We start from the raw sequence: 69,160 nt of genomic DNA, 5'->3' as shown, positions 1-69,160 counted from the left end.
AGCCTCCCGAGTATAGCTGGGACTACAGGCCCCTGCCACCACGACTGGCTAATTTTTTGTATTTTTAGTAGAGATGGGGTTTCACCATGTTAGCCAGGATGGTCTCGATCTCCTGACCTCGTGATCCGCCCACCTTGCCTCCCAAAGTGCCGGGATTACAAGCGTGAGCCACCGCGCCCAGCCCCAGCCACTCTTTTTAGAAACAATTTTATATTTTATTTTTAAGAGATCAGGTCTCTTTCTATTCTCCAGGCTGGGGTGCAGTGGCACTCATAGTTCACTGCAGCCTTGAACCCTTGGGCTCAAGGGATTCTCCTGCTTCCTGAAGCAGGCTGAGAATCAGGAGGCCTGAATAGCTAGGACTATAGGCACATGCTACCATAGCTGGCTAATTTTTTTTTTTTTTTTTCAGACAGGGTTTCACTCTGTTGCCCAGGCTGGAGTGCAGTAAGCTATCTTGGCTCACTGCAACCTTAACTTCCTGGGCTCAAGTGATTCTGCTACCTCAGCCTCCCAAGTAGCTAGGACCATAGGTGCATGCCACCACGCCTGACTAGATTTTGTACTTTTTTTTTGCAGAGACAATGTTTTGCCATGTTGCCCAGGCTGGTCTTGAACTCCTGTGCTCAAGCGATTCACCTGCCTTGGCCTCCCAAAGTGCTGGGATTACAGATGTGAGCCACCGTGCCTGGCCCCATGCTCTTTATACAGCCTCTCCCAGACATGACACTTGCAGGCTGAAGGGGGACACTAAACCCAGTCTTCCAAGAGCCTCTAGTTCAGTGGGGGAGACACAGGTCTTGCCACCAGGGACTCTCAGCCATGTGGAGAAGTTACAGTTCCCAGCAGAAGAGGGGTAGGAGGGAGCAAACACTTGGTGCTTACTACGTGCCAGGCACTTTGGATAGGTCTCTCTCTCTCTTTTGCTGCAAAGTCCCATTTTCCAGATAAGGCCTGAAGCTCAGAGAGCTAAAGCAACTTGTTTTAGGTTTCCTAGTGAGCCCAGTGACACAGCTGGGGTCAGAATCCAGGTCATCCTGATGCTCGCACTGTGCTGATTCTTATAGCATGGAGGGCCATTGGCTCAAGGATCATCTCTCTCTTTTAATTTTTTTATGGTGAAAAGATATACATATATTTAGAATTAGCCAGCTGGACTCAGTTTAGATGATCCCAATTTTGTTGGCAACATCCAAAGCATTGTAATCAGGAACCAGTCCAACATATGCCTTCTCTCCATCAGGCTGAATCAGGGTGTTGACCTGGGCCCATCAATGTCATAGAGCTTCTTCACATCCTGTTTGATCTGGTGCTTATTGGTTTTAACATCCACAATTAACACAAGTGTGTTGTTGTCTTCTATCTTCATGGCGGACTCAGCGGTCAGCAGAAACTTGGTGATGGCATAGTAGTCAAGCTTGTTTCTCCTGGGGGAGCTCTTCCGAGGATATTTGGGCTGCCTCTGGAGTTGCAGTGTCTTGGGCTACCGCAAGGTGGGTGACCTGCGGATCTTCTTTTTTTGTGTGTGGCTATGGACACCTTTCAACACTGCCTTCTTGAGTTTGCCTTTAGGAGGGGCAGGAGCTTCCTTCTTCGCCTTCAGTGCCATCTTGTGAAAAAGGATCATCTCTAATGAAGGCTTTCAGCCTGTATGCCCTGAATGTAGAATTGACCACCTGTGGCTCTGGATCCCCATTGTGCTCCATATGAACATCTCCCAGGGCACCTGCACACTTCTCAGATTTATTTTATTTACATACTATCTTCCCTCATTAGGCAGTGAGCTCCTTGAGGACAGGGGGTGATCTTGGTCATCTCTGCATCCCTGGTGTGTAGCATAAAGCCTGTGCATATTAGGTATTCAGTAAATGTGTGTTGCATGAATGGTGGGAGGTGCTTGGAAGGTCTTTTCCTGTGCATCTTCCTGCCTCCTTGGAATTAACCCAATGATGAGGGGTGGAGGGACACCAGAGGATGGACTGAGGGGCTGAGGTTGAGGTGTGGGAATGTCTTGTCTGGCAGCCTTTCCAGATTCCCACACTCACCTGCACTCATGCTTCATCCCAGGCATGCTGCATGACATTGTCCAGCCTCTCCTGCACTCCTGCCTCTATGTCCCAGCACCTTTTCTCCTCTTGGGTTTGGTGACCAGGGGACATGTCTGGCATTAGGAGCAAAACTATTCTTCTCCATTCTATTTTATTATCACAAGAGCTTCATGAGGTAGGATGGGTGGAGATGCTCTGCCTCCATGTTACAGCTAAGATGAGTCAAACTCCAAGTTCACACAAGTTGGTGGTAGAACAGGGTCTAGTGATGATGGAGTGGGGGCAGTTTTCTTTCCTTTTTTACTTTTTTCTTTTTTTTTTTTTTTTTTTTTTTTGAGATGGAGTCTTGCTCTGTCAACCAGCCTGGAGTGCAGTGGTGCAATCTCAGCTCACTGCAACCTCTGCCTCCCAGGTTCAAGCAATTCTCCTGCCTCAGCCTCCCCAGTAGCTGGGACTACAGGCGTGTGCCACCACGCCTAACTTTTTGTATCTTTAGTAGAGATGAGGTTTCACCATGTTAGCCACGATGGTCTCGATCTCCTTACCTCGTGATGCGCCTGCCTTGGCCTCCCAAAGTGCTAGAATTACAAGCGTGAGCCACCGTGCCCAGCCTGGGGGCAGTTTTCTGAATCAGGCACAGGCTGGGCTTCCCCAGGGACTTGAGGAAGCTGGTTCTGTTTGCCCTTCTCCAAAGCATATGGGGCAAAAGTGTCCCCACTTCATCTGTGAGATGGAATGGAGAGAACCCCAGAATCTTGGCCCCAGCCATCACTTTCCAGCCCTTCTGCAGTCTTGATGGTTGCCAGTAGGTGCCGTCAGTTTGCAACTTTTTGGTCTGTCCTGCAGGTCCGGCTGCCAGTCCCAATCTCCCTGCAATCATCTCTCAGTCTGCACTTGCAGGAAGTAGGAGGTAGCCCAACCCCCGTGAGGCTGAAAGACTCCTGTCCTGGAGAAGCAGGAGGCGGGGTCTCTGAACTGCATTTCAGCTTGGCTGACCTGCAGCTTTCTAGGCCAAGACAAAAACAAACAAACAAACAAACCCCGGTGGGTTACTGATTATTCCTGGACAGGTACCCTTATCCTGAAAGCAGCTCCAGTACAGCAGAAACCTTTGTAGGGGAGGATGGGTGGGAATTAGGGGGGTCCCGAGAGGGAACCTAGGAGATGGATCTTTGCTCCAAATGCTACTGCAGGCCTCTTCTCAATTTGGGCAGGATTGGGCAAGGTTAGGGGAATAGGGGCATCAATAGGACTTCACAGAGGGTCAAGCCAGGCCCAACACTAGCCCAAGTAGCAACACTGGGTGAATTAAAAAAGCATCCCTTCCTTAAAAATCTTTTTTTTTTTTTTTTTTTGAGACAGAGTCTTGCTCTGTCGCCCAGGCTGGAGTGCAGTGGTGCGATCTCAGCTCACTATAACCTCCTCCTCCTGGGGTTCAAGCGATTCTCCTGCCTCAGTCTCCCAAGTAGCTGGGATTACAGGCATGTGCCAGCACGTCCGGCTAATTTTTGTATTTTTAGTAGAGATGGGGGTTTCACCATGTTGGCCAGACTGGTCTCGAACTCCTGACCTCAGGTGATCTGCCCACCTTGGCTTCCCAAAGTGCTAGGATTACAGGCATGAGCCACCACGCCCAATCTTCTTTTATCTCTTTCTTTTCTTTTCTTTTTTTTTTTTGAGACGGAGTCTCGCTCTGTCGCCCAGGCTGGAGTGCAGTGGCCGGATCTCAGCTCACTGCAGCTCCACCTCCCGGGTTCACGCCATTCTCCTGCCTCAGCCTCCCGACTAGCTGGGACTACAGGCGCCTTTTTTTGGGTATTTTTTAGTAGAGACGGGGTTTCACCGTGTTAGCCAGGATGGTCTCGATCTCCTGACCTTGTGATCTGCCCGTCTCGGCCTCCCAAAGTGCTGGGATTACAGGCGTGAGACACCACGCCCGGCCTATCTCCTTCCTTCCTTCCTTCCGTCCGTCCGTCCGTCCCTCCCTCCCTCCCTCCCTCCTTCCTTCCTTTTCTTTCTGACAGAGTTTTCTTCTTTCACCTAGGCTGGTGTGCAGTGGCATAATTCTAGCTCACTGCAGCCTCCAACTCCTGGGCTCAAGAGATTCTCCTGCCTCAGGCTCCCGAGTACCAGGGACCACAGGCGAACGCCACCACACCCGGCTAATTTTACAATTTTTTTTTTATAGAGACAAGGTCTCACTACATTGCCCAGACTGGTCTTGAACTCCTGGGCTCAAGTGATCCTCCCGCCTCAGCCTCCAAAATGCAGGGATTACAGGTGTGAGCCACTGCTGCAGGCACCTCAAAAATCCTTCACTGCCATCTGGGAAATGATCACAACAGCTCTACAAATACATAATGACTACAAGGAATGGGGCCCCACTGGAGTTGTTCAACGCAAAACTTGCACACTGCAAATGGCAATCTCCCAGGCCTGCCTCCCTCCACGAGTGGGTCTGAATGGGCCTGAGAGGCAAACATTCAGGAAGGAGGAAGAGGCTGGGTGGCACCTCCTCCCCGGGAGTTCTGCCGATTCCATCTTGGGAAAGCAGGGTGGACCAGGGCCCAAATGAGCCCTGGGGAGACTGCGGGGGTGGGAGAGGTTGCAAGGGGCAAGTGGGAAGAAGCCTGTTAACGTCTTAGGGCCACCAAGCCTTTCTGTGCCCCAAGCTAAGTGCCTGTACGCTTTACCGCACCTCACAAGGCTTGGTCTCCAGCGGTTGAGGAGACTCACAAGGCTTGGTCTCCAGCTGAAAGCACCGGGGTGGAGTGGAAAGGGTTCTGTCCAGGGAGACCAGATCCGCAGAGCCGGGAGTCCGGGTTAGGAGGTCACTTTCTCAGTGGGAGACTGAGGCCGCCTTGGCGGGGTGGGACAAGACTCCTCCGAGGTCGGGAGAGGGGCCCCCGCAGCAGCCCCTTGGCTTCCCTTCTCCCTTGCCTCCCCTCCGGGGCTCCGGTTCAGAGGCGCTCTGGGCGCCTGCCACGGCTTCCAAACTGCGCCGCTTCCTTCTTCGGCAGAAAAGGACTTTCAGATGTAGCGGCGGCGGCGGCGGCGGCGACTCAGGACAGCGCCCCCTCCCCCTAACGGCCGCCTCTCCCTCTCCCCCTCGCCCGCCCCGGCTCCCCCACCTCTGGGAAGGCGCTGGGGGTGTGGCCAGGGACCGGTATAAAGTCCGGGGGAGCCGGTCCCGGGCAGCCGCTCAGCCCCCTGCCCCCTCGCCGCCCGCCGCCTGCCTGGGCCGGGCCGAGGATGCGGCGCAGCGCCTCGGCGGCCAGGCTTGCTCCCCTCCGGTCCGCCTGCTAACTTCCCCCGCTCCGTCCCCGTTCGCCTGCCGGGCCGCCCCGTCTCCCCGCGCCCTCCGGCTCGGGTCCTCCAGGCGCGCCGGGCGCTGCAGCTGTGTGCCCTCCACCGCCCGCCCGCGCGCCCGCGCTCCCCGCCTGCGCCCCGCGCCCCGCGCCCGCGCCCAGTCCTCGCGCGGTCATGCTGCCCCTCTGCCTCGTGGCCGCCCTCCTGCTGGCCGCCGGGCCCGGGCCGAGCCTGGCCGACGAAGCCATCCACTGCCCGCCCTGCTCCGAGGAGAAGCTGGCGCGCTGCCGCCCCCCCGTGGGCTGCGAGGAGCTGGTGCGAGAGCCCGGCTGCGGCTGTTGCGCCACTTGCGCCCTGGGCTTGGGGATGCCCTGCGGAGTGTACACCCCCCGCTGCGGCTCGGGCCTGCGCTGCTACCCGCCCCGGGGGGTGGAGAAGCCCCTGCACACACTGATGCACGGGCAAGGCGTGTGCATGGAGCTGGCGGAGATCGAGGCTATCCAGGAAAGCCTGCAGCCCTCTGGTAAGGTACCCCTGGCCTCCCAGTTCCCTCCTGAGTGCGCTCCCTTCCCAGAGGCTTCTTCTCCATTCCAGCCGCCCTGGAAGGCCCTTAAAAACCCCCCATGAGTTGAAGAGAAGGCAGGTACGTGGCAGGGCCCGACTGGCATGGGACGGGCTCACCAAGGAAACTGCTACCGAGTCCCTAGCAGCCTGTTGCCATCACCAAGGGAGACTGTCCCATCACTCCATCTCAAACCTCCAAGGGCTGTCTATTTGATAAGGGGGTCCCAGTGGGAGGCCTGGCTGCTGGTGCAAGAGTGGCAGATTAAGGTCCAGTTAAGTCAGCTGTCTAGGGCCAGAGAACTGGAGGATGGTGGTGGGGTGTGTGTTGGGGAGGATGGGGGAGGGGGGAAAGCGTTGTGTTCCTGATCCAGGCCGAGGGTGAAATCCCAGTGGTCTGGGGAGCTAGAGCCTGAACTTTTTTTTTTTACATGGTCCAGTGGTGGAGTGGGACATACAAATTAGAGGGACTTTGGCGGTGAGGGGCATTAGACTTGCCCTTCCCCAAAGCCCGGAACCAGGTCACCTTGTTGTTTGAGAGGCAGTGAGAAGACAGGGGTCCCTCTGCCAGGCCTGGGCACCTCTGCCTGCCCTGGTATACAGGCCCCCTGTTCTTTTCTGCAGGCAGGTATGATTTGAGGTGGCAGAAAAGTCTTGGCTCCCAGCCCAGAGCTGCAGAAACCTCATGTGTGTGGGTTAGGGAATAGAGAAGTGGATGGGGGGGAGCCACGGGAGAAAAACAGAGAGAGAGAGAGAGAGAGACTGAGAAGGCCCTTGCCCTAACCTCATTCTTACACTTTCTTTTTTTGTTTCTCGGTGAACCTTTCTCAGTTTCTTCTTAGACTCTCAGTCTCTTTTCCTTCTTTCTCTTGCTCTTTTGTTCTTCCTGATTTGTCTCTTAGCCTCTAGTTTCACTAGTCATGCTCTCCAGTTCTGTTTTCCTCAGTGTCTTCTGCTCATCATGCCTTTCTTTCTCCACTTTATTCTGTGTTTCTGTTTCAGTTGCTTTTCTTCTCTTCCTCTCTTTATGTTGCTCTTTCTCTGTGTCTCTGTTACTGTTTCTGTCTTTCTCTGTTACTTTGGGAATCTCTCTGTCTGCCTTTCTGTATCTATGCCTCTGTTTCTCTTTCCATCTCTGACTCTGTTTTGCTCTCCTGTGCCTCTGTCTGTCTCTGTCTCTTTTCCTGGTGCTTGAAGCTTCCATTGTTGCAGTCCGGATACTGGGACTCCAGCCCCAAGCTTCCTGTCTTGGGTCCCAAACCCTCTACTTCCTCAATCCTCTGCAGCTTGTCAGCCGAGGGGGGCAGGATGCAGGGAAAACAGGAAGGAGGTGGACTCCAGGGGTCTGGGCCTCGGGCCTCTCTGCCCTTCCTGCCCTTGGGTAGGGAGAGATGGGTCAGCAGAAAACATTCTAGGAGAAATGCCAGCCTGGCACCCGGCATATCTGGGAAGGGGGGTCCTGGGAGAGAAAGTTGCTAATCTTGGGGCAGAGATGCCGGAGGCAGTGGTAGAGGAGGGGTACTGAGACTGGGGAGGAAGGCTGAGCCCTTGGGTTCTCAGGGTACAACAGGGTCACGTTCCCTTTGAATTTCCATCCTCCACTAGCCAGAGGGTATCTGACACCAGATAAGGATGGCTGCTAGCCTCCTCCTCTCTCAGCACTTTGAATGCAAGACAGAAGAGCCCTCAAAGGGCTGCGTAGGAATACCTCATCCTCTGGTTGGGTAGGAATACTCCATCCTGTAGTGGAGGAAAATAAGATCCCCTAGGGGTTTGGGGAGGGCATGGCATGAAAAGTCTGTGGTTGTCCTCTGGATGTAATGCAAACTGGCCTCCAGGAGTGTCTAGGGGCTGAGTGTGGAGGTTCATGCTTGTAATCCCAGTACTTTGAGAAAATTACTTGAGGCCAGGAGTTCGAGACCAGCCTGAGCAATATAGCCAGACCCTCCCATCTCTACAAAAAAAAAAAAAAAAAAGTTAGCCAACTGCAGTGGCTCATGCCTGTAGTCTCAGCTACTTGGGAGTCTGAGATGGGAAGCTCAAGGTTACAATGAGCTATGATCACATGATTGCATTCCAGCCTGGGCGACTCTATTTCTCTATTTCGTAAAAAAAAAAAAAAAGGGGTAGACTGGGCGCAGTGGCTCACGCCTGTAATCTCAGTACTTTGGGAGGCTGAGGAGGGTGAATCACCTGAGGTCAGGAGTTTGAGGCCTGGTCAACATGGTGAAACCCCATCTCAACTAAAAATACAAAAATTTGCTGGGCATGGTGGTACCCGCCTGTGGTCCCAGCTACTCGGGAGGCTGAGGCAGGAGAATCACTTGAACCTGGGAGGTGGAGGTTGTAGTGAACCAAGATTGCGCCACTGTGCTTTTGCCTGGGTGACAGAGCGAGATTCCGTCTAAAAAACAAACAGGCCGGGCGCGGTGGCTCAAGCCTGTAATCCCAGCACTTTGGGAGGCCGAGACGGGTGGATCACGAGGTCAGGAGATCGAGACCATCCTGGCTAACACGGTGAAACCCCGTCTCTACTAAAAAATACAAAAAACTAGCCGGGTGAGGTGGCGGGCGCCTGTAGTCCCAGCTACTTGGGAGGCTGAGGCAGGAGAATGGCGTGAACCCGGGAGGCGGAGCTTGCAGTGAGCTGAGATCCGGCCACTGTACTCCAGCCTGGGCGACAGAGCGAGACTCTGTCTCAAAAAAAAAAAAAAAAACCAAAAAACAAACAAACAAACAAACAACAGTGTCTTGGAATGGGGCGGCTTTAGGTCCCCTTTGGATGACACAGCCGAGGTCTGTAATGCCCCTCCTCCTTTCCTCCTTGCCTTGTTCTCCAGCCATGCAATGGATGCAGGTATCTGGAGAGAGACAGGGGAAGCCTGGAGGTACCTACTGAGCAAGCTATGCCCGTGCCCTCCCACACCTCCTAGTCATCATAGAAGTAATTCCTTGCTGTGACCTGGGCCACATGGTACCATGTAAAAGGCACTCTCTAGAGTTCTGCTGCAGCCTTGCAGAGTCTGTGGGTGAGATAAGGTGACCAAGCCCCTACCCACCCATCTTTTTAGCCTTACACAGTCAGTAGGCCACTGTCTGCTTTTGGTCCCAAGGATTGGGCCCACTGGTCTACGAATAGCTTGATCGAGGGTACCCGTCTATTCTTTCTGCCTTTTCCTTTTGGGGCTGAGTGTCAGCAGGTGGCTGGGGGAGGCTGGCCACTTGGCATGCCTCCTTCTTTGGCTGCTATGGTCCAGCTGCCTCTTGTTTGCCCCAGGGTCAGCTCTCCCCTTTCCATCTCCAGCCACCCCCGCCCGCCCTCCCGTCTCAGCTTTCCACGAGCTGGCCAGGTTGTGGCTTAACACCACTGAGGCCATCAGAGATGAGGCGGGGTATGTGCGTCAAAAGTCTACAACTCTCCATCTTGGTACTGATCCTTGACTCATGGAATCTGGGGGAGTGGACAGCGGAAAGATCAGCGTTTGGACAGGGAGTTTCTAAGCTGGACTCTCAGTCCCTTTGGGACAGGGTTAGGGAACAGGCAGGCTGGGTTAATTTTTAGTCAATGCAGCAAATACTGCCCCCCTACTTCAGTACTGGGAATCCAGTTATGTCATGGGAACAAGGGCATTCCCAGAAATTCTGTGCCTTGTGGGGAGGGGGAGGGGAGGAGCATGGCCGCTTCCCATTTTTAATTTAGTACTGGCAAAGCCAGCAGTATTGGTGCCTCGGGTATCAGGAGTCTTTCCACTTAAAGACAGAGTGCTGCAGAGCTAAGTCTCTCCTCCTCCCCTTCCACCAAGTCTACTTCAGTTTCCTAATTTGTAAAGTGGGGAGGGCAACAGGACCGGCTCACGGTGTTGGGGTGTCTGGCGTGGGGCAAGAGCTCAATAAATTGAAGTGATGATGAAGATGGTGATGAAGAAGAAGCCAATGCTAGGACTTAGGGAAACAGTAGGACAAGGGAGCAAATTTGGGGCAACATTCAGGGGAATTGAGAGGGGTGGGGTGGCCTTTGGTGCATTTTGCTGCTGTCACCATGGGAAGAACAGGCCAAGTTGCCTTATCTGACTTTTTATTCTGAGGCTGGCAGCATGACACAGCTATTGGGGGGATACCCCTTGAGCCAGACCTCAGAGAAAGGGCCTGGTACCCAGCACCGGTGGTCTTGGCTTCTCCAGCCAGAGTCTAGGGGAAGAGGGAAAAGACCTTTCTTTTTTTTTTTTTTTTTTTTTTTTTTTTTGAGATGGAGTCTCGCTCTGTCGCCCAGGCTGGAGTGCAGTGGCCGGATCTCAGCTCACTACAAGCTCCGCCTCTCGGGTTCACGCCATTCTCCTACCTCAGCCTCCCAAGTAGCTGGGACTACAGGCGCCCGCCACCTCGCCCGGCTAGTTTTTTTGTATTTTTTAGTATAGACGGGGTTTCACCGTGTTAGCCAGGATGGTCTCGATCTCCTGACCTCGTGATCCGCCCGCCTCGGCCTCCCAAAGTGCTGGGATTACAGGCTTGAGCCACCGCGCCCGGCCGGGAAAAGACCTTTCTAGCAGGACAGGTGGGTGACCCTCTGACCCCACAGCTGAAATTTCTGGTCGGGATGGATGGGTCCACTCAGTACATAGCCTAGGTGCCTCTCAGGGGCCAGGGGGTGGTGTTGGGGAGAAATCGTGAGGGTAAAGTCAGGCAACAGGAAAGAGGAAATCCTCTGACTTTTGCCACAAACTTTGCAGCCGGTGGTGCTAAAGCTGTGTGGCCTCTTCTCTCTCTGACACCTTCCCTTCCTCTGCTGCTGGAGCAAAGACCGAGGTTTCCCCTATAGCCAGATGTCAGCTGGCTTAGCTCCAAGCTGGGGGCTATAGGAGGACCAAGCCTGCGTGGAAGTCCCATCTCCCAAACAAGCTTTTTGGAGATCAGACTTTTCAGGGGAATAGGTCTGACTCCACTCCTGCTCAGAGGGGAACCCACAGGTACTGGAATTTCTCCAGAGGGCAGTACCAGGATGAGTGGCACCAGGTGGCTGGAAAATAGCAAGTATTTAGCCAGTTTTGGAGATGAGAAGGTTAACTCAATGCTGTAACCCTTACCCCCACAAAAACCTAGTGCTTAGGGGTGGATCCTGGGGTGGCTCTTTAGTCTGCCAGTTAAGCAGGGTTGGGCAAGGAAAAGTTACAGATTACATGGAAAGTCAACAAACCACGGTGCAGAGAAGCTGTTGAAGTCAGCATGCCCTGTCCTGGCTCTGTGTCTCTGACCAGGGCAGGGTCAGAGTGCCCAAGTGCATGTGGGTAAGGCACATGTGGATGAGTGTGTGTCTGGACACGTGATTGTTTGTATACATTTGCGATTCTTGAGCCCCAGCCTGTCTGTGTGTGAGTAGGCAAATACAGATTTACCCTGTGTCCCCATGAGACTAGGGAGGGAGCTACTCTCCCTATCTGGTGGGTTCTACTCCGTGTAGACAAGAACTGGGGATAAGTAGGATGGCTAATGGGGAACCTAACAAGGGAGAAGCCAGGCAGGCTGCTGGCTCAGCTTTTCCCAGGTAACCCCTGATGTGACATGGGGCCACACTAACCCAAGAGCATGAGCCATGCCTCTGGGCTCACCCTGTGCCCCATGCAGCCCTAGGCTTCAATGAGCATACCTAATCCTCCTTGATGGTAAACATCCCAAATATCCATGAACAATCCTCTGAGGGTTAGTTGTTTGTGAACTTTGACTCATACAAACTCAGCACTGTGGCTCACACCTGTAATCCTAGCACTTTGGGAAGTGTAGGTAGGAGGATCACTTGAGGCCAGGAGTTTGAGACCAGCCTGGGCAACATAGTGAGACCCTGTCTCTTAAAAATAGAGAGAGAGAAGAAGAAACTCAACATGGAAAGCATAGTTGTGGGCATGCTTCTATTCCATATCTCTTGAGATTTTTGAGGCTGCTGCTACCCTAATGCTCCATACCTCCAGGGTGGGAGCTCACTCCTGAAAACTCTTCCCCACTACTTGAACTCTTGAAAAACCTTCCTCACTCCTTGAACCAAAGAATATTCTGCCCATTTACTGAGAGGAATGAATCACTGTACAAAATAGTGCTTGCTTTTTTAAAAAATTGAGAGAGGGTCTCACTTGTTGCACAGGCTGAAGTGCAGTGGCTTGATCACTGCTCACTGCAGCCTCGACCTCCTGGGCTCAGGTGATCATCCCACCTCAGCCTCCCAGGTAGGTGGGATTACACGTGTGCGTCACCACACCAGGCTAATTTTTTGTGGAGATAGGGTTTCACTATGTTTCCTAGGCTAGTCTTGAACTCCTGGGCTCAAGCGATCCACCTATCTCGGCCTTCCAAAGTGTTGGGATTACAGGCGTGAGCCACCCTGGCTGGCCCCTAGTACTTTCTTTTATGGTCATTACAAGAAAGCAAACTCAGGAAAAACAAAGGCTTTCCAGGTTGGAAGGGTGCTCCCAGGTGTTAGTGTCCTGGGCTGTGGCAAACAAGTCCACGTGATCTCCTCCAGTCCTACCTAAGTAACATGGTGGGGCCTTTGTTCATATCTCAGCTCAGCCTCTGTCCTTCTGACATTTGGTTCTGATTCTTTAATTCTTAAATTTTTTTTGTTTGTTTGTTTTTGTTTTAAGAGACAGGGTCTCGCTGTGTTACCCAGGCTGGAGTGCAGTGGCGCAATCATAGCTCACTGTAGCCTTGATGTACTGGGGTCAAGTGATCCTCCCACCTCAGTCTTCTAAGTAGTTAGGACCACAGGCATGTGCTACCACGTCTGGCTATTTTTTTTTTTTGGTAGAGACAAGGTCTTGCTATGTTGCCCACGTTAGTCTTGAACTTCTGGCCTCAAGTGATCCTCCCACCTCCGCCTCTCAAAGCACTGGGATTACAGGTGTGAGCACCCAGCCTGGTTCTAATTCTTTGAGGTCTTCCATTTCCTCTTTCTCGCCACTCCCCAGCTCCAGCTTATACCCCTGAAACACTGTGACTCCATCCTCAAGCCTTATGGCTTTGTGCAAGGTGGAGGCATGGAGGCAGGTGATCACTGGGCCAGCTTAGGTTTCTTTGGCTGGAGGAATTCCTTGGGAGGCTCTCCAAGGAAGGGCCTGGATCCCAGATCTTTCTCTGGTTCCTAGCCGAGGGCTCAGGGTCCATCTTCTTATGGGCTCCTTGGCACAATCCTCATCTTCTGAAGTTTATGCGTCTTCTTTTGCTGCCTACCTTGGCTGGGGGGTCTTGCTATAGTGTCTTCTCTTTCGTTGACTCTTAGGAACTTGATGTAGGACTGGAGTCCCCTCTGGACTGTCCTTGGGATTTTAAATGTGCAGAAGGATGGATTATACCTGTCTCCTCTATTTATTTCTTTCCTTTTATTCCTCTTTCTAAGCCAGCCCTCCACCATGACAAAAATCTTCTTCCATCCTTGGTGAATTTTATTAATAACCTTTGGCATGGAAGGTTATTGACAAAGAACTTTCTGGTTAGATTCCTCCTTGCCTTGTTTGCTTTTATCCACATATTTCTCCCTACACCCCCCAAACTAGGAGAATGAAAAGAGAACCAACCCCCAAACTTTGGCTAGGCAGAAAAATACCATTTGACCCAGAGGCAGCTCTGGGATCGCTGCCACGCATGGAGGAACCTGCTAACTCCTCAGGAAAAAAAAAATCCTGACGCAAACCAGATGTAACCTCCTGTCCGGCTGCCAACATCTGGAATGCTGGCAGGGGCTTTGCACTCAGGCCGGCAGAGAGCTGCCAAGCCTGAGCATTTCAGAAGTGGCTCTGATCTGTAGAGAGGTCTTTCAGCCTCTTTCTCCAGCTCGCCCTGTAATCTGGTTTTGGCTCCCTGGAGGGAGGAGCAGTGGTTACAGTTCTGGGACTCGAGCATGGGGTTTTTCTTTTTTAAAAAAATGTATTTTATTTTATTTTTAAAGAGACGGAGTCTTGCTCAGTCACCCAGGCTGGAGTGCAATGGTGTGATCACAGCTCACTGTTAACCTGGAATTCCTGGGTTCAAGTGATGCTCCCGCCTCAGCCTCCTGAGTAGCTAGGACTACAGGCACATGCCACCGTACCCGGTTAATTTAAAAATTTTTTGTAAAGATGGGGCCTTGCCATGTTGCCTAGGCTGGTCTCAAACTCCTGGCCTTAAGTAATCTTCCTTTCTCAGCCTCCCAAAGTGTTGGGATTACAGGCATGAGCCACAATGCCCTATTTAGATGAAGTTTTTCTTGAGCTCAGATAGGGCCTTCAGGAGATCCCACAGAGGGGTTGAAGGTCCAGCCTCATCACTCCTGTCTCCAGATCCCCGGTGCCCTGGTTCTGGGCAACCCCTATGGACTTTGGATGGAGTCTGAAGTCTAAGAAGGGAAACTTCCAGGTGGGGGACTGAAGGAATGTGTGAGGCTGTTCTTGTGGTCCTGGGGCCACACACGTTGTATTACACACACACACACACACACACACACAAACACACACTCACTCTTCCTCATGCAGGCGGATACACTAACTCCCACTCTCTCCCACCCAGCCAATGGGGAGAGCCTTTTGGGCTAGAGTTCTCATTGCTCATGGAAACTCTGATTCTGGCCATTTGGAAGAGGGTGAGCAGAGCCCACAGCCCTGGGGATCCCCTGGCTGGCTCAGCCAGCCACCGAAAAAATCAGGAAAGGCGACAGGGAGAACGATCAGATGGAGAGGGGGATGGCGGGAGGAGCTGAATGGAAAGGGGACAGAATCCAGCAGGGGGCCCCCCTGCCTGCCTCAGACCTCCCTGCAGGGCCCAGGGGACCCTCCTGCCATCTGGGCAGCTGCAGCTGGTGACTCATCTGAGCACTGGCCTGGGTGGGGTGAGGGACAAGTCAAGGACTTCAAGAGGAATATTCTGAGAGATCCAGGGGAGAGGGGAGGAGGTAGGGGGCTGCTTTTGTTTCTTCCTGCTCCCCAGGTCCCCTGCTCTTCTCCAGCTCCAAGCTGGAGAATCCCCAAGAAGGAGAACGTGGGTGGGAGGCTGGGTTGGTGTGATGCTCTGACCTCTTCTGGTGGTGACCTCTCCTTATCGTGACCCGAATGCAGACAAGGATGAGGGCGACCACCCCAACAACAGCTTCAGCCCCTGCAGTGCCCATGACCGCAGGTGCCTGCAGAAACACTTCGCCAAAATTCGAGACCGGAGCACCAGTGGGGGCAAGATGAAGGTCAATGGGGCGCCCCGGGAGGATGCCCGGCCTGTGGTAAGGACCTCCGATGCACATGTGCATGTGCATAGACACACACACACACACACGCCCCTCGCCCCCAAGTACGAACACACAAATACACTATCATCACCAGATCTGTGGCGTGTTCATTCAGCACACATTCTAGGGTGACTACCGTGTGCAAGGTAAAACTAGTGTGAGTCATCAGGACCCAGAGAAAGCACTCATTCCCTTCCTTGGGATTCCTTTCCTGCCCATCAGTTATATCCATCGGGACTGCTTAAGTGATTATTAAATACTGAAAAATACTGAAAATACTATTCAGTATTATTAAATACTGAAAAACTTCTACACCGATTGGTGAAAAGCAGTTGCCCAAAGTGCCCTGGGGTTTCTTGGCCTTTTTTGGATTCCCCACCCCAGACCTTCTCAGTAACCAAAGGATAAATGCTGGCCATTGCAGGGGGCCTGGGGACCCTGTTTCAGGGTCTGGCTAATGTCCCTTCTGAAGGTCTTACAAGTTGTCAGTTGTAAGTTTTATCTGTCCCTTCTGTGTAGAAATCACCCCCTCCCTGGCTTTCTGCATAGGTTCCCACAGCCCCTTTCCCCAGTGTCCCCTCACTTCCCACCCCTCCTTTGAAGAAGCTCTTTGGCTTGAGACCCTTTCCTTCATGTGTCTACCCTCCCCACTGTGTCCTCTGGACCCAGGCCCTTCTCTTCACCTCACTGGGTCCTGCCCAGCCCCCGGGGCTCGGGCCTCCTTTTGGGGCCTTTAGTTCCCACTTAGCTCTGACCCCAGGCCTGGGCCTTCTGCCTCTCTTCCTTCTGCTGAGCAATTTTGTTCTCCCCTCCTCCAGCCCCAGGGCTCCTGCCAGAGCGAGCTGCACCGGGCCCTGGAGCGGCTGGCCGCTTCACAGAGCCGCACCCACGAGGACCTCTACATCATTCCCATCCCCAACTGCGACCGCAACGGCAACTTCCACCCCAAGCAGGTGGGTCTCTGTCTCCCGCTGGCTTGCCCCTGGCCTCAGCTCTGGGACATTCCCAGCCTCTCCGCAGGATGGTCCAGGATGGAGATCTCAGGAAGGGGAAACTCCTCAACCCCAACCCAACCCCTTGGAGCCTCCCTAAACCCTATATCAGCGTCAGAACGTCACTCATTTTGGAGATGAGGAAACTGATCCAGACAGGAATAAAAGCGCCCGGGCTAGTCCAGAGTCATAGAGCAAGTTAACAGCAGATCTTGCCTCCCTATCCAGGGCAGTTTCCCTCACCCCTGGATTTCACCATCTCTGGTACAGACCTAGCAACGCTGACAACCTCTGGCTCCCAACACTCTCTCATTCACTCTACTCTATTCCTATGAGTAATTCCTTCTGCCACTGAGTGAGGTTTCATCTGGGAATGGAGGGCCAAAGTCATGAGGAGTCAGGGAGGAAACTCAGCCTACCCCTCCCTGCAAGGCGAGCAGCAAAACCACCTGGAGTACAGCAGTGGTGGAGGTAAAACCAGACTGGATGGTTGGAGACAGGCACTTTGGGTAGAAGCAGAGGAAGGAGTGGGCAGGAGAGAAGACACAAAGGCAGCAACTTCTCTACTCCTTCTTGCCCTTGGAAGCTGGGGTCCTCTGACAAGCCTCCAGGAGGCTGGGATGGTCAGCAGGGTTGGCCTCTTCCAGCCCATCTCTGGCCCATCAGAATGAGTGGCCTGTCTGGGCAGGGCCTGGTGTGCCTCCTGCTGGGTGTGGCCTGGGGAACCCTAGCCTGGAGCTCTTTGTGGGTGTAGACAGACCCATTGCCCTGCTCCATGAGCTATAGATAAATCCACAATTTGAGCTGCCACTCGGCCAGTGGAGGCCTAGATATAAGGACAAAGGCTGCCCTGGGTCTGTGCATCCCAGGATGACATGAAAAGGATATGAGTGAAGGGCCAGAGGGGGCACCCCAAAAACAATGCCTAGCCTATTTCTAACCTTTATCCTAACACGGATTTTATCCTCGTCCCAATTTAAAAAACTTTTTCTTGGCCGGGCGCGGTGGCTCACGCCTGTAATCCCAGCACTTTGGGAGGCTGAGGAGGGCAGATCACAAGGTCAGGAGATCGAGACTATCCTGGCTAACACGGTGAAACCCCGTCTCTACTGAAAATACAAAAAATTAGCCGGGCGTGGTGGCGGGTGCCTGTAGTCCCAGCTACTCGGGAGGCTGAGGCAGGAGAATGATGTGAACCCGGGAGGTGGGGCTTGCAGTGAGCTGAGATCGCGCCACTGCACTCCAACCTGGGTGGCAGAGCGAGACTCTGTTTAAAAAAAAAAAACAAAAAACAAAAAACAAATACCTTTTTATCTTAATTTTAAAGAAACAATTAATAGCTTTATTTTTTAGAGCAGTTTTAGGTTTACAGAAAACGAGCAAGAGTACAGAGTTTCCATGTACTGTCCTCTACCTCAGTTTCCTCATTATTAATGTTTTACATTATATTTGTTGCAATTGATGAACCAATATTGGTATATTATTATTAATTAGTAGTTTATATTAGGGTTCACTTTTTGTGTTGTATAATCTATGCGTTTTCTTCTCCCATTTATTTTTTTAGAGACAGGGTCTCACTCAGTCTCCCAGGCTGGAGTGCAGTGGCGCCATCACAGCTCACTGCAACCTCCACATCCTGGGCTCCTCTAGTGATCCTCCTACCTCAGCCTTCTGAGTAGCTGGGACCACAGGCACACAACTATGTCAGGCCAATTTTTTGTTTGTTTGTTTTGAGGCAGAATTTGGCTCTTGTTGCCGAGGCTGGAGTGCAATGACAGAATCTCCGCTCACTGCAACCTCCACCTCCCGGGTTCAAGCGATTCTCCTGCCTCAGCTTCTGAGTAGCTGGGATTACAGGTGCCTGCCACCACGCCTGGCTAATTTTTTGTATTTTTAGGAAAGATGGGGTTTTGCCATGTTGGCCAGGCTGGTCTTGAACTCCGGACCTAAAGTGATCCACCCACCTTGGCCTTCCAAAGTGCTGGGAATACAGGCGTGAGCCACCATGCCTGCATGCCAGGCTAATTTATTTTTTATTTTTTTTGTAGACGGAGTCTCACGCTCTGTCCTCTAGGCTGGAATGCAGTGGCATGATCTTGGCTCACTGCAACCTCTGCCTCCCGGGTTCACGCCATTCTCCTGCCTCAGACTCCTGAGTAGCTGGGACTACAGGCGTGCCACACTGCCTGGCTGATTTTTTGTATTTTTAGTAGAGATAGGGTTTCACCGTGTTAGCCAGAATGGTCTCGATTTCCTGACTTCGTGATCCGCTCACCTCGGCCTTCCAAAGTGCTGGGATTACAGGCGTGAGCCACCACGCCTGGCCTGTGCCAGGGTAATTTAAAAAAAAAATTTGTGTAGAGATGGAGGGGTCTCTCTTTGTTGCTCAGGCTGGTCTCAAACTCCTGAGCTCAAGCGATCCACTGCCTCTGACTCCCAAAGTGCTAGGATTACAGGCTTGAGCCACTAGGCCTGGCCTCTTCCTCTGATTTTTATCCCATTGAAAGTTCTGACACTTGAACTTTATCCCCAGACCAATTCTGATCCTTAAGCCATCCTTTACTCCAAGTTTAATTCTCACACTGAAATCTACATTTGCGCCCCCTGAACCTCCTACTATCTAGTTTTGACCCAAACTTTCACTTAACTTTAATTATTCTGATCTTGACCTCCGTCTTTATCCCAATTGTGTTTCTAACCTGGGCTTTAACCCTCACCCAACTCATCCAACTCAAATTTTAGTCATATTTCCTAATTCAACTGCAACTCTTCTCCTGGTCCTACCTTAATCCCAACTTGAATCCTACTCATAACTGTAATCCCTTTCTTAACATCCCAACCCAATCAGAATATGTACCCAAAACATCTCCAACCTGAACCCAGCCTTTCAAATCCAGCTATGCTTTTAAACCCAAGGGCCTTCTTAAAGTCCTGCCTTCTAGAACTCTCTGGACCTTTCCTTCTTGACCGTGTTCTCCGTGCTTCAGTGAGCTCAGAAGACCCATGCTCAAAAAAGAGTCACCACCCTCAGAGGCCATCTTGAAGCAGCAACCGTCTGACTTGGGGGCTGGGCTGGGTTTGGGGTGGGTCACTTGGGGTCTCTTTTCCTGCCTTGGAACTGACTCCTCATGCCCTTCTCTTGGCAGTGTCACCCAGCTCTGGATGGGCAGCGTGGCAAATGCTGGTGTGTGGACCGGAAGACGGGGGTGAAGCTTCCGGGGGGCCTGGAGCCGAAGGGGGAGCTGGACTGCCACCAGCTGGCTGACAGCTTTCGAGAGTGAGGCCTGCCAGCAGGCCAGGGGCTCAGTGTCCCCTGCTACTCCTGTGCTCTGGAGGCTGCAGAGCTGACCCAGAGTGGAGTCTGAGTCTGAGTCCTGTCTCTGCCTGCAGCCCAGAAGTTTCCCTCAAGTGCACGTGTGCATGTGTGCGTGTGCGTGCATGTGTGTGTGTGTGTGTTTGTGAGCATGGGTGTGCCCTTGGGGTAAGCCAGAGCCTGGGGTGTTCTCTTTGGTATTACATAGCCCAAGAGGACTGAGAGTGGCACTTAGCCCAAGAGGTCTGAGCCCTGGTGTGTTTCCAGATTGATCCTGGATTCACTCACTCACTCATTCCTTCATTCATCCAGCCACCTAAAAACATTTACTGACCACGTACTACATGCCAGCTCCAGTTTTCAGCCTTGGGAGGTTTTATTCTGACTTCCCCTGATTTTGGCATGTGGAGACACTCCTATAAGGAGAGCTCAAGCCTGTGGGAGAAGAAAAATCTCATTCCCAGGGTCAGAGGAGAAGAGACATGTACCTTGACCATCGTCCCTTCTCTCAAGCTAGTCAGAGGGTGGGAGCCTAAGGAAGCGTGGGGTAGCAGATGGTGTAATGGTCACGAGGTCCAGACCCACTCCCAAAGCTCAGACTTGCCAGGCTCCCTTTCTCTTCTTCCCCAGGTCCTTCCTTTAGGTCTGGTTGTTGCACCATCTGCTTGGTTGGCTGGCAGCTGAGAGCCCTGCTGTGGGGGAGGGAAGGGGGTCAAAGGAAGACTTGAAGCATAGAGGGCTAGGGAGGTGGGGTACATTTCTTTGAGCAGTCAGGGTGGGAAGAAAGAATGCACGAGTGGACTGAATGTGCCTAATGGAGAAGACCCACGTGCTAGGGGATGAGGGGCTTCCTGGGTCCTGTTCCCTACCCCATTTGTGATCATAACCATGAAGTCACCGGGATGACCCTGTCCTTCCAGTGGCTCACTCCCTGTGGCTCTGCCTCCCTCTCCATATCTCCTTCCCCTACACCTCCCTCCCCACACCTCCCTACTCCCCTGGGCATCTGGCTTGACTGGACAGAAGGAGACTTAGGAACCTACCAGTTGGCCATGATGTCTTTTCTTCTTTTTCTTTTTCTTTTTTTAACAAAACAGAACAAAACCAAAAAGTGTCCAGAGGATTGTGTTTGGTTGATTTATTCTCAGTTAGACACAGGGATGCACCAGGGGTGGAGAGGGGGACAGATTTTGGGAGGTGAGCATTGTGTGGTTCCTAGACCTGCCTCTATGGTAAGGGACTGCAGAAGGATGGCCAGTCCACCTTCCTTTTCCCTGCAAGGGAAGTTTCCTAGGGAACTCCTTGGCCTCAAAGTCTGTGCTATCTGTACTTAGACTCCGGGCAAACAATAGCTCCTGAATGGGGGGCGTGACCAAGAACAGCCCTGTGGGGGCAGAGCTGTGTCTGGGGTCAGCTGGCATGTGGGGCTGGGGCATTTCCTAGGGCATCAGGCGGACTGGGCTTGCATCTGGATTTGATTTAATAATTTGTTGGGGAGGGGCAGGGACACTGCCCTGCATTTGGGGAAAGGGGGTAGATGCTTCAGCACATTCCACAGCTCTGACTGCTGAGATCTCTGACTCGGGCATTGTGCTGAGATTGGATTCTGAGGCTGGGAGGGGTTGACTTTGTTGTAGACTCGGTGCCAGCCACAGCTTCAGAGTGTGCTCACATGGTATGCCTGGATTCTTGGCCATCCTCCAAATGCCCCTCCCCTCCTACACCTCTGTGCTGCGTGTGTGTGTGTGTGCGCGCGTGCGTGTGTGTGTGTGGTAGGGGGTAGGGGGTCTGGGAGCAGAAGCTGATCTCTCGGTGGGGGCCTTTTTCCAGGAGGTTGCAGGCAGTCTGGAGATGCTGCATTGAGCCTGCCGCCCGCTGTGGGGGCTCCCTCCTGTCTAGCTGTGTCCTGGTTCTCAGCCCCCTCCCCAGCTCCAGAGGCGCTCCCAGGCTTCTGATTTCACTGGGCCCCAACTTTGTTGGCACCTGTCCGGTCTGCATCTTGAGGCTGGGTCTGCAGTTCCGTCTCTCGCTTTGCCCTAGCAGCAAAGTCCTGCAGCCATCTGGTCTCCCTGAGGCACCACGGCGGCTGCCAGCAGCAGGAGATAAAGAACAAAGCGGGGTTGAGGGTTGCTCCCTCAGCCCCAGTCAGCCTTTACAGAGCCCCCTCCTTCTGGAGCCCAGGCCAAGGGAAAGTAACTCTTTCCCTACGGCATCTTTTCCAGCTCCCCTTGTCTCTAGGCCCCTTCCCGATGCTCTAGCCTTGCACCCTTGGCAGTGGTGGTAGGAGGTCCTTTTTCTTTCATGAGCCTCCCCAAAAGCCCAGTCGGCTTGGAAGTAGCTGTGTGCATGGCCTGGGTGTACCTTCGTGACATACGTGCATTTGTGGAGTATGTGTGTGTGCATGCATGTGAGTGAGTACGACGCAGTGATACCTGAAACGTGAGAGCGTATGGGGTTTTTGGGGGTGTGCATGCCTGTTTGATGTGTGAAGGCAAGGTGTGCATTTGTGTGGTGTGTATATGTGGTATGTGCATTTGTGTGGTGTGTATATGTGGTGTGCACTTGTGTAGTATGCATTTGTGTGGTGTGTATATGTGGTGTGCATTTGTGTGGTGTGTATATGTGGTGTGCATTTGTGTGGTGTGCATTTGTGTGGTGTGTATATGTGGCGTGTCTGAGTGTGAACACGTGTGCGATGTGAGGAGAGAGGGAGTGAGACATTCACGGAGCACACGTGTCCCTCCTGGTTGTGGATGAGTGGACTCTCGCTCATTAGATGATCCCGCCTCAGGGTTTGTGGGGAGATGTCTGCCACTAGAGAATAAACATGTACTTTTGGGAGAGGACTTTCACATCACAGAGAAACACTGCCGTATCCAGCCTTCGCGCCCGCAGGATCCTGGAGCCAGGTCCTAAGTACCAAAAAGCAAATAAAAGCAGCTTCGTGTTTGCACCTAGGCCCTCCCACCCTTGAAATGGTGCAAATACCGGAATGGTCTCTCTAATTGCCACAGGGGTGTCAGCACCTCTGGGAAATGTGGGAGGGAGGTCCTGGTGGCACCACCAAACCTGGATGGACTTGAGAAGTGAAGTCCTGGAGTGCTCTGCCCTGCCTCCTGGAGACATGTCATTCCCTCCTACTGGCTTGGAGCAGGGGATGGGACATCCTGCCTGCCAGCAACCCCTAGCTGATCTACATAAAGCATTTGGTTTCCATTTCCCAGCTCACTAGTGGAGATCAAGCCCTGATGTTGGTTGGGGGTTGGGGGCTGGGTTTTCCACTGGCAAGAAGGTGGGGTGGGAGTAGGGAGGAAAAAATGGAGACCTGAACTGATTCCAGCCTTGGGTTCAGGTTGGGGAATCTCTGGAGAGCTGGCCAAGCCTCCGGGTCCTGCTTGCTCTTCAGGCCCTGAGGTTCCAGCCACTGCAGTCCCCCACCTCTTTCCAGGAAAAGGCTGGTTGTCCTAACCCCGCTGTCCCCTGAGCCACATTCTGCCACCAAGCTGCTCCAGGAATGTTATGAGGCATGCAGGATTTGGGGCGCCTGCTCAGTCCTCCTTCCCAGTATGGGGGGCTGTTATATGGCTGTGTGGTAAATGGCCTGAAACATTCCCTGACAGAGACTCCCCCTGTATTCCAGGCCTCTCTGACCTCGAAAGAGAAGGTCAAGGTGATTTAGTGGAACGGAGCTGGGAGGCAGGCTGGCCGCTGGGGTGTTGGGTCGGGACCATGGGGCAGACTTTTGGGCACACCCGTGGAGAAGCAGACACTGCTGCAGCCAACCAAGGGTCTAATTAGATCCTCACTCCCAGAGTGACCTGTCCCCTCTTATGTCTGAAGCCCCAGGGTTGGGGAGGGTGGGGTCAGGGAGTAGAAGTTGGGGGAGTAGCTGCAGATAATTAGAAACATGCTCTACTGAATGAGCAGGCGCCACCAGGACCACCCCTCCCCTCACCCCCACTCCCCAACCTCTTTTCCTTAGGTCCCGAACCCCCTTCCCTTTTACCTGGACAATTCCAGCCAAACTGGGGGAGGTGCTGGTGGAGCCTGAGAGCAGCAACTCGGTGGGGTTGGCTTCCTAGGCCCTTACACAGTCTCTAAAGTGCAAACAACATATTTTCGCCATGCAATAGGATTTAATTACACATAAAAACAGAGCCATTAAACTGAAATTAAACCCTTGTTGGAATCACTTAATTCAGGGCATGACAAATTGCTTTCAGTGGAGGCGGCAGTGCAGTCCCCCGGGGAAAGATGGAGATTAGTGGCTTCCATGGCTGGCTGGGTCCCCTCCTTCTCTTGGTCCCCTTGCCAGCTCTAAATTCTGAAATTGGGGTCAGAACCCTTTTTCTGAAGACCACCCAAGCCAAGGGGAAGCCTCTAGGTTTGTTCAGGAGGATAGGAATGGAGGGTTGGGGAATTACAGAATCACTGTCCAACCCAGTTTTAGACAACCCAGTACATTTTATTGATAGGGAAGTCAAGGCCCAGACACCAAGGTCATCCAGAGCCAGGATTAAAACTCTGGCATTAAGCCGTAACTAGAGGCTGTTTTTTTTTCCTCAGGCTTGTGTCCTTTGACCTTGGGCTTGAAGACAGAGGTTGAGGTTGGGGCCGCGTGGATAAGGGGTGGGAACCAAGGCAGACCCTGGATGGGGATGGTGGACTTCTCCAGAACTAGACTCCCACCTGGTCAAAGTCTGGAGACAGTGGGAAAGGGAAAATGGCCCTGGGGTTTGGGCGGCCGAGGCGGCCTTCACTTCTGGTGGGCAGCCTGGAGCCCAGACTCGATTCAGGCAGACCTGGCTGCGGACCACCTGAGTGAGGTTGGGCAGGTAAGACCTTTTGCTCCTGTGAACCTACGTTTTCCCATCTGTCAAATGGGAATGGTAATTCCTATCTAGAGTTGTGGAGACCATTATATGGGCGTGATGCATGAACAGGCTTGGGGCTGAGCTCACTAAGTTCCGTTAGACTTCCTTCTCTGGACTTCAGTTTCCCCATTTATAACAAGATCCAGCTGGAATCTGATGGCTTTTAGAAGCTTTGCTTGCTCTTTTTATGTTGGCAGCCCTTCCTCCTCCCTCTAGCCCCTTCCTTTCCTTCCCTTTCCTTCTTTCTTCTGTGGATTGAATGTCTAACTATGGACAGAAGTCTGGGGCTGTGGTCAGATGATTAGGTAGGAAAGGGAGGTCCACGCCCCCTAAGGTTTCCCTGCCCCACGTGGCCCTCCGGTGGCTGTGCGTGAGGCCCATCTGGAGGGTGAAAGGAGACAAAATGGGACAGGGGCTGCACTCGGGAGGGACTTGGGGGTCCTGCAGCAAGGGCGGGCTGCTTGTTGTCTGTGGCCTTCCTCCCCATGTATCCTCTATGGTCTGGGAACCTGTTCTCCTGATTGGAAACAGATGGGTCTGCTGCGGCTGGAGGCCTAATCTGTCTACTCACTCCGTGTCCTCCCCCAGGAGAGGAGGTGGGGGTAGACCAAGGGCAAGTGGTGGAGGTGTGTGTGGGGTCCCTCTTCGCAGGGGCTGGGAGGGAGAGTCCTTCTTCCCTTCTCCATCTCTCTAGGATTGGGGCCTGGAAATCTATTAGCCCACAGAGGGTGGCCAGCTGTGGACAGCCTCTCACCGAGGCTTGGGTGGGCAGTTTGCTACCTTACCTGATGCCATCCTCTAGGAGCTGTACCCACTGCCCTCACCTCCCTACCCTGCCCCCCATTCTCAGAGCTCAGCTCAGCTGCAGATTGTCAAGTGAGGGCTGACCATGCCTGACCCCTGGTCTCCTGGAGTAGCCTCAAGGCCATTTCCTTCACCTCGGCCTCCTTGATCTTGGCAGACAGAGAGGTGCCTGCACTGGGGCTCGAGTGAAAGGGATGGAGCTGGGCTGGGGCCCAGGGTTCCCATCATTTCAGGCCTGGCAGCTACCCAGCTGCAAATGGCTTCCCAGCACAAATGTTTTGCAGCTGTCCCTCGGTCGGCTTGCCCTGGAGAGCTTTGAGACAGAGGTGGGGAGTCCAGGAGACAGAGGGCACAAGTAGAGAGCAAGGGTGGGTGGGGGACAAGCCCAGACAGCCGCCCAGCAGACCCAGGCCGCTGGGAGAGTGAGAGTGATGAGGAATCTCCAAGTTCTTGAAACAGCCTCCCCAGCTTGCAAGGGTTGGGATTGGGGCTTCCCGAGGCAGGATGACGGGGAGCAGGGGCTGCCTGGCAGGGCCAAAGCTCAGGGTCTCTGCTTCCCTCCTGGGTCCTGGTCTCTGAGCAGAACCAGAAACTTCTAAGTTGGAGCGCAGGGAGGGGAGCTCAGCCTCCACCCCACCCAGGGGAAATGAGACCAGACTGCCCAGGAAATAAATTCAATTTTCCAGCATCATGGAAGGCTAGTCAGACAATAGAGGATTTTTCCCCCCAAAAAAAATTAAAAAGAAAAAACAAAACTCCAACTGCCTTTGGCTGAGCTGTTTTCCAACTTCATTTCTCAGCCACAGTTCAAAACTTCTCATTCAAAGTGACATGTGACTGCTCTGTGACCCTGGTCCAGTCGGCCGCCGGCCCTGTGAGGGGTCAGGCCAGGCCAGCACAGAGCTCGAGCTCCCAGGATCTGTGACCACCCCAACTCCCAAAAGCCCTCTGAGGTCTGTTCTGGAGACAAGGCCCGCAGGACCCTCTCTGGGCAGCCCCAGCGCCTCACAACGAGGGAGGGGCTGCTGTGGAAACAAACCTGCCTCTACAAGACAGGAGAGTTTAGGGGCAGGTGATTCCTACAGCCCAGGCCCAGGCCCACAGGGGTTTATGTTACAATATAAACTGGAGCCTTAACAACTTTGAGAAAGTCTCTTATTTTTAGGGTTGGGGCGGGGAGTGGAGGCTGTCTTAAGAATGCAAATGGGGAGGCCGGGCGCGGTGGCTCAAGCCTGTAATCCCAGCACTTTGGGAGGCCGAGATGGGCGGATCACGAGGTCAGGAGATCGAGACCATCCTGGCTAACACGGTGAAACCCCGTCTCTACTAAAAATACAAAAACTAGCTGGACGAGGTGGCGGGCGCCTGTAGTCCCAGCTACTCGGGAGGCTGAGGCAGGAGAATGGCGTAAACCCGGGAGGCGGAGCTTGCAGTGAGCTGAGATCTGGCCACTGCACTCCAGTCCGCCTCAAAAAAAAAAAAAAAAAAAAAGCAAATGGGGTCGGGCGAGGTGGCTCACACCTGTAATCCCAGCACTTTGGGAGGCCAAGGTGGGTGGATCACGAGGTCAGGAGATCTAGACCATGCTGGCCAACATGGTGAAACCCCCTCTCTACTAAAAACACAAAAATTAGCTGGGTATGGCGGTGCATGCTCGTATTCCTAGCTACTCAGGAGGCTGAGGCAGGAGAATCCCTTGAACCTGGAAGGTGGAGGCTACAGTGAGCCGACATCGTGCCACTGCACTCCAGCCTGGGCGACAGAACGAGACTCGTCTCAAAAAAAAAAAAAAAAAAAAGAATGCAAATGGGCCTTGTAAACCCCTCCACAGGGATGTTCTTAGGGCTCTAATGAGTGGGGAAGGCCGTGCAGGCCAGGGAAGGGCCAGCCTCCAGTTGTACTGTCTGCAGTCAGCAGCCCTGGGGCACTGGCAGAGGACGGGAGGGTCAGTGCAATCCTAAGTAGTGGGTGGGCAGGGAGGGAATAAAAGGGGGAAGCGCAGAGGCTGCCAGAGGCAGATCTCAAGGTTCTGGGGTGGGAGGTAGGAGAGGGGGCAGACCACACAGGAGGCTTTGGGGAGAGCAGGGCAGGGTCACGGCTGGAGAGGAGAGAGCAGGGTGTGTGTGTGCGTGTGTGCATGTGTGCATGTGGTTGGGGGAAGGAAAGGGATGGCTCTATCCTGTGGCTGAGAAAGGTCATCCCCCAGACCAGGGTTCGGACCAGCACATTCCTCTCTGGCAGGTCCATTATGAAGATGGGAAACCGAGGCCTCGAGGGGCCTGAACTGGCTTGTTGGAAGGTATAAATGAACTGGTGGCGGAAGCAGATTAGAACTCAGGGCCGTATTCTTTCCCCCAGTGTCTCCTGGGGGGATTAAAAGGGGAACCTAAATAGGAAGGGGCACTTCAGCCACCAGAGAGGTGAAGCTAAGCCAGGGGCTTTCATTTGGGAGGAAGGAAGGGGGTGCAGCTTCTGGGCCGAAGACCCATGATCCTACGCGAGGGGGACGGATGTGTGTGAGGTCCTGCTGGGGACCACACACCTATGTGGTGGCCTTATGTACCTGAGCTCAGGGGCAGAGGAAGGCAGTGGAGAGGCATCTGGTTGGGACCCTGTGTAACATCCTCCAGAGGCCTCCTGTTGAATACCTTCCTTGGCCTGTAGGGCTCTCTCCGAGTTTCTCCAGCCCCTTTAGCATGACGCTGCCAGCCTCAGGGCCTTTGCACATACTGTTTCCTCTGCCAAATCACTCTCACCCCTGCTCTTCACCAGGCTGGCTCCCCGACCTCCAGCCTTCAGCCAAATGTCACCTCCTATGAGAGTCCTTCTCTGACCATCCTAGGTAAAGAATCTCCCTCAACCTTACTTTTCTACCAGCTTGTTTATTTCCTGCATGATGTTTTTCACAATTGTTCCCTGGGTTCCCCTGTTTTTCTAAAACACATGCTGGTCTTATTTAATTACACTTGAATCTCCAGAGCCAGGTGCACAGTAGGTGCTCGACGAACGCTTATTGAATGAATAAGTGAATAAAAAAGGAAACAGGAAGCAGTCCTGGGTGGCTGCAGGGCTGAAGGCTTCTTATAAGGGGACCAGGGTCCTCTGCTCATTTCTGCCTTTATCTTCACTCTTCCTGCTCTAACCCTGTGGGGTCCCTAAGGACAGCCCAGGTGGCAGAAGCCTTCCTGAGACAGGAGAGCTCAGTGCGACAAGAAAGCTGGCACTTGGACATCCTTCATTTTTTGTTGTTGTTTTTGTTTTTGTTTTGAGACAGGGTCTTACTCTGCTGCCCAGGCTGAGTACAGTGGTGTGATTATGGCTCACTGTAGCCTCAACCTCTGGGCTCAAGAGATTCTCCCACCTCTTGAATAGCTGGGACCACAGGTGTACACCACCACGCCCAGCTAATTTCTGTGTGTGGTTTTTTTTTTTTTTTTTTTTTGTAGAGACAGGGTTTTGACATGTTGCCCAGGCCGGTCTCAAACTCCTGGGCTCAAGCCATCCTCCTGCCTCGGCATTCCAAAGTTTTGGGATAACAGGCATGAGCCACCCCAGCCAGCTAGCCACCTTTCTATCTATGCCTCTGTCTTTCTGTGGATCCCTTTGCCTCTGGTCCTGGTTCTCTTATTTGGGCCTTATCTTTCCATTTTCTGTGTCTTGCTGTCCCGTGCTCCTGTCCCTTTTCTCCCTCGCCGTCTCCCTCTCACATTCCCCCCTTTTTTTTTTCATTTTTTTGAGATGGAGTCTCGCTCTATCACCCAGGCTGGAGTACAGTGGCATGATCTCAGCTCACTGCATCCTCCACCTCCCTTGTTCAAGTGATTCTCCTGCCTCAGCCTCCCGAGTAGCTGGGATTACAGGCGCCCGCCACCACACCTGGCTAATTTTTGTATTTTTAGTAGTGACAGGGTTTCACCATGGTGCCCAGGCTGGTCTCGAATTCCTGACCTCAGGTGATCCACCTGCCTCGGCCTCCCAAAGTGCTGGGATTACAGGTGTGAGCCACCATACCCGGCCTCCCCCTACCTCTTAAATCTGCCCCATCACTGAGTTTTCCTGCGTCCCACTCCCCGACACTACTCCGTGGTCTGCCCGGAACTGAGGCATGCCCTCTCCTGCCACCACAAAAGACCCTCTGCAGTGCGAGATAGGCTCTGTCATAATGCCAAGGCTGCCTGGCTTTTGGGAGGGGAGGTGGATGGAGGAAGTGAGGGTGAGGCACCAGGGATCTCCCCACATACCTGCTCCCAAGCGTGTCTGAGGGCTCAGGCGGCCCCCACCATTCAGGGAGGGCAAAGTGGGTGGTTTTCTGTTCATCTTTCTCCTCTTCTCCACCATGCATTGGTTTCCATCTTGGCAATTTAGTAGAATGATTGGCTGCCCTGTCTGGGAGGATGGTCCTCATGAGGGTATCTCAGAGAGTCCTGCCCAGCTGATGGGAGGGGTGGGGCGGGGATCTGACTCAGAGCTCAGGTTTTCATCCCTATCTTAAGCTGGATCCTCCCGGCTCTCCCCATTTCAGGAGAGGGTTCCACCATCATTCCTGTAGGCTAGAACCCTGGAAGTCCTTCTAGATAACCCCCTCCCCTACTTCTCACTCCTGTTCCATCTCAAAGTCCTGTGGATTTTAACTCTCAGTATCTCTCTGCTCTATCCCTGCTGTCCTGCCTCCATCCAGGTCCTAGACGTAGCCTCCACCATTGCTTCCCTTGCTTACTCCACAGCCATTCTCAGCTTATTAATCCTCAGTTTTTTGTTTGTTTATTTTTTGACAGTCTTGCTCTGTTGCCTAGGCTGGAGTGCAGTGGTGCAATCTTGGCTCACAGCAACCTCCACTTCCTGGGTTCAGGCAATTCTCCTGCCTCAGCCTCCCAAGTAGCTGGGATCACAGGTGTATGCCACCACGCCTGGCTAATTTTTATATTTTTTACTAGAGATGGGGTTTCACCATATTGGCCAGGCTGGTCTTGAACACCTGACCTCATGTGATCCACCCATCTTGACCTCCCAAAGTGCTGAAATTTTAGGCGTGAGCCACCACACCTGGTGGTGTTCTTCCTACAATACCAGGAAATTGAGTCCTGTCAGCCTCTTGCTTCCCTGGCCTCTCAGGGAAGGGTGAAGACCAAAGCTCCCAACATGGGCTGAAGGTCCTGCTTGGCCTAGCCCCTGCCGACCTCACCAGGCCCCCCGCCCCTCATACCCCCTTGCTCTCTGGGGCCGCTAGCCAATCTGGCTGTATTGCATTCCTTTCCACCACAGGCTCTTTGCACATGCTGGTCCCTCTGCTTTCTTTTTTTTTTTTTTTTTTGAGGCGGAGTCTCGCTCTGTCGCCTAGGCTGGAGTGCAGTGGCGCGATCTCGGCTCACTGCAAGCTCCGCCTCCCGGGTTCACGCCATTCTCCTGCCTCAGCCTCCCGAGTAGCTGGGACTACAGGCGCCTGCCACCGCGCCCGGCTAATTTTTGTATTTTTAGTAGAGATGAGGTTTCACCATGGTCTCGATCTCCTGACCTTGTGATCCGCCCGCCTCGGCCTCCCAAAGTGCTGGGATTACAGGCGTGAGCCACCGCGCCCGGCCAGTCCCTCTGCTTTCAAGGCTCCCAGTGCCCCCTTCTCCACAACCCCGACAATGGATTTTCTTTCAGCATTAATCTTAGCCATCATCACCTCCTTAGGGAAGCCCTCCCTGACTTCCCTGAGCAGGTCAATTCTCCCGACTATTCATTTCAGAGCACCTTGCGCATCTTCTCAACAGAAGAGTGTTTCGTTAGGCATTCACAGTGCATTTACTTTGTATCTTTGTCCCTTTTTTCTTTTTATTTTTTTGAGACGGAGTCTTGCTCTGTTGTTCAGGCTGGAGTGCAGTGGCGTGATCTTGGCTCACTGCAACCTCCGCCTCCTGGGTTCAAGAGGTTCTCCTGCCTTAGCCTCCTGAGTAGCTGGGATTACAGATGCCCGCCTCCACACCCAGCTAATTTTTGTATTTTTAGTGGAGACGAGGTTTCACCATGTTGGTCATGCTGGTCTTGAAACCCTGACCTCGTGATCTGCCCGCCTCGGCCTCCCAAAGTGCCCGGCTATCCCTCATTTATATAAGCTCCATGAGGTCAGGAACCTCATTCATCACTGTAGCTCCAGGCTACATATTTAGAAAATAAAAAACACAACCCATCCAGTTCTGTGTGAATTTCAGATAAAGAACAAATAATTTTTTTTTAGCATAAGTGTGTCCCAACCCATCCCTAAGGGCTAAGCACAGTGCCAGATACACAGGAGGCCTGAGGCAGATATTGAATGATGATTGAATAAATGTAGCAAGGGGCTTTCTGCCTGTCTCTTCAATGCCTACTTCCATAAATGCTTTTCTCCTGTGCTCTGTACCCTTGGCATCTAGTAGCCCTATTTCTTCTTTGTCGTCTTTTTTTTTTTTTTTTTGAGATGGAGTCTCCCTTACCTTGTCACAGGCTGAAGTGCGGTGGTGTGACCTTGGCTCGCTGCAAACTTCGCCTCCCAGGTTCAAGGGATTCTCCTGCCTCAGTCTCCCGAGTAGCTGGGATTACAGACGTGTGCTACCACGCCTGGCTAATTTTTGTATTTTTTTGTGGAGATGGGGGTTTTACTATGTTGGCCAGGCTAGTCTTGAACTTCTGACCTCAAGTGATCCGCCCGCCTTGGCCTTCCAAAGAGCTAGGATTATAGGTGTGAGCCACTGCACCTGACTTAATTCTCCATTTTGTAAGACGGAATGTGTCTCTGTAGACTGCCTTGATTTGGGTCTCCTGTCTTCTGGCCCTGTTCTTCCTCTGGGTTTTCTTCTTCTCGGATGCCCCTCCTCCTGGTTTCTCCATGCCCCTCCCCCCTTTTTTTCCCCCCTGTTTCTCCATATCTCTTTTTTTCTTGTCTTTTCTCAGGAAAAGACTCCCGAGTAGCTGGGACTACAGGAGCCTGCCAGCACGCCGGCTAATTTTTTTTTTTTTTTTTTTTTTGTATTTTTAGTAGAGACGGGGTTTCACCGTGCTAGCCAGGATGGTCTCGATCTCCTGACCTCATGATCCACCCACCTCAGCCTCCCAAAGTTCTGGGATTACAGGCGTGAGCCACCACACCCGGCCGACTTCCAGTTCTTGATCCAAAAGAAGCAAGTGTGTGTGTATGTGTGTGTGTGAGCATGCATGTGTGTGTGTGCGTGCATAGATGGGAGTGGAGTGAACTAAGGATATGTCCCATGTCAGTGTGCACAGGGTGTCAAGTCTGAATTCTTGGAGGAGAGAACATCGCTTCCTGGGGCACATGTAAGCTCCTCCCCCAGCTCCTGGCCAACCCCGTTTGCCTGGCTCTGCGTGGTTCACATGGGAGCACAGCGCTTATTTGTTGAATGCGTGAATGAATGAGTGTGTGTTGCTTGCCCTCTTAACCCCCTCCTCATTCTTCCTCTCTGGTTCCCTCCTTCCCGGCTTGTCTCCCTGACCCCCAGGCCTGCTCCCAGCCAAGCTCTACTTGCCTTTCTTGGCTAGTCCAGATGGGGAGAGGAGAACACTGAAAAGCCTTCCAGGAAACAGTTACAAAATAAGCCCCTGGCTGGCCCTGGGAGCCCGGGAAGTTGAGGATCTCCTTTCCTGGGGCTGAGGGCTCCAGCCTGGTCTGGACTGGGGCTTGGTGGGGATGGGGAACATGACTGGGCAGGACTTTGCCTGGATGGGTGCTGTGGATTGAGCTGTGTCCCATCAAATTGGCATGCTGAAGCTCTCATTCCCCACGTGACTATATTTGGAGATAAGGCTTTTCTGAGGTAATTAAGGTTCAGTGAGACCACAAGGGTGAGACTCTAATCAGATAGGATGGTGGCTTTAAAAGAAAAGGAAGAGAGGGAGAGAGATCTCTTTCTCCATGCACACACACTGAGGAAAGACCGTGTGAGCACACAGGGAGAAGGTGGCTGTCTGCAAGCCAGGAAGAGAGTCCTTATCCAAACCTGGCCATCATGGCATCCTGACCCTGGACTTCAAGCCTCTAGAACTGTGAGAAAATAAATTTCTGTTGTGTAAGCTGCCCAGTCTATGGTATTTTGTTATGGCAGCCCGAGAAGATGAATAATACAAGGGGGAATGCAGGCCCCTGGTCCTGCTCTGTCTCACATAGTCCTCCCAAGCTCAGAGAGAACCAGAGACCCGGGCCTGGATCAAGCAGGCTCCTGCCCCAGTGTGTCTCAGGGTGAGAGCTCCTCTTCTTCGGCTCTCATCCCTTCCCTGGTCCGAACTCCAGGTTCTCATCCCAGCATCCTTCTCCCCAGCTTGAGCCTCAGATGACATCTCCGGCTTCCATGTTTCTAAAGCATAAATCTGGTCAATTACTCCTCAGCTGAAATGTCTCCCTGATGCAGGGCAGGCGAGCCCCAAATTGGGGCTTAGCCTGGAAGGGTTCTTGGCTTCATTCAGGGAATAATTCAAGGGCAAGCGGTGGTAGAAGAAAGCAGCTTTCTAGAGGTGGCAGTGTCACAATCCCGTGACTGCTCCTGCAGAGCCGGGCTACCCCAGTGTGCTGAGAGCTGCAGCTCAGTAGCTTCCACACTCTTATTTGCACCCACTTTTAAACACATGCAAGTTAAGGGGCAGTTTATGCAGAGATTTGTAGAAAAAGGGTGGTGACTTCTGGGTCATCAGGTTGTTGCTGCCATGGAAAGGGGTGGTAACTTCTGGGTGTTGCCACGGCAATGGTAAACTGACATGTCACGCTGGTGGGTGTGTCTTATGGAAAGCTCCTCCCACCTCATCCCTGTTTTAGCTAGTCCTCAGTTTGGACCTGTGTCCAAGCCCTGCCTCTGGAGTCCAGTCCTGCTTCCTACCTCATCCTCATTACCTATGGGATAAAGCTGAAGCAGGGTGCCATGTATGACCATGCACTGCACAGCCTACAAAATCGTACACAGCAGGCCTGAGTCCCACCTCATTAATTCAGCAAGTCTTCAATCTCCAGACATTCTCAGCTGGCACCCAAGGGTCCTGAGGGTCCTGTTGCTGCCTTTTTCTTCTGCTTTCTCTCTCACCTACTTCCTTAGGTACCATGTACTTGAGCCACATCAAACATGGTACATCTTTTCTTTTTTTTTTTTTTTTTTGAGATGGAGTCTGGCTCTGTCGCCCAGGCTGGAGTGCGGTGGCCGGATCTCAGCTCACTGCAAGCTCCGCCTCCCAGGTTCACGCCATTCTCCTGCCTCCGCCTCCCAAGTAGCTGGGACTACAGGCGCCCACCTCATCGCCCGGCTAGTTTTTTGTATTCTTTAGTAGAGACGGGGTTTCACCATATTAGCCAGGATGGTCTCGATCTCCTGACCTTGTGATCCTCCCGTCTCGGCCTCCCAAAGTGCTGGGATTACAGGCTTGAGCCACCGCGCCCGGCCTGTACATCTTTTCATACCTGTGTGCTTCACACATGAATGTCTCCATCTGCTTTCTCTGAACGCTGGGGCAATAGGATGGGCATGGACTTGAAATCCTGTTTCTCTGCCATTTACAGTTAGGAGAAGTTAACCCTCTGAGCCCCAGTTTTCTAACTTGTAAAATGGGATTAGGCATATATAATGTGCCTCTGATTGTATGTAGCACATGAGAGCCCCTGCCCCTCCTAAAAGTTGGTTTCTACCTGTCTTTGCATGCTGAACTCCTATTCATCCTTGAAGACCCAACTCAAATGTTACCTTCTTGGTAACATTGCCCTCTTTCCCTTTAAGTGGGTAAAGTTTATCTTTTCCAGTTTCTACTCTTTCTGCCAGCCCTGCATAGCACTTGTAAACCTCTGTTAGAAACACTGTCATATTTTTCTGTTTTCCTTGTTCACATGAATAAAGCACACAGCCAGAAAACATTTGTTGCATGAATTAAGGCATTGGCCCTGGGTTGAAAGCCTTTACCCTGCCCCTGCCCTGGGTCTAAGACCTTGCCCTGGGTCTAAGCCCTGGCACAAGAGTGAAGGACCAGAGGCCAAAGATAAAACAGAGCAGTGAGCAGCCTCAGCCCTTGGGGCATGGGCGTGGGGAGGTGGCTGGTCAGATGGTCGGGGTAAGGGCACTTCAGCCTCCTGAAGAGGTCTCTGTAGCCTGAGAGGAGGCAGGGTTTAGTGGGTGTGGGAACCTGAGTTTTTTGTTTGTTTGTTTTTAGAGACAGCGTCTTGCTCTGTCAACCAGGCTGGAGTGCAGTGGCACGATCACAGCTCACTACAACTTCCGTCTCCCAGGTTCAAGAAATTCTCATGCCTCAGTCTCCCGAGTAGCTGGGACTACAGGTGCGCTACCATGCCTGGCTAATTTTTGCATTTTTTGTAGAGACGGGGTTTCACCATGTTGGCCAGGCTGGTCTCAAACTGGAACCTCAGTTTTGAGAAACGATTGGCAGTGCGAGAGTCTTCCCGGTTCCCTTCTCATGAACTCCAGCAGCAGCTGGACTCTGCTGCATGTCCAGCCACCTGGGACAAAGGGGCGAGGAAATTCAACTGGAAAAGAGCAAGAAGCTGGAAAGGTTTCTCTGCGAAGGGGTGATTGAGTAGAGAAGACATAATGAGGAGAGATGGTGAGAAAGGAGAGCGAGGAAGTGGGAGAAGAGAGGGAGGGAGGATGGGTGGTATGCGTGTGTATGGAGATCAAGAAAGGGATGCGGAGGGATGAAAAGACTGGGGGGAGAGAGACACTGGAGCGGGGGCTGCGGCAGGGGTTAAGACCGAGGGCTATAAGGCCTGGAGCCTCCTGGAGCGAACTCTCCTCTGGTGTTCCTGGGTGGATAGGAGGGTGGCTCCTCCCCTCCTGGCTCCTGGCTCAGTGGTTGTCCTGCCTCCCCTCTGCCGTCCAGCCTTCCCAGCCTGTCCAGCCGTCCAGCCCCTGCCGGGCTGGCTGCTTTGCCCTCAGCAAAAGTCTTCAGTTCTCTGCTAAATCTTCTTACGGGAAACATGAGCTGTGGCAAATGCAGCAGAAATGATCGCCTTCCACGAACTCTGTTCCATGCTGGGCTAAGCAGGGCCAGAGCAGGAGACTGAGAGGAGTCTCCATCTGGAACTGCACTGGGGCGGTGGAAAGGGAGGCAGGGTCTACCCGGCGGTGGTTCAAGGCCCCTGCCACTGGGTCACATAGTTCAGCCCAGACAGAAGGAGGGGCTCTCCCGTTCCCAAAGCTCTTTAGGAGAACAGAAGTGCCACAGCCTCTCTTGCATCGCTTGCTGAGGCCTTCTCAGGGCATGCCAGCCTTGGCTTCCTGGTTGCAGTGAAGCCTGGAGCAGGTCTGGGAGGGGGGCATTCCTCTGGGACTGGTTTAGGGGAGGACTGTCACTGGAAGGAGCTGGGGGTAGAACTCCCCAGGCCCAGGGTGGGATCAAGAGGCCATAGTCCAGTTCTTTTTCTTTTCTTTTGAGACAGAGTCTCACTCTCACTCAGGCTGGAGTACAGTGGCACAACCACAGCTCACTGCAGCCTTGAACCCCCAGGCTCAAGTGATCCTCCCGCCTCAGCCTCCCAAGTAGCTGGGGCTACAGGTATGTGCCACCACACCTTGCTAACTTGTTGTATTTTTTTGTAGAGATAGGGTCTCCCAGGCCGGGTGCGGTGGCTTAAGCCTGTAATCCCAGCACTTTGGGAGGCCGAGGCGGGCGAATCACGAGGTCAGGAGATCGAGACCATTCTGGCTAACATGGTGAAACCCCATCTCTACTAAAAATACAAAAAACTAGCTGGGCGAGGTGGCGGGCGCCTGTAGTCCCAGCTACTCGGGAGGCTGAGGCAGGAGAATGGCGTAAACCCAGGAGGCGGAGCTTGCAGTGAGCCGAGATTGCGCCACTGCACTCCAGCCTGGGTGACAGAGCAAGACTCCGTCTCAAAAAAAAAAAAAAAAAAAGAGATAGGGTCTCCCTGTGTTGCCCAGCCTGGTCTCAAACTCCTGGGCTAAATCCATCCTCCAGCTTCGGCCTCCCAAAGTGCTGGGATTACAGGCGTGAGACACCACACCCAACCACAGTCCAGTTCTTCAGGGCGGAGCTGGCAGCTCTGGGGCCATCTGGTTCGGGGACTCTTCTGGACTCTTCTTGAGGAGTTCCTGTTTTGCCCGCCTCTCCTTGCCTCTCAGTGGGGGCTGAGTGAGACCTTGGAATCCATCAGGGGCACCATACACACTCACTTTGGGCCCCGGGAAATCACAGTCCTCCTGTTTCCCCGGCAGAGCAGCAGGAAAGGGGTGATGAAGAAAGAAGAACAAGCGTGTTGGGCGTGTGGGGGACACAGAGTGGTTTAAGCAATGGTTTACGAAGTGGAAGCCTGCTGAGCCTGTAGTGCCGTGGCCAGGAGCGTGGGAGGAAGTGTGGCACACCTGGTCTCCCCTAAGACATAGCCACGCCCTCCCAAGTCAGGCCCTCTTCTCTGTTCAGGTCTCCATCTCCGAGGGCACAGCCCTGACTGCCTCAGAACTTACTGTTTTGCAAAGACAAACACTTTATTTTTTATGATAGGAGCTGTAGTGGAGTATATGGGGGCCTCTGTCAGCCCCCAGGCTGGGACTGGGCCCTGTGACCTTGAGAACCTCATCTCACATTCTGCAGACTTTGGCGGCAGGGCAGTGCTCGACCACCGGCTGGGTGGGCTGGTCTCAGCCTCTCCCGCAGGCCCAGGGCTGAAATCATAACCATCAGGCCCAACCTGGGCCAAAGATAATGCAGCTTTGGCAGGGCTGGCCGCGGGGAGGGGGCAGGCACTTGCTCCTCGTAGAGGAAGAGTGGGCTTCTTCCCTGACCCTCTCTTCCACCCCGGTAGTGTGGTTTCCTTAGGAACTCAGGCCTGCGGGAGAAATGGTTCCAGCTTCTGGAGGCTGGGTGGGGGTGGGAAAGAGCCCAGCTCCTCCAAGCCTCTTAGGGAAGCGGCCTCCTTGCATTCTTGACTCTCTGCTGCCCCCGTGTGGCTGTGAGGTTGGTTGAAGCCACATAGCAGTAGAGGGGCGTGTGTGTGTGTGTGTGTGTGTGTGTGTGTGTGTGTGTGTGTGTGTGTGTGTGTGTGTGTGTGTGTGTTGGAGCGTGGGTTGGGGGAGGGCTCAGCAAGACAGGAGCTGAGGCAGAATCACAGAGAGATCGCCCTTATCTCTAGTCCCACCGCCTAATATGCAACATTAGGGCAGCTACGATACCAGCTTTGGAATACCCGCCTACCAAGAAATGGAAAGAAGCTGGGCGCGGTGACTCGTGCCTGTAATCCCAGCACTTTGGGAGGCCAAAGCAGGTGGGTTACCTGAGGTCAGGAGTTCAAGACCAGCCTGACCAACATGGTGAAACCCCGTCTCTACTAAAAATACAAAATTAGCCGGGTGAGTGGCACATGCCTGTAATCCCAGCTACTCGGGAGCCTGAGGCAGGAGAATTGCTTGAACCTGGGAGGTGGAGGTTGCAGTGAGCCTAGATCGCACCACTGCAGTCCAGCCTGGGTGACAATGAGACTCCGTCTCAAAAAAAAAAAAAGTGGAAAGAAAAGATGGGGTGATACTCATCTGCAAGAGGGTGCAGGACAGCTGGGTCTCCTCTGACCAAGGGGGCAAGTTCCCTCTGCTGAGCTGCCCAAAATACCATACCCAGCTTGGCCTGCAGCATCCTGGCTGGATGGACCCAAAAAGCCACCCAGAAAGTGGGAAAAGGAACAGAGGAACAGATATGGAAGGAAATAGTCTATCCATTCCCGTTTTGTAGTCAATTCTTGACCATCACTGGCTGCAAGCCAGATACCCCATGGGTCACCGCCAGGCACCTGCTGTCTGCCATGAAACAGGGGCTGCAGGTCTCTTGCTCAGCCTATTGTGTTGGCAGAGCCCAGGTCGATGGGGTCAGAGGGTCCTTGGAGGTTATTTTCATGCAGGGGTCTTCAGATGTGGGCATGCTTCAGAATCATGGAGAAGGGTGTTCAAATGCCCACCAGCATCTGAGAACAGCTGATCTTGTCTGTTGGTCTCCTTCTGTGGTTGAGGAAACTGAGGCCTGGGGGGTCTGGATGATGGTGACTGCTGAAGGCCATAGCAGGTTCAAGGGTGTCAACTTTATGCCAATCCCCCTAGTCCCCCAGATTGGTCTGTCGATATGGCCACAAGACACACCCATTCAGGGGGTGGAGGGAGGCTCCTTGGTGAGTCCCTGGAGGTGTTGGGAAGGTGCACAGGCAGTCTCTCCCCTACATCCTTTCGGCATCTTGCAGCAGAGCAGTCACCAGGCTGATGACCTGCGAGGCTGGCTGGACCGTGTCATACTCCGCAAATAGGTGGCACACGTTCTCCTGAGGCTCTGTCTGGCTCTTGGCCACAAACCCAAAGATCCTGGTGGGGGAGGGCAATCTGAGTGAGGGGTGGGACCCAGGGAGGCATCAGGCTGGTGGGAATGGGGTGGTGGGGGGCCCTCAGCCTGCACCTCATTCCTCCCTGCCCCTCCCTTAGCCAATTGGCTCTAGCACCTCCTTAAGATGGGGCTCCCTGAGGAAGAAGGTGCCTCTCCTGTCAGACTGGGAGATTTCCAAGTTCAAGCTCTGGGTTTCGTTTGTTTTGAGTGGGGGCTCCTTGAGGACAGGACCTGTGCATTCCCCATTAGAGTGGAAGCTCCCTGAGGGCAAAGATGCATCTTGATCATCAGACTGGGACATTCCAATAGCTTGAGGCTCCCTAAAGTTAGAGCCTGTACCTCTTGCAGAAGATTGAGGGCTCCCAGGCTCATGTTACCCCTATCAGCCCAGAGGCTCTGAGGGCAGTGAAAGTCTTTCCCATTAGATGCGAGCTCCCTGAGGACCAGGGCCTGTGCCCTCATCAACACCTTGGACTATTAAAGTCAGAATGGGGCCTCTTCCCTTCTCTAGTTCCCTCCCCATGTTGGGTTTGGGACCCTGAGACAGGGACCCCTCTTTGGTAACAGAGTAGACAGGAAGGCCTTACCAGGAGGGCTTGCAGTACTTCTGCCACCTGTAGGAAAAGAACACGATACCGAGTAATGAGACTTTGCTCCATGCCACAGGACCCTGAAGGAGCAGCAGGACTGGCCAGCTGTGCCCCGCCCCACCACACCCCACCCTACCCTCATTCTGTCACCCTGACCCCTTGAGGTTCACAGGCTCCCTCTGGGATCCCAGTCCCAGAGTCGGCAGGACACCTTGGTGGGCAGCTGGGCCCTGGACGGCCTTCTTAGTTTGGCCCAGCCTTGAACTTACTTCCGTTGCTCAGGGTCCATACCACAGAAGCGGAGGGTAGTGAGGGGGTAATGGCGCCGGAAAAACACCCTAGCAGGAGGTGAGGAGAGAAGGGAAGTGATGAGAACCTGTCCCAGTGTCACCCTGCCTCCAGCATCTCTTGTTCTCCCCAAGCTCAGGTGCCCTGTCCTCCAAGAAGTCTCTGGGTTAGACCTCGACGACCGCTACGGCTTTTCCCACTGGGGGGTCCTGGTGCCCTGCTCCTGCCTCTCTCCTCTCATGGGACTTGTCTGCCTGTGTCTTACACTCTGGGGTTTTGTTTCATACCCCTACCATGCCATTTAACTTTTTTTTTGGCCCCTAACTTTTTGAGGACACGAATTACATCTTGGTCATCTCTTGTTTCTCCCTGTGAAGTGCTCAGCCCTGGATCAGGCTCCTGTTAGACTGTGAGATCCCGAGCCTGGGGAAGGAACGATCTCATTCCTCTCTGGGTCCCAGTGGTCAGCCAGAGTCTGGCCTAAGGAAGATGTTCCATCAATGGGTGCAGACATAATCAGCACCCATGAATACTAGTTAACTCCATTTTCCTTCTTTTTTTTTTTTTTTTGAGGTGGTGTTTCACTCTGTCACCCAGGCTGGAGTGCAGTGGGGCGATCTCAGCTCACTGCACCCTCCACCTCCTGGGTTCAAGCGATTCTCCTGCCTCAGCCTCCCAAGTAGCTGGGATTACAAGTGTGTGCCACCACACCCAGCTAATTTTGTATAGTTAGTAGAGACGAGGTTTCACCATGTTGACCAGGCTGGTCTCGAACTCCTGACCTCAGGTGATCCACCCGCCTTGGCCTCCCAAAGTGCTGGGATTACAGGCATGAACTACCACGCCTGGCCCCCGTTAACTCCATTTTCATCAGTCACGATGAACTGGGGCTTTGGCAGTGGATTGAGGCCTGGAGGAGGCAGGGAAGTTGCCTGGAGTCACTCAGCACATCACTGGCCCCGCTGGGTCATCCAGGACCCTGAACTCGACCTTCATCCCTGATCCGCAACTGTCTCAGCTATCCCCTCCAGCTCTACGCCACCAGCCCCGCAGCCCTAGGGCAAGGGAAGGCCCTTACTTCCTCTGGACATCCGTCAGGGTGATGCCCTGCTCTGTGACTTTGAAGTGGACCACGGTGGGCGTGGGGAGGACGTCCCTCTCAAAGGTGGTGGAGACGGCCTTCTGCACGGCCAGGGCTCCGGTCAGGGTCTCCACGCTCACTGAGCTCAGGTACAGGGTGTGGCAGCCTGTGGGAGGCAGACACTGTGCTGGGGCCACTGACCCAGGCCCAGGGGAGGGGGTGAGTCTCCTGTTCAGGAATCCAGTGGAGCTTCTCTTAGAGCCACCCAACAGGAAGTGGGTGTGTGGGTGATCACAGTCTGAGGCCAACCCCAGAGGGCTTTGAGATCTTCTGTGGCTTTGCATCGCCCTGGCCCCTGGCCCTCCAGCATGGGGCAGGGGAGGGGAAGTTGCCATGTGCGTAGGGGTGCCCAGGAAAACATCCTTCTGTCCACACTTAACGACTGCCCTCCTCCCCACACCTCTACCCTCAAGGTCTTAGTTCATTGGCGACAGTAGGGACAGAAGACAAGAATGGGGAGGGAAGCCGTTCGTGCTTAGGGCATAGAGCAGGAACTGTCACTGAGACAAGTGCCGATGTGTGCTGGCCTCTGGGAGTGTGGGTCAGGGACCTTTCCCCTGGTGAAGGCTCGAGGACTCAGACCTGACACCCCATAGAGGATCTCAAACCTGCAAACACCTCCAGGGCAGTTTCCTCAGACCCAGAGAGACTCTAGCACGTGTGCACGTGCCCGTGTGTGTGCAGGAGAGACTGTAAGTTCTGCCACCCCACCACCCCCAACCCCACCCCACTTCCCTGCTGGCCTCTCATCTTGTTTTACAGGGGTGACGGGGTGGTGGGGGTGGCACGTTGTTAAAGATGCACAAACGAAGCTGAGGTGGGAAACATGTGTGGGCCTGTGCGTGTGTGTGTGCATGCGTGTGTGTGGGCAGGGTCGGGAGGTGCCCTCTTGGGGCACAGCCAAGCTTGGCGTCTCCCGTCCTGTACCACTCACCTGCAGATTTCCTCTGGCAGGAGGCTGGGCTGTCTGTAGAGTCCGAGGCACCATCTGCACCTCCCAGTTCTGAGCCAAGTCAAAGAAACAGGCCCCCCAAAGGGGCGAGGGTGGAGTGAATGGACCCCTCTCACAGGAACAGGCCTCATGAATCCCTTTGAAGATCTCCCACCTCCACCCCCAACTCCAGGAAGTGACTCAAACCAGGTGTGCTTACCGTAATTAGGCAAACAGGCCACTTTGGGCTCCCTAAATGCTTAGTTTGCAACCCTTTTGATCCCTTCTTCCCCTCCTCGCCCCCTGCCTCTTAGATGGCTGCCGTGATCTTATCCTCACAGGCCTCTGACCTCCTCACTTCTTTTGGACCCTGTCCCAACCCCTGACCTGTCTTTGCAGAAAGCAAGGAGGCTCTCACCAACGCTCCTCTAGGACTCCCCTGCGTCGATGCCGTTCTCGAGCTTCTCCTGCATACCCCTGAGATGATCTATTCCATCTGAGCTGTCCCCCTACCTAGCTGTACGCGCTGGATAGGGCATGCTGATCTGAGTTCAAGGTCTGACTCGGAGGGCCTTTGGGCAAATTACTTAACATCTAGAACCGAATCCTTCCCTTCCCTTTCCTTCCTTTCTCTTTCTTTCTTTCTTTCTTTTTTTTTGATGAAGTCTCGCTCTGTTGCCCATGCTAGAGTGCAGTCGCGTGATCTTGGCTCACTGCAACCTCTGCCTCCCGGGCTCAAGTGATTCTCCTGCCTCAGCCTCCCAAGTAGCTGGGATTACAGGCGCCTACCACCACGTCCGGCTAATTTTTTGTGTTTTTAGTAGAGACGGAGTTTCACCATGTTGGTCAGGCTGGTCTTGAACCCCTGACCTCAAGTGATCCACCTGCCTCGGCCTCCCAAAGTGCTGGGATGACAGGCGTGAGTCACCGCGCCCAGCCCTTATTTTCTTATCTGTGAAATGGGGATGATAACAGCAAAGTCTGCTTCACAAGCTTGTAGTGAAGCATGAATGGGTGAGTGAGTGCTCAAATATTAGACCCAGAAAGAGAAAACTCTCCAAACTATTTGATTTAGGCTCTTTCATCCTCTCAAAGCAGGCTGCTATTTATCCAACATCCATTCTATGCCAGGCATTGCGCTAAGAGCCTTGCCCCAGCTGTCTCATTTAGTCTGCACAGCAATCCTATAAGTAGGTACCATGATGATTGTCCCCATTTTACAGATGAGGAAACTGAGGCTCAGAGAGGTCAACATTATCAAATTTTCACAGCTAGGAGGTGGAGATGTTCAGCGACTCCAGTACACGCAGTTTTAACTGTGACACTAAAATAATCCACCAAGGTAGAAATGAACCCCATTTCTAGTGAGAACAAACAGGTCCCCCACCTTGGCATTCCCTCTTTGGGGCCCAGACCCACCTCTCTGCGGGATGGTGAGTTTGCAGGGCAGGGCCAGGGCCATGATGGAATGCTGGCACACGAAGGCAGAGAGGCTCCCTGAAAGGAAGCAAGCAGCCCTGCATGAGTAGAGCTTCCCTAGCCCACCCCACAGTTCAGAAGAGAGACTTCGCTGGTCCCCCATCCCTGGGGAGCCTGGAGGCTGGGGAATCTCACCAAAGTAGGGCTCCTCATCGGCTCCTTTGAGATGCACTCCTTTGGCAGAAGACTCGATGAGGAAGTGTCGAATAAGGTCATTGCTGTCCTCACCTGGATAGAGAAAGAAGAAAGTGCATTCCGATAGAATTCCACCTTGTGGCTGGGCGCAGTGGCTCACGCCTATAATCCCAGCACTTTGGGGGGCTGAGGCGGGTGGATCACTTGAGGTCAGGAGTTCGAGATCAGCCTGACTGATGTGGTAAAACCCCATCTCTATTAAAGATTAAAAAAAAAAAAAAAAAAACCGCCGGGCGTGGTTCACACGCCTGTAGTCCCAGCTACTTGGGAGGCTGAGGCAGGAGAATCGCTTGAACCTGGAGGCAGAGGTTGCAGTGAGCCAAGATTGTGTCACTGCACTCCAGCCTGGGTGACAGAGTGAGATTCCGTCTCACTGGAAAAAAAAAAAAATGCCACCTTGTCCATCCCCCTGCCTCTCACTCCCACAGAGGAGGTGCCAACACATCTGCTGGATGACTCCAGCCACACCCTCTTCAGGAAACCTTTCTCTTCTTCTTCTTTTTTTGGGGGTGGGGTGGGGAAACCTTTCTGTTAATTTTTTTTGTTGTTGTTAGACATTGTCCTGCTCTGTCTCTCAGGCTGGAAGTGCAGTGGCGTGATCTTAGCTTATGTGCCTCAACCTCCTGGGCTTAAGGAATCCTCCCACCTCAGCTTCCTGAGTAGCTGGGACTACAGGTGTGCCTCATCACGTCTGGCTAATTCTTCTGTAGAGACAAGGTCTCACTGTTTTGCTCAGGCTGGTCTCAAACTCCTGAGCTCAAGCGATTCTCCTGCCTGGGCCTCTCAAAATGTTGGGATTACAGGTGTGAGACACAGAGAGGCCTAGGGAATTTTTCTTTTCTTTCTTTTTTTTTTTTTTAGACAGGGTCTCATTCTTTGGTCCAGGCAGGAGTGCAGTGGTGTGATCATGGCTCACTGCAGCCTCCAAGACCTCCTGGGTTCAAGCGATTCTCCTGCTTCAGCCTCCCAAGTACCTGGGACTACAGGTGTGCTCCACCACACCTGGGTAATTTTTGTAGAGACAGGGTTTTGCTATGTTGCTCAAGCTGGTATCAGACTCCTGGGTTCAAGCAATCATCCTGCCTCGGTCTCCCAAAGTGCTGGCATTACTGGCGTGAGCCACTGTGCCTGGCAAGGACACTTCTTAATTATTGTTTAGATAAATGTTGACTCTTTGCTCTGGTTTCTGTCTCTCCCTGCCCACCAGGTCATCTTTGCTGGAGCCATGCTGGCCCCGGGGGCGTGGTGGGGGGCGGGGGGCTGGGGGAGGTGAACAATGACCTTCTGACTCCTTTCCACCAATCCACAGCCTCCTCAGTCTGGGTTCATTGCCTCTTGCAAGGCGTCCTTTATAAGCAACACCCTCCTCAGAGGTCACTTTCTTATTGTGACAGTGAGGCATACTGTCAAGAACACAAGGCTGGGTGTTTCATCCTCCCTTTATCACTTAATTGCTCTGGGGTCATTAAGTAACTCTGGGAGCCTCCGTTACCTCATCCATTAAATAAGAAGGTGCAATCCTGGGGTTTGAGTGAGGCCTATGACCCTATGACCCAGGTACCTTGTATTGTAATCATGTTTTTGTCTGTCTCCCTGGTGAGGTGGCGTCTGTGTCTGATTCCTCTGTATCCCTGCTGCCCCACACAGTGTCTGGTGTGTGGTGGATGCCCCATGGATGCTTGCCATCAAATGAGCATGGGAGACCACAGGAAAGCATGTGGTAAGAGCTGTCACACACACGTGTGCTGAGCTAATACACACACGTGGTAAGCTATCACCCGTGAGATAAGCTAGCTACGCGTGTAATCACACATTAGGTTCCCTGTAAATGAATCCAGTTTGACTCCAAAGAGAGCAGCCTAGAGGGGGCTGGGACCCTCCTCCTTCTCTCCCACCAGGAGGAAAAAGCAGGGAACTGGGGGCGGGGCTCGGGAAGGCAGAAGCACTCAGGCTTGCTGTGAAAGGCATTTTTCAGGGTGCCTTGGGGCTGGAGGGCATTGGAGAGAATACTGGAGTGGACACTTCTCCTAGGTGCTGTTTTAAGACTGGTGCCATGTCACCCTGAAAGCCAGTGCCAGAGCAGGACTGGAAGCTACCACACCCCGCTGCTCAGTGAGATCTTGAGTGAGCAAAGACAGATGCATACCTGATCGATTCTGGGCAGGTGGGGGAACCTCCTGGACCTTCAGGGCCAGGCCGAAGGAGCCTCGGTATGAAGAGCTGTCCCTTATGACAAAAGCCCCTGGCTCCTCCTTCCTCAGCAGCTCGATTGCTGGAACAATCCTTGAGTCAGAGATGGACACCGCCCCACCTGGACACCCTCTGTCCCCCGCCCCATAGGGTCTTCACAGAGCAGATGTTACAGAGTCACCTTTTGTCCCCAGGAAGTTCTTTCTACTGTCAAATCTCCACCATTCTTGCTATGGTTCCTACTTCCTTGGGAGGTCATGAGGTCAGCAGGACATCCCTGTCCCCTGCTTCCCTGGACCCACTAGTTGCCATTCCTTAACTGTAACCCAGGGCCCTGCCTGATGCGAAGTGCAAGACCCAGATCCGATTCTGGGGTCGCTCATGCTTCCTTTTACCTTGCTCTCGGGTGATGTTTGGCTTAAACCAGTATTTAGATGTGTCCATCACGAACTTCATGGTGGGCTGCATGTCCCTCGTGGGACCTGGAGACAGACAGAGAAGGGGGACCCTGTAGGCTGGACAGATGGGAGCTGAGGGATGTTCACCAGAGAAGGCTGGAGACCCTTCCCTATTCTATTGCTCCAAGGTCTCATTCGACCACCATCCCAGACCCTAACTCCATTGTATCTCCAAACTGCCTACGAGAGGGAAAATCAAACAGAAGGATGCCAGGGTTTGGTGCATCTAGACCTCAGAAGTGCCCTTGTATCCTTGGTAATGAATAAAAAAAGAATAGATACAACCTTAGTTTAAGGAGAAATGGTTTCTCAAATCTGTTGAGTGCCCTGGTGAGGACTGAAATAAGAGATAAACAAGGAATTCTCAGATGCTTCATGTTTGATATCACATTCTCCTCCGTCTTCATAATCCTAAGAATTCCTTAGGGGAATATTCAGCTTGGAAAAGAAAATGGCAGAAAACACGAAGGAGAGGAAAATAGCAGATCTGGGCAGAAAAACATGCCCCTGGGAGGTGGGAGGCTGGGTCTTGACTCTGATATGGGATAACCGAAGCTCAGAGGGAACCAAGTGGACTAAACAACTTCTGAGGGTCTTTAATGTTCCAGTAGCCTATGAAATTAAAATGAAATTTGTTTTGAGAATATTTTGCAGAATTTGAGAAGATCTGGGGGTACAGTTAGTGATATTATGGGACCAAAGCAGGATGGGAATATCACTAGGCTAAGTAAATGTACTCTTTGAGATGCCAAAATGGCCATTTCTCTGGGTCCCTAAGGCAGAGAGCAGTAGCTGTCAACCTTGGAGGCTTGAAAAGGAGTGTTGTGACCAGTTACTCTCAAGTAACTCATTAAAAAAAAGTACTGACATCTGCAAATGATTTGTGCTAGGAAAGCGATCAGGGCAGAGGCAAAGGCATGCTGGAAGTGTCATTTTCTCCTGCTTGCCTCCACATGGCTTTGTGAGTGGGAGTGAGCAGTGGGCTATAGTAAACATTTCTCCCCCACTCTCCCAGAGTTGCCTTGATGCCTGTGAATGTCATGGCCAAGGGGGGGCTGAGAAGCCCCCCGATGGCCGAGGGAGGGGGAACAGAGGGTTGGCAGGGGACTCTGCTCATGGGAAAGGCATCCAGAGGGTGTTAGAGCTTAGCTTCTGTGTTTACTGCTGTAGGTTCTGGTTGATTTTGTTCTCCTTGGACACCTGTGGTCTCAGACTCCGGGAAGGAGGGTGTTTGCTGTTTTGTGGTTTTCAGCTGTCTGAACTGGAATGCATTGTCTCTATTGCCCCATCCACCCCTTCTGTGTTCTCGTCATCCATGAACGTCAGAGTCAGAACTGACTCGCCCTCTTGCTCTCCTTGAGTTAGTCATCAAGCACATCCTGAGGGTCGCCTGGCTCTGTCCTCTCTCCTCCGCCCCCACTGCCCCACCCCGGTTCAGGCCCCTGCTATTCATTGAGCTGCCAGGGTGATCCATTGAGTGTGCACCTCTGACCCCATCACTTTCCTGTGTGAGGCTCACTGATGGTACCTTATTGCTTAAAAGGCAAATTCTATTTTTCTTTTCTTTTTTTTTTTTTAGTTTGGCATTTAAGGCCTTTCACAATCTGGCTTCAAATTACTCTCAATGACTTGAACCTGCACCCAACATTCCGGCATTTCCTGAACATGCCATGTGCTTCCACACCTTCCCGGCCGTGGACCCCCTGCTCTCTCTGCTGGGAAAGCCTTTCCTCTCCTTCTCTGACCACAAACTTCTGATCCACTTCACAGATCCAGCTCGGATGTCACTTCCTCTGTTCTCCAGACTGAGAGAATCATTCCTTCTACTTTGGCCCATAGGATTGAGAATATCTCTTTACCTCCACATTTATCCTACCCTACCGTGAGGATTTGTGTTTGTCTTTTTCTAAACTGTGTCCCTTTGTGTGTCCTCGCTACCTGGCGTAGTACCAGACACACAATAGTTGCTCAATAAATGTGTTGACTGGCTGTTGCAGAAACCCACTGGCACTTTGTCTATTCCCCCAAGCCAAACCTTACATTGCTTGAAATATTGGTTTACAACGTACCCTCTGGGCATGTGGTGAAGGAGGCATCTGACAGGGTCTGGCTGTGGCTCCTGGTGGCTGGACAGGGGTTGCTGGGAGAAGCAGCTCCAGGTCGAACAGAGCTCTGGTGTCCTGGGCTCCGCTGGGGTGGAGAAGACCCTAGTTCTGGGCAGCCGTTGATCAGCACAATGGGTATGTCCACCATGGAGTTGGTGATGGATGGGGGGCAGCTGCTGGCATGTTCTTTGGCCAGTGGTGGACAGTGGGGTGCTCTGGGTTGGCCCATGGTTAGGGTAGGGTTTCTGGGAGCCTGGAAGTCACTGGGTCTCGTACACAGGGACACTGAGCCAAGGCTGTGGAGGCTGGAGGAAGAGCTGGCTGGACTTTCCAAGGATTTGGAAGATGACTGATGACTGGAGTTGCTGGAGTGCAGGAGGGACTGACTGCCGCAACAGGAGAGTCAGACAGGTTGTTAGGGCAGTAGGTGGTTCAGGGGCTAAAGCCAGGCTCTGGATCTGGTGATCTGGGTTCCTGTGGCTTTGGCTAAATAGAACACTGCATACCCTACCCCGTACAGCCCACAGCAAAGTGCACCCCCACCTAATCCTACCCCCACCTAAGGGATGGTAAGGATACAGAAATGTCCTTGGATGGTAGGGTCTTTGGTCATTTAAAGTAGCCGATGAGCTGACCCCTGCAGGCTTTGGGCATAGGCTGGCCCCCATTCCGTCTGCCTTCCCAGCCAGGTCATTCTGACTGAGCTGTCGGATCAGGATCTCCCCAGGCCCCCATGACTCCCAGGAGCCCTGCAGATGGGCTGGACCTACGCTGGACCACAACGTGGCTGATGCAGAGGGAACTCCCCAGCTGCAGGAGGAGGCCAGCTTCACATCCAGCCAGACTTCTCCCTGAGCTCAGAGGCCTGTGCCAGTGGGCATGGCTGTGGAATCCCCAGCCTCTGTGCCAGGGACTGCCTTGGCCAGTGGCTTTGGAGGTGGATTGGGAAGCAGAGTCCTGTGGTTCGGTCTTCCTGGGGCAGAATGGGTGTGCATGTGCCTGCAGTTCTACTGTGAGGTCTATAGATAATTGACCTGGGATGATTGTAAGCGATGCCCAGGCAGGGCATTCCCTTTTGGTTTTGGTGCATGCCCAGATTTTGCTCAGAGTAGGGTGCCTTTCAATGATGTTAGGGGATATGTGCGTGTGTGTGCCTGTGTGTGTATGTGTGTGCAATGTTAGAAGCTACAGAACCTACCTTCCAAACATGTAGCTGACATCAGACGCTGGGCTGGCTGACAGCATGGAGATCCTGCTGCCCCGCTGTGGGGCCAGGCCTCCCAGTCGCTTCTCTAGTCTTGGAGAAGCCACCAGTGGGGAGCCCAAGCCATGGGGGCTTGAGGCTTTGCTCCCCATGCAAGGGATTGAGATACTGGGGGAATTTGGGGGTTGAGGGGAGAGACCCTCTGAGGGGGGCAGAGGGCGCTGGTGCCCCCTGCCCTGGTTCCCAGAGAAGATGAGGCTCTCACTGCTGCTTCGTGTCTCTCGGGGGACGTCTCTGGAAAGGAAGAGGCCACCACTGCGAGGGGAGCCGAAGGGTGGGGTGACAGAGCTGCTGGAGCAGCGTTGGGGGCCATCATGGCACCTTGATCTGGCGGAGGTCACCTCGATGTACTTTATGTCTTTGGGGGAGAAAAGCAGAGCATTGGTGAAACACAGGAGCCTGGACTCATAGAACAGAAAGGCTGGAAGTGTCCTCAAGGCCATTCTGTCCCCTCTTTTATAGAGATGAGGAAACTAAGGCCTAGAGAGGAGAGCCCAACTCCACCTTCAGGGCCCAGTTCCAAAGTCACCCTTCCTGTGACAACTTCTCTTGGGTGAGGAGATGCAGTAGAGGACCGAGGCCTTGGAATGAGACAGACCCAGGCTTCAGATCTGGCTCTGCTACTTATTCTCTGAGAGAGTTTGGCCAAAAGACTTCACCACCCAGGGCCTCAGTTTCCACACCTGTAAAGTGGGGCAACTGCATCCAGCCTCTTGTTGTTACAAAAAGGATGAAGTGAAACTTGTGTAGGCAGCACAGCACTGTTCTTGGCAGAGAGCAGGTGCTTAAAAATTGGGCAACCCTCTCCTTTGTCTGTGCCCTTTTCCTAGCTTGAAATGGCCACTTGATGGGTTGTGCCAGTGACACTTTATGATGCCTCTGCTACTCAGGGTGTGTGAAAGTGGTTTCTCTGAGGCTGGGCGCGGTGGCTCACATCTGGAATCCCAGCACTTTGGGAGGCTGAGGCCGGTGGATCACCTGAGGTCAGCAGTTCAAGACCAGCCTGGCCAACACGGCGAACCCCATCTCTATCAAAACTACAAAAATTAGCTGGGCGCCTGTAATCCCAGCTACTTGGGAGGCTGAGCACGAGAATCACTTGAACCGGGGAGGCAGAGGTTGCAGTGAGCCAAGATTGCGCCACTGCACTCCAGCCTAGGTGACAAGAGTGAAACTCCATGTCCAAAAAAAAAAAAAAAAAAAAAAACCAAAGTGATTTTTCTGTACCTGCAATGAAAGCAGGGATTCTCAAGCTTGGTTCCACACTAGACTCACCCCAGGCTGCGCCTCGTGCCAATTAGATTAAACTCTCAAGGGTGTTAACCCAGGCCTCAGTTTTGTTTGTTTTCCAGTTTTTCAGGTGAGTGTAGTAGACCATGAATGGCCCAGCAGGACTGTATCACCTGGGCTCCACCCCTACGGAAACATAATCTGCATTTTAGCGAGGCCACCCAGGGCATGTGAATATGCAGTGGAGTTTGAGAACCCTGCTTTCGAGCAGGCACTCCCTGAGCGCAGGGCTTGCTGCATTCTTGAGCTATGGATCTCCCGGGGGATCGTAACTGGTACACAGGGATCACCCAACACACCCCAGGCTGCCGACTCGCTCCAGCGCTCTTTCCACTCCCTGGTGGGGGCACCCGGGACTCTTGGGATTCTGAGGCCTTGTTCCTCTCCCGAGGTCAGCCTTGGAGTGGGCTGCTCTGTGGTTCTCCCTGTGGTGAGGATGAACACCCTTCCTCCTGACCTGGGGGAGGGGAATTGTCCCTGGTGTTGTTCCAGCAAAGCTGGAGGAAGGTGGGGGTTAATGAGCTGCTCTTTTCTGAAGAGTGTGAGTCTTGCCTCTGGCTTCCTGGCATGGAGGCTGGGGAAACTGGGGAGAACGTGCACCCTCAGCTCCCACCTGCCTGGGGCCCTGGCACATGTACTGTTCCTCCCCATTATGACTGTGGAGCCCCAGCCTGCCCCAGCCCGCTCCAGGGTAGGGCCATCTGGCCCTGCTCACGGTTACTGCCTCTGTCTGAGCCTGCTTGGGCCACACGGAGGGGGTGGGGAGTTAAATCAGATGAGCAAGGGCTGGCAGCTGACCGGGGCTTGCTGCTCAGCGGGTGGAGGAAGAGCCTGGCTTTGTAGCAAAACAAACCTGGGGGTGAGTCCTGGCTTTGCTGCTTCTCAGCCAAGGGCATTGTGTAACTTTCCGACCCTCTCTGAGCCTCTGTTTCCTTATCTGCAAAGTAAGGATCTGAAACCAGTCTTCCAAAGTTGTGATGAGGATGAAATACAATAGCCTGGAGCCTGGCCCATGGTGAGGCTGGAGAGAGGAGCATTTCCTACCTGCCTGCTTTTTGGGGGCAGTACTGGCCAAATGGAGCCCTCTTTCTGGCTAAGGTTGGGGATCTCTCTGCTTAGAAAGATGACTGCAAGGTGAGACTCTTTGGGGGACTGTATTGTGGGCTCCAGAAGAAAAGAGGTCTTGGAATGGGCTGGATTCTTCTGGAAGGCTGGAAAGCACAACTTCAATTTTTATAGGACTTTATAGTGTTTATACCCATAATCTCCTCTGAACCTCGTAACAGCCCTTGAGCAGAGCAGGCATTATTTTTTACAGAGGAGGAAACTGAGGCTTGGAGAAGAGTGGGGATGGAGCTAACACTTAGTGTACAATGATGTTTCATAGAGACTGGTCTTTATTGAGTGCAATGTGCCAGGACCACTACGAACACATTGCTTGTATTAGCTCTTTTAACCCTCGTGACAACTCTATTGAAGTAGGGAATGTTATTAACGCCCATACAACAGATGGGAAATCTGGAAGGCTCAGAAAGGTGAAGTGAGTTATCCGATGCTGCACAGCCAGGGAGTGTTGCTAAGCTCTGTTTAGGGACTGCTTCTTCCAGGATGAGCCCTGCTCCAAGGCCTTGCCCCGTGAGAAGGTGCTTGGCTGCTTTGGGAAGGGTCTCTTGGCCTGGTGAAGCTCTGGGTTCCCTACTCACTGGGTCATCTAAACATCCACCAGGGACCTTGCTGGGGGGCGCTGAGTAAGGAGAGTGGGAGGGGAGGGAGGAGCCCCGTGCTCACCTCCCGTGGCTGTCCCAAGGTGGGTGTAGCTGCGGGGGGTGGGGCTGGGGGCCTCCACCCATCACAGGGGTGCAGTCGCTGTTTACTGGCCTGTGGGGCAAGTCTGAGCAGTGCTGGGTGGGTGCTGGCACCAGCCCCAGGCAGGCGGTTGAGTGGAGGGAGGGCATGTAGGTGAGGGGTGGAGAGATAGTTATTAAACCCCCTTCACTTGGGCTGGTAAACAGCCTTGTCTGGCAGAAATTGCTGGAATTTGAAAGTGGGGGCCTGTTCCAAAGATGGGGTGAGGGACATTGGAGAGGATAAAGGAAGGGATATGGTGTTTGCTTCTAGGAAGCACATTCCCTGGGGGCCCCCAGGACAAGTTTAAAGGAAGGCAGGAGCAGGGAACCTGGGGAAGGTTTGTGAAGCGCCCAGGAGGTTGGGTCTCAGAAGAGGAGCCTGCAGGCTGCCTCCAACCTGATGGATTCTGTGATACCCCAGAGGGCAGAAGACTAGACTTTAGAAAGAGAGAAAGGACAGTGGCCTATGGAGCCCAGAAGGCTGGGATTTGAGGCCTGACCTGTCTCTCCTTGGCTGTGTGACTGTGAGCCATCACATACCCACCCTGAGCCTCAGTTTCCTCATCTGTAAAAGGAGGTTTCCACTATTTCCTTCAAAAGCCAGACACTGGGATCATGGATTACATGAACTCTTTTTTTTTTTTTTTTTTTGAGACAGGGTCTCACTCTTGCCCAGGCTGGACTGCAGTGGCAGGATCTTGGCTCACTGTAGCCTCCACCTCCCAGGCTAAAGTGATTCTTCCACCTCATCCTCCCAAGTAGATGGGATGACAGGTTCGTGCTATCACATCCAACTAATTTTTGTATTTTTAGTAGAGACGGGTTTTCGCCATGTTGTCCAGGCTGGTACATGGAATAGTTTTTTTTTTTTTTCTTTCAGTCTGGGCTGGGTGATATGGCTCATGTCTGTAATCCCAAAACTTTGGGAAGCTGAGGAAGGAGGATCACTTGAGGTAGGCTGGGCAACATGGCGAGACTCTGTCTCTACAAAAAGTTTAAAGATTACTGGGTTGGCAGGGCGTGGTGGCTCACACCTGTAATACCAGCACTTTGGGAGGCCAAGGTGGGCGAATCACTGAGGTGGGCGAGGTCAAGCGTTCAAGACCAGCCTGGCCAACATGGTGAAACCCCGTCTCTACTAAAAATACAAAAAAATTAGCTGGGCATGGTGGTGGGCACCTGTAATCCCTGCTATTCGGGAGTCTGAGGTATGAGAATCGCTTGAACCCTGGGAGGCAGAGACTCCATCACCCACCAAAAAAAAAAAAAAAAAAAAAAGAAATTAGCCGGGCGTGGTGACATGTGCCTGTAGTCCCAGCTACCGGGGATGCTGAGGTGGGAGGATTGCTTGAGCCCAGGCATTGAAGGCTGCAGTGAGCTACGATCACACCACTGCACTCCAGCCGGGGCAACACAACGAAACCCTGTCTCAAAAAAATATATGTATATATAATAGGGGAAATGTCAATATAGAATTGCCAATGTTTAATTTTAAAATTTTCCACGTTAGGACAAACAGTAAACATCTCCTAGCATGGGAATGTCAGAGTGTCTTTCCTTGAACAGCCCAAAAGTAGGAAGGAGGAGATTGTAAAATGGCAGGGGATCCTCCACTCTGAATACATTTAGAGGTAAGAGAACTCACCACAACGCTCAGAGTTGTACGCTGCCATGGGCCAGTGAGAGCTTTGTCACCAGCAGTAGGGTCTGCGGGGAGGATTTTGGGCGCAGGTGCCTGCTATTCTTAGTGATAGTGGAGAACTTCTCAATGGGGAGCTGACCTGGCTGGGCTGTCTTAGGAGGCAGTGAACGCCCAGGCATTGCAGGTGTCCAGGCAGAGGTTAGAGGAAGGTATTTTTTTTTCTTCAGCAGAAGGGGCCAGGGCAGTGAGGCAGTTTCCTCAGGACCTTCTGGCCACTGCCTGCCTTACATTCCCTGTTCCCCAGAGTTGGGTGGACACACGTTCACAATGGCATGTGGTGCCCAGGGCATCTGTGGATGTGGACCCATGCCATCAGCCCTAAGCTGATCATGAGCCCCTTCCGTGGAGGAAGGGCCCAGTTGTCACCAACCCTCACCCAACATGTGTGGACGTTCCACAGGGACTGGTTTTGCCCCACCTGGCCTTGGATATGTGGAACTCCTGTCCTGGGGCATGAATGGTAAAACCCTGGGCTTACTCCTGCCAGCAGTAATTAGGCCCAAGACGCCTTTCCTGCAGTGACATGCCCATGACTGGCCTTAAGAAACAGGAAGACCCTTGAGGGACAGTTTCTTTAACAGGCCTGGCAGGCAATGCTTGGCGAAAGGGGGCAGAGCAGGCAGGAGCCCAGGAGCCCAGGAACCCGGGGTGCCAGAGGGTGTGGGTGCTGGGCTGGCCTCCACCTCAGAGCCCAAACCTACCCTGGGGCTAGCCCGACGTACAACCCCAATGTTTAATAAAAACAACTACGATTTAGAATAGCGTATAGTGTGCCAGGATTTGTGATAAGCAGCCAACAAATGTAATTTCTTTCAATCCCCGTAACACCCTTTGAGGTAAGAACTCTCGTTATCTCCATTTCTCAGATGAGGTATCCGTGACACAAAGCGGTGAAGCAAGCAGCTTGTGAAAGCTCTGCCTGACGCCAGCCATTAGGCTAGACTGGCTCCTTACTCAACCCCAGCAACCCCAGCTTTCTCATTTGCGAAACGGAGATAAAATATTCAGCCGAGCTCACGCCTGTAATCCCAGCACTTTAGGAGGGCGAGGTGGGTGGATCACTTGAGCTCAGGAGTTCGAGGCCAGTCTGGCCAACATGGTGAAACCCTGTCTCTACTGAAAATACAAAAATTAGCTGGGCCTGGTGGCAGGTGCCTGTAATCCCAGCTACTGGGGAGGCTGAGGCAGGAGAATTGCTTGAACCCGGGAGGCGGAGGTTGGAGTGAGTGGAGATCGTGCTGTCGCACTCCAGCCTGGGTGACAGCGAGACTCCATTGAAAAAAAAAAATCAGCTCAGGGAGTGGATTGAGAGGATTGAAGATTCCACATAAAGTGCTCAACATAGTGCCTGATATATAATATGTGTCCAGTAAGTGGAATATCTTATGGCTCCTATCTCTAATCCTAATCACGCACCCCCTCATCCTTGCTGGTAGCTTAAAGCCTTGGAGGTCTCAGTCTTCCAACCTGTCTAATGCACCTGCTCCTTGACCCTCATCAAGAGCTTATTTGAAACTCTTTGTTCAGGAAACTGAAGCCAGATGTAGGAATTTCCAGGTTCCTTTGGACTCGGTGGTGCCCTGGAATTGGCTTGTATCGGCTGGTTAAGAGCTGATTGTTAAATTTTCAGGATTTTGTCCAGCTGGTTACTAAACCCAGCCATTGAGTAATGACATTATGTACACTTACAATGAAATAACTTCCATTAAAGACAAAGGTAATAAATACTCAAAATTCATCACATCCCAATTATTTTACAATGTCTCCCCACCCTCCTTATTATTGTCTGTGCTCTCAGGGTTATTGATCATCTGTTGTGTCGGTGTGGTGGCAAGGCTGTGTAACAGCCTGCTACTCCACGTGTCTCCAGCTCCTCATTCGGTGACATCATGTTGGTAGCTTGAAATTGGCCAGAGTGGGAGAATTTACACTGTGGAAATGGGCAGAAGCTTCAAATCAGCTCCCTCTGCCCCTGCTCCCCAACCAGGGAGCCAGGGAAACATTCACCAGCATACCACTGCTTGAACACTACTGGGTCCTTATCCTACCATTTCCAGTGTGGGCCTCTCCAGAAAGATACCCCCCTAAACAAGGACAGAGGTCCAGATAGCAATCCTACCAACATTTCAGGGGGGGGGGCCCAGGTGAGGCTCTGAAGTGAGACACCCTAGGACAGTGGGGGTCAGGGATCCACATTTACTGAGCTCTTCCTTATGGGCTCGGTACTGCACAAAACACTTTCTATAGAAGCTTATTTGAGTCCTCATAAAATCATAGAAAATTGGTATCTATCACTTTCCAAACTCAGGAAGCAAATAGAATTGGCTAGTGAGGGAAACTTGTATTTATCCCTTTAGTATAGCATAGAAAACAGAGGGGTTAGTAACTTGGTTAGGTTTGCACAGCATCTCCCAGCAGGACAGGGTCCCCTTCTCTGTACATAGCAAAGTCCTTCTTCCTCATAAGGTCTGGCGCCAAACCCTGCTCCTAGTACTGTGCCCCAAATCCTTACCCAAGGCTTCAGGTTCCTCCTTCTTTCTCACTGACATGGTGCTCTGGGCCGGCTCAGCCCGGGGGCCCCCAGTCCCCTGGGGAAGCAGCTGGAAGGTGGGGTCCAGTTCCAGGATCATCTGATTGAGGCTCTCCAGTGAGAAGTCAATGTAGGAGTCAAGGTCTTCCGGGGTTCCCAAGGCCTGCTCGCCAGGGGACGGCAGGAAGCAGGTGGCTTTGGCCTCCGCCTGTGGGGCTTGCTGGAGTCGGTCAGGGGGCCCCATGCAGGGCACGGGGGCCGTCAGGGCCTGGGCTCCGCAGCCTTCCGTGGTGTAGTAAGAACACTGGGGCAGCAGGCTGGGGCTGGGTGCTGGGTGCAGGGTCCTCCTGGGCTCGTCACAAGGTGCCAAGCTGACAGCATGGCCTCCTGCCAGCAGTGGGCTGGACATCACCTGGGACATGGTGGGGATGGTGACCTCTGCAGTTTACCTCTGGTTTTCAACCAGCCTCACTGACATCCCAGAGATCTCACTTGCCAACCAGAAGCTCCCAGGACCTGAAAGAGTCCAAGAATGGGAATGGAGTAACTTCTGTAGGTGAAGCCCTTCCTCCCCACCCTCCATACAAGGGCTAATTTATTCATTCATTTAAAAGCATGGATGCTGGAGCCAGACTACCTGGGTTTGCAGCCTGGCTCCACCACCTACTAGCTGTATAACCTTGGGCAAGTTAATTGACTTCTCTACGCCTCAGTTCCCTTATCTATAAAATAAGTTAATATTTGTAATGTGCTTAGAACAGTGCCTGGCACAAAACAAGCCCATTATGTAAGTGATCATTAAATAAAGTAGCTGTTTACTGAATACTACATCCCAGGTGTGTTTATTAAGTAAATACTACCTAATGTTTACTGAGTAATTATCCACATAAGCTCTGGTATTTTTACATAAAGCCTTTAAAAATCCTCATAACAACTGTATAAGGTAGGTACTATTATCCCATTTCACAGGGAGAGAACTGAGGCACAGAGAGGTATGTAACTTGCCCAAGGGTCACACTGCTAACAAGTGTCAGAGAAGGACTGGGCCCCCGGCTGCCTAATGTCCGAGTGCCTGCACTTAGGCCAGTTGGTGAAACAGACAAGTAAGCGAGCGAACAACTGTAAGCAGTGTCACGAGGAGGAGAGGAGGGACAGTGGACTTTCCTAGCTTAGTGGGGAGGTTAGGGAGGCCTTCCTGGAGGAAGGGACATGCAAAGGGAGATAAGCAGGAAAAGCAAGAGGTAGCTGTGCAAGATGGGTAGAGATAAGGAGGCAGAGAGGAAGGTTTAAAGTAGAGGGGATGGGCTGGGCGTGATGGCTCACACCTGTAATCCCAGCACTTTGGGAGTCTGAGGTGGGCTGATCCCTTGAGGTCAGGAGTTCGAGACCAGCCTGGCGAACATGGTGAAACCCCATCTCTACTAAAAATATAGAAATTAGCTGGCATGATGGCACGTGCCTGTAATTCCAGCTACTCAGGAGGCTGGGGCAGGAGGATTGCTTGAAGCTGGGAGGCAGAGGTTACAGTGAGCCGAGATAGAGCCAATGCACTGCAGCCTGGGTGACAGAGCGAGACTCTGTCTCTAAATAAACAAACATTAAATAACTACATAAATAAAACAAATAAATAAATAAATAGAGGGGACCATTTGTGCAAAAGTCTGGCCAGCAGGGAAACTCACAAGACACTATTGAGCACCTGAGTAACAGGGCACCTGGGGTGGGTAGAGGAGATGGGGCGGGGGAGGCAGGCTGGCCAGATCCCGCAGGGCCTTGCAGGCTGGGCTCAGGACTGCCAGCTCAACCCTGAGGGGCAACGGGGAGCCTCTGAAAAGTTTTGAGCTGGGGAGTGACATCATCAGATGATGTTCATATCCTTAGGGCTCATTTGGGAAAGAGATGTCCCAACCTCCTCATTTTCCTGTCTGTGAAAAGTCTTTTCCATTGTCTAACCTTAATGCCACATGCTAGTTTCTTGTAGGTGGGGCTTGGTAAGGAGGTAAGAGGTTCTGGGACTGAGGCTGCCAAGAAAACTGTACAGAGCTGCAATGTGCTGGTTGCACTCCCATTGTGTGCTCTGAGTTTTGCTGCCTGTCCCCAGCCCCCACCAACACCCCCTGACTCTCTTTCTTCTCATTGCCAAGACGCCTCCTTTACGTCCTGCTTTGGAGTCAGACCTTAACACTGGAAAAGGTATCTGAGACTAGCCTGGGAGAAGAGAAAATGGACTCAGGGATCCGAAGATTTAGATTTGACTTCTAGCTCAAATAGCTCCATGGCCGGGCGCGGTGGCTCAAGCCTGTAATCCCAGCACTTTGGGAGGCCGAGACGGGCGGATCACGAGGTCAGGAGATCGAGACCATCCTGGCTAACACGGTGAAACCCCGTCTCTACTAAAAAAGCTACAAAAAACTAGCCGGGCGAGGTGGCGGCCGCCTGTAGTCCCAGCTACTCGGGAGGTTGAGGTAGGAGAATGGCATGAATCCGGGAGGCAGAGCTTGCAGTGAGCTGAGATCTGGCCACAGCACTCCAGCCTGGGTGACGGAGCGAGACTTTGTCTCAAAAAAAAAAAAAAAAGCTCCTTGTGGTATGACTCTGACCCTGAGTTTCCTCATCTGTGAGATGGTAGTGAGAATTCCTGCCCTGCACCCTCCCAGAGAGTTATGGCACCTGTGAGGTGCTCCTTGTGAAGGTAGTTAGGCAATTCTAAATAGTACTTAGAAAGAAGGACTTACAGTGTATAACAGCCTTATTAACAGTGGCTTCCATTTACTGAGCGCTGACCATATGCCAGGTAGTTTACAGACGAGTTACATTTGGGAACTCGATCTTCTCACAGCTCTAGGAAGTACTGCACCCTATTGCCAGTCCTCTTGATTTTTTTTCTTGAGACAGGGTCTCGCTCTGTTGCCCAGGCTAGAGTACAGTGGCACAGTCATGGCTCACTGCAGCCTTGATCTCCTGCGGCTCAAGCGATTCTACCCTCCCGAGTGGCCGGGACTACAGGCTTGTGCCCTACACCCGCAAATTTTTTGTAGAAAGAGGGTCTCACTTTGTTGCCCAGGCTGGTCTTGAACAACTGGGCTCAAGTGCTCCTCTTTCCTCAGCCTCCCAAAGTGCTAAGATTACAGGTGTGAGCTGCTGTGCCTGGCCTTATTTATTTTGAGTTATCAGTCCATTTTACAGATGAAGATAGTGAGACTCAGAGAGGTCAAGAAACACGCTTCACATCCAGAAAAATGGTGGAGCTGGGATTCAAACCCAGGTGTGGATTTTGGAATCTTAATTCCTTATGCCACATGGAATTCAAGTGCAGAGGGACACCTGGGATCTAGAGAGGGGGCGTGATTGGCTGAAGGTCGCACAGGTTTCATGAGAAAAACCAGGCCCCCTGCCCCTCTCCCACCTCCCTACACCCCCGAGGCTCCGGTAGGTCTGATGCCAGACTTTTCCTTGGCCAGGTCCCGCAGGGGGCGGGGCATCCCAGGCACGGGAAGCTTTCTATAAATGGAAGTGGAAGGGAGCCGGCCTCTGCGCTCCCGCCCTCCCGGGACAGCTGAGGACACAGGGCCGGAACCGCGGCTTTTTCCACACAGGCTCCAAGTGGACTGGGTTTGTTGGGACAGGAGTTTTCTGGCTGTGTCCTGCAGAGGAGGCTGGGGCTGCTGACTTTGCAGAACTCAAGGAGGGCTGAGTGTCCCCTTGCGACCAGGATCCAGGATACCTGCTTACTAATTTGGACACAGCTTTTGTGCCACCCTGGGCAAGCATCCTTTCCTCTCTGGGCAGACCTCAGTTGTCCCATCTGAATGATGGGGATATGATCATAACAGACACTAAACACCTTGCATTTTCTCAGCAGTTCTCTGACGAGGGTGCTGTTGCTGCAGGGCTGGAGAGGTTGAGCAATTTGCCCAAGGTCATACAACCCGAACTGTGAACTGGGGTTTAAACCCGGGTGGTCTTCCTCCAGGGTCCCACACTTTTAGCCTCCGCTGCTGCTTCACGTATTTAAGAACCCTGTCCAACACTGTCCCTTCTGGGATTCTGGAACCGAGAGGGACGGACCTGGAGCTGAGCAAAGGGCAGGTAGCCCCTAAGCTCCTCTTCAGCCTCCCCTCACTTTTAAGGCTCCACGTTGCCCTTGGATGTCCCAGGGCACCTGTGCCTTTCGTGGCCCCGCACACTCCTCTAACTTGCTCTTTCTTGGTGGAAGTGGTGAGGAGAGTCCCTGGGCCCGGGGCTCTGTGTGGTTGGGATGCACGGGGCAGGGGCAAGGAAGGCTCCAGCCACCTCTGCCCTGTTTGTGGGTGCCCCTCTCTGGCTCCCACTTCTGATTCTGACTCAGATCTCTTTCTTTGTTCCCAAGGACTCTGGGGAGTCCTGGCACCTTGGCAAATCCCCTCTTCCGTGTCATTGCCAACCTCTTCTCCTGACTTACTCTCTCCCTACGAGCCTGGGTCAGTAAAGGGGCAAGGGTAAAGCCTGAGTCTCCCCCAAAGCACTTTGCCTGATTAGCCCAATCTCCACTGCACCCCATATTTTTGAAAACTGGCTCTCGATCTTCCCATCCCTCCCACCCAGACCCGGTGACGCAGGACGTGGACTGCAGGCAGAGACTACAGGACCAGTGAAGGCCAGCCGCCCCACCTCCCATTCCTGCCTACCTCTGAAGGGCCCAGAGGGCTCCCAGAGTGCTGGGAGGCAGGAGGCCTGGATGCTGTGTCCAGTCCCTTTCCATGACCTCAGGCAAGCCTCTTCTCCCTGGCCCTCAGCTCTCTCATCTATTCACCGAGGGGCACAGTTTTAGTTCCCTTAAAGTGCTGAACTCTGCGGTCTGTGATCCTGAAACCATCTCAGTCTCATCCACATCCTCCACCCCATTTCTCCCGACCTTCACTCTGAGCCCGAGAAGTGGAGAAGCTGAGGACAAAAGGTTAAATGAGGCTGGGCTCACGCCTGTAATTCCAGCACTTTGGGAGGCTAAGGTGGGAGTATCACCTGAGGTCAGGAGTTCGAGACCAGCCTGGCCAACATGGTGAAACCCCATCTCTACTAAACATAAGAAAATTAGCCGGGCATGGTGGCACACACTTGTAATCCTAGCTACTTGGGAGGCTGGGGCAGGACAATTGCTTGAACCCTGGAGGCAGACGTTGGCAGTGAGCCAAGATGGTGCCACTGCACTCCTGCCTGGGCGACAGAGCAAGACTCCGTCTCAAAAAAAAGAAAAAAAAAAAAAATTAAGTGGTTAAATGAGTCAGGGCTGGCAAAGGTGCTCAGTGTTCCTCTCTTCTTAAAGAATAAAGGCACCTACCTGGTGTCCACGGGTGGGCAGACTGTTGCGTTCACTACTGGCTCCTGGGACCAAGACGACTCAGAGTCCAGGTGAAGAGTCACGAGAGGCGCCAGTTCACCTCCAGACCTGCCTTAAGAGCAGCTTGCCCGCCCTCTCTCCTCCCCTCTGGGCGGGCCCTGCATGTGGCCCTGACAGCAGTAGGCCCCACCCCTGCTGGGTCCAATGAGCTCAGGTAGGGCTGGCACAGGCAGCAGGAAGGGAAGCACTGGGTGGTGAGTTTTGGGGCCGGGTGTGTGTGAGGGGCTCCCAAGTTCCTGCTTGGCCTTCTTGTGGCACCACATGGCCAGGGAGTCCTTGCTTGGACAGGGCATTGCTAGGATCAAGGTGTGCAGTGGGCACTCCTCGGGTGCTGGCTGGGGCAGAGGACATGGGTTGGCAGAACTGGCAGAGAGTGAGGGCCTTGACAAAGCAGGATGCCAGTGGGCAGGAGACCCTCTGCAGTCCCCCTTTGTGCTGGGTCATGTTGGAACAGGCACAGGGTAGGGGCCCACTGGAGGTAAGGCTAGGCATGAGCTTGTCTTTTCTTCTTTCTCTCCTTTTACAGTCATGACTCTAGCCTGGGATGGGGCTTCTAACTCAAGGAAAGGAGGCTGAAGTGTCTGGAGGGCTTCAAGAAGGGGCTTATAGCTGTTCCTTCACTCACGGGCTCTCTCCATCCCTCGTCTGGTCTGTGCCTCAGGGTGGAAGTTCCCTGAGGGGAAGACATTGGAGGGTGATATCAGGAAGCCCGGAAGTCTGGTTTGGTAGCTCCTTCTCCGTGGTTCCAACTCTCTCCCTGTTCTAGAGGGGCCAGGGGTCCTAGAATGTTGTAAGGGGGTGTTCAGCCATGGTGGGGGAGGGCACTGATGGCAGAGCCTGGACTGGGGACGCTGGTCTGAAACGAGGGAGCCGGCGACGTCTGCAGCCCAGGGACTCATGATGACCCCAGTAGGCTAGTCTCAGGGGTGGTTTGCCCCATGCCCCCATTGTGCCCAGTGGAAGGGCTTCTGGCCTTACAGTTTTTGATGCCCTGGGGTTTCACTGAGGCATGGTGAGCTAGCGCATGGGAGGCTGGTGAGCAAAGCTATGCAAAGTTATATAAGGTGCCCCTTCCTGATGGTGACATAAAAGGTGTCCCTAGGTGTCCATGCAGACTTGTTGGCACATGGCTTGGTGAGCAATTATGTCTTTGGATGAAAAATGTGATGCTCCTGTCCTGGAGTGGATGTCGCTGCACACGGCCGCTTCCCCCATGAGGCTGCGGCTCAGCATTGTGGGAGAGTGGGCAGGGCAACTGGTGAGTTTCTTGAGTGGAAGGGGCAGGTTACAATAGGGCGAAGTGTTGGGCTAAGACTGTGGCAACTCTGGGGTAACCCTGGCCATCTCCCCTGGGGCTGGCGTGGATAGCCTCTGCAGTGGTTCTTCAGGGCCAGGGGACCCTCCAGCCATTCAAACCCATACCTTGGGATTATGGTCTTTCTTGGCAGATTGGCTCTTTTGTCTCACACCCAGCTGCTTCCTTTAGCTTGGTGGTCCCAGAACACTGCCTCACAGACCCTGCCCAACACCATGCCACTGCCCTTCACCATGATCATCAAGGGATGGATGGAATGGCATTTCTTTATACCTTTGTAGATATGACATTTTTTCTTTAGCCTATGGATGTGATAGATTACATTACTTGACTTTTGAATGTTGAACCCTCCTTGCATACCTGGGATGAACCCTCGGTCATGGTATATAATTCTTTTTTTTTTTTTCGAAATGGGGTCTTGCCATGTTACCCAGGCTGGTCTCAACCTCCTGGACTCAAGTGATCTTCCTGCTTTGTACTTTGGAGTAGCTGGGGTTACAGACATGTACCACTATGCGTGGGTCTGTATAATTCTTCTAATACATTGTTGGGTTCAATTTGCTAACATTGTATTGAGGATTTTTGCATCTATGTTCATGAGTGATGTTGGTGTATAGTTTTCTTTTGTAATGTCTCTGGTTTCAGCAATGCTGGCCTTATAAAATGAGTTGGGAAGTGTTCCTTCTGCTTCTATCTTCTGAAAGAGGTTGTAGAGAAGTGGTCCTATTTCTTCCTCAAATGTTTGGTAGATTTCACCGGTAAAACTGTCTGGTCCTGGTGCTTTCTGTTTTGGAAGGTTATTAATCATTAATTCAATTTCTTTGCTAGATATAGACCTATTCACAGCATTTGTTTTCCACCTCAAAATACACGATGTCCCTAGTTGACGGAATCACCTTGTCCTGCATCTACTCTTCTGAGAGAAGGGATTCCAAGTAGATTAAAAAAAAAAAAAAAAAAAGTCCAACCTACATTTTGTTGTATTCTGCATGTCTCTCACTAAGGGAGAGGGAAAACCAGTTAAAAAAACTAAGACATATAATTTCTGACTGAGTTTTTTTTCTTGTAGAGAACCCACATTACTCATTCATTCAAAATGCATTTATTTGGCTGGGTGTGGTGGCTCACACCTGTAATCCCAGCACTTTGGGAGGCTGAGGTGGGCAGATCGCCTGAGGTCAGGAGTTCAAGACCAGCCTGGCCAGCATGGTGAAATCCCGTCTCTACTGAAACCACAAAAATTAGCCGGGCATGGTGGTGGGCACATGTAATCCCAGCTACTCGGGAGGCTGAGGCAGGAGAATCTCCTGAATCTGGGAGGTGGAGGTTGCAGTGAACCGAGATTACACCACTGTACTCCAGCCTGGGTGTCAGAGTGAAACTCCATCTAAAACAAACAAACAAACAAACAAACAAAAAACAACCACTTATTGAGTGCCCCTGCATTCAGATGTTAGGATATAGAGATGAATGGGACAAGGCTTCTGCCCCCAAGGAGCACACGGTTCATGGGGGAGTATGACTCATAGACAGAAAGGCCCCCAGATCACAGCCTGTGCAACCAAGAGGCCTACAAAAGGCTGGAGCTGAGCCATCTTCTGTCAGTATTAGTTGCGTGTGGATACTGAGCACCTGAAATGTGGCTAGTCTTAAACAAAGATGTGCTGTGGGTGCAAAACACAATTCAGATTTTAAAGACTCAGTATGAAAAATTATATGAAATATCTCAATAGTAATTGAATAATTTTTTTTTTTTTTTTTTAGAAATGCAGTTACATTATGTTGCCAGGCTGGTCTCAAACTCCCAGCTTCAAGCTATTCTCCTACCTTGGCCTCCCAAAGGGCTGGGATTACAGGCGTGAGCCACCATGCTGGCTCGGTAATTTTTTATATTGATTGTGTGTGGAAATGATGCTGTTTTATAGATACTGGGTTAAATAAAAATATTATTGAAATTAATTTCCTCTGCTTCTTTTCACTTTTTAAGATATGTTTTATTAGTTTCCCGAGGCTATTGTAACAAATTACCACAAACCTGATGCCTTAAAACAACAAACATCTATTCTGTCACAGTCTGGAGCCTGAAATTGGACAGGGCCATGCTCCTTTCGGGCCCTGAAAGGGAGAATCCATTTCTTGCCTCTTCAAATTTCTGGTGGCTGTCCTGGAATTCCTGCGCTTATGGTTTCATCACTCCAGTCTCAGTCTCCGTCTTCACATCTCCTTCTCCTCTTCTGTCTGTCTAATCTCTCTTTGCCTCCCTTTTATTTAATTTATTTATTTTGAGAGAGGGTCTTGCTTTATTTCTCAGGCTGAAGTGCAGTGGTACCATCATGGCTCACTGCAGCCTTGAACTCCCAGCCTCAAGCAATCCTCTTGCTTCAGCCTCGTGAGTAGCTGGGACTATAGGCACATGCCACCACACCCAGCTAAACTTTTAATTTTTTTGTAGAGATGGAAGTCTCACTATGTTGTGCAGGTTGGTTTCAAACTCTTGGCCTCAACTGATCCTCCCACCTCAGCCTCCTGAGTTGCTGGGATTACAGGCCTGAGCTGCCGTGCCCAGCTCGACACTGGGCTTTTTTTTTAGCAGCTGCTTTCTAACATCCAGTGTTCAGCTTTGTGGGCATCAAGAGGTTGTTGCTGAAACAACTTCCTGAATCAGTTATGATGATGGTTCTTGAAGCCCATAGACCCTGAGCGGCTCCTGACTCTTTTTTTTTTTTTTTTTTTTTCTGAGATGGAGTCTTACTTTGTTGCCCAGGCTGAAGTGCAGTGGTGCGATCTCAGCTCACTGCAACCTCCACCTCCTGCATTCAAGCGATTCTCCTGCCTCAGCCTCCTGAGTAGCTGGGACTACAGCTGTGCACCACTATGCCTGGCTTTTTTTTTTTTTTTTGTATTTTTAGTAGAGACAGGGCTTCATCATGTTGCCAGGCTGGAACTCCTGACCTCAAGTGATCGTCTGCCTCAGCCTCCCAAAGTGCTGGGATCATTACAGTTGTGGGCCACTGTGCCTGGCCACTCCTGATTCCTTACTCTCCTGCTGGTACCAGAGGGCAAGACTCCCAGGCGGATTGCTCGGCCCCTGTCTTCTGGGAGCTATTCCTGCAGTGCAGCTTGCTCCTCTGGCCTGCTTGATCATTTTCTAAGGACAGAATACTGCATGAAATTCCTCTCTGCTTACACCAGCTAGTGTGGATTCTGTTTCCTGCAGGTGACTGATGCAAATGGGTGGGGCCAGGGTATAGACTGGCCTGAGCAGTGGGAATTTTCTGTAGTGGGCAGTGGAGATACAGAGGGAGCCTTTAAGCAGGTCAAGGTCAGGGAGGGAGTGACATGAACATATGTGTGACTTAGGGAGGTCCTGTTACTTCAGGGAGGTGCTGAGCCCCCTGAGAAGGTAGCGGAGGTGCAGACTTCACTTTTCTCTGGGAGTCCCTCTTCTTTGGGGTTAAGACAGACCCAAGAGATTGGAGAGAGATGTTCTTTGCTTCAATGGGGCAGATAATTGACTTTGAGTATTTAGATTCCTGAGCATTCTAGGCTTTATTTGCAACATGCAAATCTAAAATGAATAGCAGGGAGGACTTTACAGTAGAGACGATAGTGAGAATTTTGGTAACCAAAAACCAGGCTCGGGATCAAGAGAGAACAGAGCAGGTAAAAGCTCAGCACTGGCGCTCTGAGTGTCTGAATTCACACTTAGTCTCCATTGCCAATTTGCTGTGATACTCCAGGAAAGAGAGTTACCCTTTTAGGGCCTCTGAATTCCCTCTGAGTGGGAGGAAAGTTTCCCTTCTCTTGTTGCGTAGGAGGGGTGAGGAGTAGTGGAGACAGAGGTCCTTCTTTTTCCAGGGGAGGAGATGATGGTCTTCCCAACGAGGCTGCTCTCAGGTCTTACGCTTTTGGATCTCTGACCCTCTAGCTATAAAATGCACATGCCTGGCTGGGCGCAGTGACTCACGCCTGTAATTCCAATACTTGGGGAGGCCGAGGCAGATGGATCTCAGCCTCAGGAGTTTAAGACCAGCCTGGGCAACATGGTGAAACCCTCGTATCTCTTTAAAAAAGGAAAACAAAAATTAGCTGGGAGTGATGGTGCCTGTCTGTAGTCCTAGCTACTTGGGAGGCTGAGGTGGGAGGATCTCCCGAGCCCAGGTAGGCTGAGGCTGCAGTGAGCCATGATGGTGCCACTGCATTCCAGCCTGGGTGACAGACTGAGACCCTATTTCAAAATAATAATAATAACAGTAACACCCACATGCCTGAAGCTCCAGTCAATGGCTTGCCTCTGCAGGGCAGGTGAAGCCCAATTCGGGAACATCTTTATTATGAAGGCTCACGTCCAGGTCAAGAGGCCCCATGCATTCTCCAGCCCCAGACTGGAGGGCCCCTCAGGTACTGCTGCATCCTCAGATTCAAACTCTGTTGTTCACGCATCCCATCAGTAAAAAATGTTGAGCAGGCACCCCAATAACTATTTGTTTATAAATTACAGATATATAGGCCAGGTGTTGGTGGCTCACGCCTGTAATCCCAGCACTTTGGGAGACTGAGGTGGGTGGATCACTTGAGGTCAGGAGTTCAAGACCAGCCTGGCCAATATGGTGAAACCCCATTTGTACTAAAAATATAAGAATTAACTGAATGTGGTGGTGCACATTTGTAATCCCAGCTACTTGAGAGACTGAGGCAGGAGGATCACTTGAACCCAGGAGGTGGAGGTTGCAGTGAGCCAAGATCATGCCACTGCACTCCAGTCTAGATGACAGAGTGAGACTCCATCTCAAAAAAAAACCAAAGAAATTATGCATATGGAACTTTACAAATTATATACATGAACTATGTATACATAAATATATTAGTATTTACATTATAAAAATATGTACATTATAAAATATGTTATGCTCATTATACATATATGTATAAACTATATCTATTATATACATTCTACAATTATAAATAAAAATGAAGAAAAAATA

General features: G+C 52.4%; 2 protein-coding genes and 1 pseudogene across 3 annotated transcripts; 1 reads left to right on the top strand and 2 right to left on the bottom strand.

The window, feature by feature from the left end:
* Positions 1-624: 624 nt before the first annotated feature.
* On the bottom strand, positions 625-2,397 carry LOC117067062 (annotated as a pseudogene).
* Positions 2,398-5,244: 2,847 nt separating this feature from the next.
* On the top strand, positions 5,245-20,578 carry IGFBP4 (insulin like growth factor binding protein 4). The gene is made up of 4 exons (XM_033183112.1): positions 5,245-5,880; positions 14,990-15,147; positions 15,972-16,106; positions 19,292-20,578. Exons 1-4 carry the CDS (start codon positions 5,532-5,534, stop codon positions 19,424-19,426), a joined length of 777 nt encoding a protein of 258 aa, XP_033039003.1. The 5' UTR covers positions 5,245-5,531; the 3' UTR covers positions 19,427-20,578.
* Positions 20,579-37,575: 16,997 nt separating this feature from the next.
* On the bottom strand, positions 37,576-62,948 carry TNS4 (tensin 4). 2 transcript variants are annotated; one of them, XM_033183110.1, is made up of 13 exons: positions 62,801-62,948; positions 57,466-57,999; positions 50,049-50,472; positions 48,815-49,239; positions 46,683-46,769; positions 46,244-46,369; positions 44,038-44,130; positions 43,843-43,920; positions 42,427-42,495; positions 41,430-41,598; positions 40,333-40,401; positions 40,061-40,087; positions 37,576-39,454 (listed from the first exon to the last, which is right to left on the bottom strand). In XM_033183110.1, the coding sequence occupies exons 2-13, from the start codon at positions 57,902-57,904 to the stop codon at positions 39,313-39,315; spliced, it is 2,148 nt and encodes a 715-aa protein (XP_033039001.1). In that variant the 5' UTR covers positions 57,905-57,999; positions 62,801-62,948; the 3' UTR covers positions 37,576-39,312. The 2 variants fall into 2 exon arrangements, with proteins under 2 accessions (XP_033039001.1, XP_033039002.1); XM_033183111.1 differs by having other exon boundaries at positions 48,815-49,236.
* Positions 62,949-69,160: the final 6,212 nt, after the last annotated feature.

The sequence above is a fragment of the Trachypithecus francoisi genome, unplaced genomic scaffold (genome assembly GCF_009764315.1).
Source record: "Trachypithecus francoisi isolate TF-2019V2 unplaced genomic scaffold, Tfra_2.0 Lachesis_group20, whole genome shotgun sequence".
NCBI lineage: Eukaryota > Metazoa > Chordata > Mammalia > Primates > Cercopithecidae > Trachypithecus > Trachypithecus francoisi.
This window is presented reverse-complemented; position numbering and strand designations above follow the sequence as displayed.

Bases quoted from the DNA above. Each gene is read 5' to 3' on its own strand.
- IGFBP4 (XM_033183112.1), top strand. From the start codon at position 5,532: ATGCTGCCCCTCTGCCTCGTGGCCGCCCTCCTGCTGGCCGCCGGGCCC. The intron at 5,881-14,989 runs GTAAGGTACCCC...ACCCGAATGCAG, and splicing joins GGAAAGCCTGCAGCCCTCTG to ACAAGGATGAGGGCGACCAC. The intron at 16,107-19,291 runs GTGGGTCTCTGT...TTCTCTTGGCAG, and splicing joins GCAACTTCCACCCCAAGCAG to TGTCACCCAGCTCTGGATGG.
- TNS4 (XM_033183110.1), bottom strand. From the start codon at position 57,904: ATGTCCCAGGTGATGTCCAGCCCACTGCTGGCAGGAGGCCATGCTGTC. The intron at 41,599-42,426 runs GTGAGTGGTACA...TGCCTCCCACAG, and splicing joins CTGCCAGAGGAAATCTGCAG to GCTGCCACACCCTGTACCTG. The intron at 40,088-40,332 runs GTAAGTTCAAGG...CTTTTCCTACAG, and splicing joins ATGGACCCTGAGCAACGGAA to GTGGCAGAAGTACTGCAAGC.